Below are 61,166 nucleotides of genomic sequence, written 5' to 3'. Positions count from 1 at the left end.
ATATTGCAGTATGACTGTTATTCACTGTAGAGAGCTGAGCGTGGAAGCTCATTCTTATGAACTGCAGAGCCAATGACTGGCAATAAACTCAATAGACTCTGGCTTGTTGCCATGGCAATGTTAACCACAGGTCCCTCCATGTTCTGCCACACACGCACCACTCGTGAAATGTTAATATTTCATCCACATCTTTAAGAGGCCGATCCTATCACACACTTGGTGTAGAATGTAATTACAGTGGACAGCGTATACAAAACCACTCCAACTCATGACTACGACAAACAACTGGCCTAACTGAATGTGGATGGGATGGGAACATGAGGAAGTGGGTAGCCTCACGGGGTCATCCACTAAGTGGGGACTTGGTATGGAACAAAAACAGTACTTCTACACAACAAGTGGGGACTTAGTAGCAATATAACAAAGGATACGAGCAAAGGCACTGAAGAGAAAGCTATCAAGAAAGGTCTCATCAGTTCAGTGGCCAGACTCGTAGCATTCATGCAGATACATATTTCAATCTACTTACTTGGACACATTAAAAACCTATGGTTATTATTTATAATATCCTGTGCCAGGATAATTATTTTCATTGTCTCATCTCTGACATAAAATAACACTAACTGTACACTACATGGCCACAGCAGTAAGTCGAGAGGTCATTGGAAGTGAACACACTACCACTAACACAATTATTCTTTTGACTTCTTCTGTCGCTTTGTCCTCTGTGTGTTCACCATGAGGTCATCTCTGCTAATAGTTGTCTCTTTGTCGGTGTCCCAAATGGCACCCTATCACCTATACACTGCACTACTTTTGACCAGGGCTGGTCATAAATTGTGCACTATTTAGAGAATAGGGTGTCATTTAGGAAACAACCTCTTTGTCCAGGCAGTACTTTTTACTGTCTCCCGAGGCTGATGACAGAGTTTAACATTTCTCTGTTTCCTGACACTGCGGGATGTACCTTGTTCTTCGTAATTACATTTTAAGGGGAAACGTTAATTTATGCAGTGTGAATAACTAATGAGTGTAAATGTCTAATCATGCATTTGTAAGTGTAAGAGAAGATACAGCTGGTGTTCTGAAAGAGCTTGAAAGTTATTGTTTTAAAAGGGACTCTTAAAGATCTCGAGGACTGCAATGGAAGTCTTAGAATTGGAACCTTACTAGTATTTAATGGATGTACTGTAGTACCATATCAAGATTAGTATTCTGGTGATGCTATTGCTGAATATATGCATTTCTCAATTAAATTAATAATTAAATTACATTGAATTGAACTTAGCACTATTGTAAATGATTTACTTTCTGATCGGCTAGCTACTAAATTTCAAGGCCACCACCTTGCGTTCCTTTATTTTTCAGCATTTATCATTTTCCAAAACTTTTCCAGGCCTGGAAAACAGCATAAAAAATTCCATGACTTTCCCAGGATTTTCTTGACCTTTCCAACCTTGTACAATAAGCAGAGCGAATCCAGCGATGGTGCATCGATCCGTAGGTTAATTGTGTCTCTGGAGGCCGTTTCAGCACTGAGTTGCTGTCAATATCTTTATATCTTACTCTGAGGTATAAACTGCTTGTGAAGGGCAGAGATGTGTGTGTGTGTGTGTGGTGTCAGTTTCTTACACATTGACAGTGCCTATGTGGCAGATCTTATCGAAGCTAAATAACCATTCAAACGAGAGACAAACCAGTATGAAAAAAATTGATCTTTACTCTCTCCCCATGAAGAAAGGCACATTTAGGAGTCAAGAAAAGACCAACACAGAAAATCACTATCTTTTGGACATAAAACCAGTTAAAAAGCAAAGAGTTAAAGCAAAGTCCTAGTATTTTTCTGGCATAGTTGAAGAACTATCCCAGAAAAGTTGTTTACTGACCTCTTGATCTAGTAGTGTTGCATCCCACTACCATGGGACTTCCATGTTTTGGAGAACAGGGAGTACTACAGCCTCGAGCAGCAGCAACGAATAACAAATGGAAGCCTTCCAAACAAAACCCAGAGATCATATACAGCTTTGTGTTTTCCTGTTGCACTCCTCTGTTACCACTCGAGTAACATTTTTTTGTTTTTCTTGTAAGGGGTGCGTTCACACAGTATAGAACAATGGTAACGTTGGACAAACTAAAGGATTGACTTAAGATAAAATGGGCTCCAAAAAAAATCATCAGGCAAGTCATTTTCAATGAGGAAACACCTTCCAATGAATCATTCCAATTCGTAGATCGAAAATAATGTAATTTCACCCTTCATTTGAAAATCATTGGATTCCACTAACATGTAAAGTATGTGTGCATGTAATAGCCTGTGTAGCATTAATGTACAGAGCAACAATTTTTATATTAACACACGTATACATACGTATCCATACATACGAACGTACACATGTATACATACAACAAACAAAAGTACAAAACGTTACAACTAATGGTTTTAAAGGCCCTGATATTTCGGTGCACACATTACAGCTCATTCAGTCCAAAGCCTCCATTGAGTTACATGGGCCAAGTGTGAAATTGACTTTTACGTAAATCCCACATTGCCGTCAATGAGAGATTTGCATAAAAATACAAGTTACATGCAACGATCTCAAGATAGCATTTAGCCTGCAGGTAATTCATATAGAAAAAAGTAGATTTTTGTGGTAAGGAGAGAGAAATGGAATGGAAGGTTGGTGGTTGACGTACAACACGATCACTGGCTATACGCTCTAAAACACAGGTGTCAAACATACAGGGTCCAATTCAGTTTGAGTAAAATAAAACATGGGGGTGGGGGGGGGAACAAACTCAATATACTTTAAAATGATTCAAACCAAAAGCGAAAATGTGTAGAAATTATAATGGACCTACCTATAATGGAAATATAACACATTTTCAGTGACTCACTCCGGACCTGGCAAAATGAGTTCGACTCCCCTGCTCTAAAAGACAAAGCACTGGATCGTTCCCCATTTATAAAACACGTACACCTGCGTGTTCATCCAAAACTAATACAACACCGCATTCTGCATATTTACATGATTTGAATACAGTTTGTTAAATACATTAAAAGTTAATTAGATCTCAGATATTTACCATCAAGAGTCACAAATAACAATACTTTCTCAATAAAAGGGGGACAATCTACAAATTTCAAATAATCATTACAAATAATTAATCATTACTTTAATGAGCTAGTTTGCCATGATATCTCAAAAATTGCATTTCTTTTTGGGCCTTAGCTGGGGGAAAAAGTTGATTTAGAAAAAACGTATGGTTTCCCTGTTTTTGAAGGAACAATCCATTTCCATCGTTCTCTCCAACCAGTTGGCATGCCGGAATGTTTCAAACCATAAAACCTTGCTACACACAAATAATAAAACATAACGAGAAAATTGCATTTGGCTTTTTGCCCAATCAGGACGGACGGCTAGAAGCAGAGTAGGAATCCCATTTGGCGAAACAGCTGCCACTTCTTCTGCCCAACCCCCTCTGGTTCTCCCTCCCCCTAATTGTCAGTATTGAGACATGGTGGCTGGGGGATATGGTGCCACCTCACATTGTCCTGGGTGGAAGCTGCTGCTTGTACATGCCCGCTAGGGCCTTGGCGGCGCTCTGGGTCATCTGGCGGCGAGACATGCCCGTAAAGGCCTGGTGCCAGTCCGTGCGCGACACGTTGGGCACATTGCGCTCCAGCACCTCACCCACCGTCACCAGCAGGCCCGACCAGCGGAGGCTGTAGTCCGGAGGGGTCAGGGACTGGGCCTTTGGGGACAGGTGGCAGAGGGGAGGAGAGAGGGGGGGATGATGGATGGATGGAAGAGGGGAGGATGGAAGAGGGGAACACTATCACTTGACACAACGTTTACATGCATAGTGTAATCAGGAAGGTGTTAATTTCACCAACACCTGTTCATACAACCATTCTCCTTACACTGTCTAGCCCACATTCTGTAGACTAACACCAATTTACACTCAACTCACATTTAATAAATAAACATGATTTCATATTTCATGTTTCGAGACTGCTTAAATTATAACAATTTGGAAAGCAATTTGCCTTCAAACCCTTTCACTTTGAAGCAATGTTCCAATTTTGCCAGTGACAAGGCACTGACCGAAAGACTGTCATTTTCACAGAGTTTTAAGTCAAGGCAATTAAGTTTACATTACGAAATTCTATTTCAATGCAACACCATGCTACTGCTTTGACAGGTCGAATTTTGAAAAGGGCCACTTATGGTACAATGGGTAGCAGCAGCCTGTCGTTACAGTGATGGCTAAAACTCCATCCCAAAGTTCCATTTTACTTTTTCAATAGACACAAGTGTATGGTATGTGCTAACATTGAGTGCTAACAGCAATCTAACATTGATAACACATGCAACCACATTAAGAGATACATTAAATAAATGTAATTAATTGGAGCGTCATTGTGTTGTGGGGGTGAACTGTACTATTAACATGAGGGTGCAGTAGTGGCAGCTGTGAGCTCCTACCTGCTGGACGTGCTCCAAGGCCAGTGGAGTAGCCTGAGTGAAGGTCTCAATGTGAATGCCAGCTCCAGGATCCTCCAGGATCAGACAGCCAATGTCAAACCATCTGGAAAGTCACAGAAAAACAGCACTGTTAAAGCTGCAATATTGAACTTTTTGGGCGACCTGAAATAATGGACATATAAATGTGAGTTATACACTCAGTGGCCAGTTTATTAGGTCTATCTAGTACCGGGTCGGACCCCCCTTTGCCTCCAGAACAGCCTGAATTCTTTGGGGCACGGAAACGTTGCTCAATTGGTATCAAGGGACCTAACGTGTGCCAGGAAAACATTCCCCACACCATTACACCACTGCCACCAGACTCATGCTGCTTGCGCCAAATCCTGACTCTGCCATCAGCATGACGCAACAGGAACCCAGGATTCGTCGGACCAGGCACTGTTTTTCCCACTCCTCAATTGTCCAGTGTTGGTGACCGCGTGCCCACTGGAGCCGCTTCTAGCTGATGAGTGGAACCCGGTGTGGTCTTCTGCTGCAATAGCCCATCCGTGACAAGGACCGACATGTTGTGCGTTCCGAGATGGCGTTCTACACACCACTGTCCTGCGCCGTTATTTGCCCGGTTGTGGCCCGCCTGTTAGCTTGCACGATTCTTGCCATTCTCCTTCGACCTCCATTTTCGCGAATGGGGTGATGTATCTAATAAACTTGCCACTGACTGTAGATCTGTCACTCTCATTGAAAGAAAGTCTAAGAAGAGGTAGATCTCAAGGCCCTGTGTAGCTCAGTTGGTAGAGCATGGCGCTTGCAACGCCAGGGTTGTGGGTTCGATTCCCACGGGGGGCCGGTATGAAAATGTATGCACTCACTAACTGTAAGTCGCTCTGGATAGGAGCGTCTGCTAAATGACTAAAATGTAAAATCTCTTCTATGTGCGCTATTTCTATGCATCCTGTTTTTAAGTTTAGTTTTTGCATCTTTTACTTTTGGTTTTGTATACCAGCTTCAAACAGCTGAAAATACAATATTTTTGGTTATGGAAAATATATTTCACAGAGGTTTAGATGGCACAATGATTGTCTACACAATGACGGCTTGTTTTGTCTCGAACTGAAATTAAGCTAACTATTAGAATTTTAGCAACCAGGAAATGGCGGAGCGATTTCTGCACATTGCACCTTTAAGCATGGTGTATGGAGCACAATGCAGGCAAGACAGGTTCAGACAACAGAGTGAAACTAATCAATAAGCAGACAATGAGCAAATCACACTTTTGGATTTAGGTTGACAGGTAGTAGCAGTGAAGGGAGGGGGAACCAATAGCTAAACGTTATCGTCCATCAATTGCAACCATCTAACAATGCAAAGCAGTGAGCAGCACCAAAAACTGGATGCTAGAGAGGATGTTCCAGACCACCAATAACACACCTGATACAACTAATTAACTAACAGCCACACCTTCTTCACCTCTCGACTGACAACCTGAACACAACCCTGGTCTAATTAACTGTCCATGCTCCTCCATATAGTATTCTACCCCTGTGATGACAATCTTATTTGGTTCATTGGCCCTTACTCTAGCAGTCTAAAATGACTGGGAGCTGGTCTGAGCCATAACGGCTGCGTTTACACAGGCAGCCCAATTCAGATCTTTTTCCACTAATTGGTCTTTCGACCAATCAGATCAGCTCTTTTGCCAATAATTGGGCAAAATATCAGAATTGGGCTGCCTGTGTAAACACAGCCATTTTATCCTTGGCTTGGCCAGCAACATCCTGGTCCTTGGCTTGGCCAGCAACATTCTGGTCCTTGGCTTGGCCAGCAACATTCTGGTCATTTGAGGAAGCCCTCTGGGAGGTTGAGCCACTCTGCTACTTGGTGATAAGGTAAAGGCATTCAAGGTCGAGGTCAAAAGAGCTTATCTGTTTTAATGCCCTAAAGCACATTACTGGCCTTGTGGGGACATCAGCAGTCTAGCCAAACTTCACAGGTTTCACAGTTGATTTTCTGAGGGGGAAATGGGAGAGTTTTGACATGTGTAGCAAGGTGAGGTGAGGTATGCTAGATTAGTAGAGCCTTCTGGGGACATTGGGTTATTTTTGGTGTTGTGCTGGATGAAAGGGGCGTTTTATCTGATTTCTGAAAAAGTTTGTCAAGAAGACTCATGCTCTTGGACCCTGCCAGAGTGCAACACACCCTAGCTCAGTATCTTCCAAATGTGGGGAGAGAGAGAAAAGGGAAGCTTGGGTATTGAAGTCACAATCAGTTGACCCATTTTGGCCAGGAGACTGAAAGCAATAGCCTATATCTTAAAATCGTGATACTGTATCAAATAAATTTGGGCTAATAAAATATTTAAGAGGGTAAAAGGGTTTCAAGAAAAATGCATTTTCAAAATTGTATTAGAAAAGTTCCAGAATGATAACCATTTCTTTACATTGCAATGCATAGGTAGCATAATGCAACCATATATGATATGCCACGGAATTATCAAATGCAGCCTGACTGCTTTGTTATTTTATGATAGACTACAGGCTATTATGATAGACAGGGTTAAATCCAAATTTCTTGACGTGCTTAAAGGGTACCCCAGGGTTCGATTTTGGGGCCATTGTTGTTCACGTTGTATATAAATGACATTGGAAATACTGTTAACGCCTGTAACATTCATCTCTACGCAGAAGACAGTTCTTTACTCCTGTGCCTCTTCAGTGCAGCAGGCCATTCGTGACCTTCAGCATGATTGACTCGATCCAAAAATCACTTACTGATCTTACATTAGTGTTAAATGAAAATAAAACCAAGTTTATGCTGTTCTCTAGGTCTCGTAATGTTGACCCTGAGGACTTGTGTATTTGCACTCCAAATGGAGCAAGTTTCTCACTATAAGTACTTGGATATGTGGATTGATGACAAGTTGTCTATTGAAAAACATATTGAAAACTTGACAAAGAAGCTGAAATCTATTTTATATACACACACACACACACACACACACACATATACATACAGTGAGGGAAAAAGTATTTGATCCCCTGCTGATTTTGTACATTTGCCCACTGACAAAGACATGATCAGTCTATAATTTGAATGGTAGGTTTATTTGAACAGTGAGAGACGGAATAACAACAACAAAAATCCAGAAATACACATGTCAAAAATTTTATAAATTGATTTGCATTTTAATGAAGGAAATAAGTATTTGACCCCTCTGCAAACCATGACTTAGTACTTGGTGGCAAAACCCTTGTTGGCAATCACAGAGGTCAGACGTTTCTTGTAGTTGGCCACCAGGTTTGCACACATCACAGGAGGGATTTTGTCCCACTCCTCTTTGCAGACCATCTCCAAGTCATTAAGGTTGAGGCTGACGTTTGGCAACTCTAACCTTCAGCTCCCTCCACAGATTTTCTATGGGATTAAGATCTGGAGACTGGCTAGGCCACTCTAGGACCTTAATGTCCTTCTTCTTGAGCCACTCCTTCGTTGCCTTGTCCGTGTGTTTTGGGTCATTGTCATGCTGGAATACCCATCCACGACCCATTTTCAATGCCCTGGCTGAGGGAAGGAGGTTCTTACCCAAGATTTGACGGTACATGGCCCCGTCCATCGTCCCTTTGATGTGGTGAAGTTGTCCTGTCCCCTTAGCAGAAAAACACCTCCAAAGCATAATGTTTCCACCTCCATGTTTGACGGTGGGGAGGGTGTTCTTGGGGTCATAGGCAGCATTCCTCCTCCTCCAAACACGGCGAGTTGAGTTGATGCCAAAGAGCTCCATTTTGGTCTCATCTGACCACAACACTTTCACCCAGTTCTCCTCTGAATTCATTCAGATGTTCATTGGCAAACTTCAGACGGGCATGTATATGTGCTTTCTTGAGCAGGGGGACCTTGCGGGCGCTGCAGGATTTCAGTCCTTCACGGCGTAGTGTGTTACCAATTGTTTTCTTGGTGACTATGGTCCCAGCTGCCTTGAGATCATTGACAAGATCCTCCTGTGTAGTTCTGGGCTGATTCCTCACCGTTCTCATGATCATTGCAACTCCACGAGGTGAGAACTTGCATGGAGCCCCAGGCCGAGGGAGATTGACAGTTCTTTTGTGTTTCTTCCATTTGCGAATAATCGCACCAACTGTTGTCACCTTCTCACCAAGCTGCTTGGCGATGGTCTTGTAGCCCATTCCAGTCTTGTGTAGGTCTACAATCTTGTCCCTGACATCCTTGGAGAGCTCTTTGGTCTTGGCCATGGTGGAGAGTTTGGAATCTGATTGATTGATTGCTTCTGTGGACAGGTGTCTTTTATACAGGTAACAAACTGAGATTAGGAGCACTCCCTTTCAGAGTGTGCTCCTAATCTCAGCTCGTTACCTGTATAAAAGACACCTGGGAGCCAGAAATGTTTTTGATTGAGAGGGGGTCAAATACTTATTTCCCTCATTAAAATGCAAATCAATTTATAACATTTTTGACATGCGTATTTCTGGATTTTTGTTCTTGTTATTCTGTCTCTCACTGTTCAAATAAACCTACCATTAAAATTAGACTAATAATTTATTTGTCAGTGGGCAAACGTACAAAATCAGCAGGGGATCAAATACTTTTTTCCCCTCACCATCCATCCATCCATCCATCTCCTGCCTCAGTTCTGAAAATAGAAGATTGTTCAAACAGCTCCTCCCTGTAATAGACTATGGTGACATTATTTATATGCATGCGGCATCCTCTGTTTGGAAACCGTTGGACTCAGTATTCCATTCAGCAATACGTTTTATCACTGGGGACGGTTTTAAGATTCATCATTGTATTCTTTACAAAAATGTGGGATGGACCTTTGTAAGAAGAGAGCTGCACTCTTATTTATTTACAAAGCAGTCTTGCAGAAACTTCTGTACATTACTTCATTGATTACATTTAGACATACAAATTACCAAACCCGTTCTCAGGGATGGGTAACTGAAGATCCCTTTGGTCTCCACAGATATGGGAAAATCTGCTTTTAGTTTTTTTGCCCCTTGTGTGGAACAATACGCAGAATTCCTTGCAATTAGATAATGTGATGCCTTACAGGCATTTAACATGATTGATTGGAGACTTAAATTACAGAATGCGATCGCTTTTCTTATATCTGTTTAATGTTGTGTATTGTGTTTTATTACATTTATTTAACATTTTAGTCATTTAGCAGACGCTCTTATCCAGAACGACTTACAGGAGCAATTAGGGTTAAGTGCCTTGCTTAAGGGCACAGAGATTTTTCACCTAGTCGGCTCGGGGATTAGAACCAGCGACCCTTCGGTTACTGGCACAACGCTCTTACCCACTAAGCTAACTGCCGCCCATTAGTGTGTTATTATAGTGCTTTATTATAGTGTGTTTTATTTGTAATGTACAGTGAGGGAAAAAAGTATTTGATCCCCTGCTGATTTTGTACATTTGCCCACTGACAAAAACATGATCAGTCTATAATTTTAATGGTAGGTTTATTTGAACAGTGAGAGACAGAATAACAACCAAAAATCCAGAAAAACGCATGTCAAAAATGTTATAAATTGATTTGCATTTTAATGAGGGAAATAAGTATTTGACCCCTCTGCAAAACATGACTTAGTACTTGGTGGCAAAACCCTTGTTGGCAATCACAGAGGTCAGTAGTTTCTTGTAGATGGCCACCAGGTTTGCACACATCTCAGGAGGGATTTTGTTCCACTCCTCTTTGCAGATCTTCTCCAAGTCATTAAGGTTGAGGCTGACGTTTGGCAACTCAAACCTTCAGCTCCCTCCACAGATTTTCTATGAGATTAAGGTCTGGAGACTGGCTAGGCCACTCCAGGACCTTAATGTGCCTCTTCTTGAGCCACTCCTTTGTTGCCTTGGCCGTGTGTTTTGGGTCATTGTCATGCTGGAATACCCATCCACGACCCATTTTCAATGCCCTGGCTGAGGGAAGGAGGTTCTCACTCAAGATTTGACGGTACATGGCCCCGTCCATCGTCCCTTTGATGCGGTGAAGTTGTCCTGTCCCCTTAGCAGAAAAACACCCCCAAAGCATAATGTTTCCACCTCCATGTTTGACGGTGGGGATGGTGTTCTTGGGGTCATAGGCAGCATTCCTCCTCCTCCAAACACGGCGAGTTGAGTTGATGCCAAAGAGTTAGATTTTGGTCTCATCTGACCACAACACTTTCACCCAGTTCTCCTCTGAATCATTCAGATGTTCATTGGCAAACTTCAGACGGGCCTGTATATGTGCTTTCTTGAGCAGGGGGACTTGCGGGCGCTGCAGGATTTCAGTCCTTCACGGCATAGTGTGTTACCAATTGTTTTCTTGGTGACTATGGTCCCAGCTGCCTTGTGGTCATTGACAAGATCCTCCCGCGTAGTTCTGGGCTGATTCCTCACCGTTCTCATGATCATTGCAACTCCACGAGGTGAGATCTTGCATGGAGCCCCAGGCCAAGGGAGATTGACAGTTCTTTTGTGTTTCTTCCATTTGCGAATAATCGCACCAACCTTCTCACCAAGCTGCTTGGCGATGGTCTTGTAGCCCATTCCAGCCTTGTGTAGGTCTACAATCTTGTCCCTGACATCCTTGGAGAGCTCTTTGGTCTTGGCCATGGTGGAGAGTTTGGAATCGGATTGATTGATTGCTTCTGTGGACAGGTGTCTTTTATACAGGTAACGAGCTGAGATTAGGAGCACTCCCTTTAAGAGTGTGCTCCTAATCTCAGCTTGTTACCTGTATAAAAGACTCCTGGGAGCCAGAAATCTTTCTGATTGAGAGGGGGTCAAATACTTATTTCCCTCATTAAAATGCAAATCAATTTATAATATTTTTGATATGCGTTTTTCTGGATTTTGTTGTTGTTATTCTGTCTCTCACTGTTCAAATAAACCTACCATTAAAATTATAAACTGATAATTTCTTTGTCAGTGGGCAAACATACAAAATCAGCAGGGGATCAAATACTTTTTTCCCTCACTGTATATGTAGGGCTGTTGCGTTTTATTTATGTATTGGGTTTTATTTGTAAACAAATACAAGGCTCTCTTGTAAAATAGTTCTCAATGTGACTCCCTGTTTAAATAAAGGTTAATATATAATACAGCACCAGTCAAAAGTTTGGACACCTACTTATTCCAGGGTTTTTCTTTATTTTTACTATTTTCTACATTGTAGAATAATAGTGAAGACATCAAAACTATGAAATAACACATATGGAATCATGTATTAACCAAAAATGTGTTAAACAAATCAAAATATATTTTATATTTGAGATTCTTCAAAGTAGCCACCCTTTGCCTTGATGACAGCTTTGCACACTCTTGGCATTCTCTCAACCAGCTTCATGAGGTAGTCACCCGGAATGCATTTCAATTAACAGGTGTGCCTTCTTAAAAGTTAATTTGTGGAATTTATTTCCTTCTTAATGCTTTTGAGCCAATCAGTTGTGTTGTGACAAGGTAGGGGTGGTATACAGAAGATAACCCTATTTGGTAAAAGACCAAGTCCATATTATGGCAAGAACATCTCAAATAAGCAAAGAGAAAAGACAGTCCATCATTACTTGAAGACATGAAGGTCAGTCAATACGGAACATTTCAAGAACTTTGAAAGTTTCTTCAAGTGCAGTCGCAAAAACCATCAAGCGCTATGATGAAACTGGCTCTCATGAGGACCGCCATAGGAAAGGAAGAACCAGAGTTACCTCTGCTGCAGAGGATAAGTTCATTAGAGTTACCAGACTCAGAAATTGCAGCCCAAATAAATGCTTCACAGAGTTCAAGTAACAGACACACCTCAACATCAACTGTTCAGAGGAGACTGCGTGAATCAGGCCTTCAAGGTCGAATTGCTGCAAGAAACCACTACTAAAGGACACCAATAAGAAGAAGAGACTTGCTTGGGCCAAGAAACACGAGCAATGGACATTAGACCGGTGGACATCAGTCCTTTGGTCTGATGAGTCCAAATGTGAGATTTGTTTGGTTCCAACCACCGTGTCTTTGTAAGATGCAGAGTAGGTGAATGGATGCTCTCTGTATGTGTGGTTCCCACCATGAAGCATGGAGGTGGTGGTGTGATGGTGTGGGGGTGTTTTGCTGGTGACACTGTCTGTGATTTATTTAGAATTCAAGGCACACTTAACCAACATGGCTACCACAGCATTCTGCAGCGACATGCCATCCCATCTGGTTTGCGCTAAGTGGAACTATCATTTGTTTTTCAACAGGACAATGACCCAACACACCTCCAGGCTGTGTGAAGGCTATTTGACCAAGAAGGAGAGTGATTGAGTGCTGCATCAGATGACCTGGTCTCCACAATCACCCGACCTCAATCCAATTGAGATGGTTTGGGATGAGTTGGACCGCAGAGTGAAGGAAAAGCAGCCAACAAGTGCTCAGCATATGTGGGAACTCCTTCAAGACTGTTGGAAAATCATTCCAGGTGAAGCTAGTTGAGAGAATGCCAAGAGTGTGCAAAGCTGTCAAGGCAAAGGGTGGCTACTTTGAAGAATTAAAAATACACTGCTCAAAAAAATAAAGGGAACACTTAAACAACACAATGTAACTCCAAGTCAATCACACTTCTGTGAAATCAAACTGTCCACTTCGGAAGCAACACTGATTGACAATACATGTCACATGCTATTGTGCAAATGGAATAGACAACAGGTGGAAATTATAGGCAATTAGCAAGACACCCCCAATAAAGGACTGGTTTTGCAGACCACTTCTCAGTACAGGTAACAAACAGAGATTTGGAGCACTCCCTTTAAGAGTATGGTCCTAATCTCATCTCGTTACCTGTATAAAAAGACACCTGGGAGCCAGAAATCTTTCTGATTGATAGGGGGTCAAATACTTATTTCCTTCATTAAAATGCAAATCAATTTATAACATTTTTGACATGCGTTTTTCTGGATTTTTTTTATTGTTATTCTGTCTCTCACTGTTCAAATAAACCTACCATTACAATTATAGACTGATAATTTCTTTGTCAGTGGGCAAACGTACAAAATCAGCAGGGGATCAAATACTTTTTTCCCCTCACTGTATATAGATATTTTTTTTAATACATTTTTTGGTAAATTTATAATCTTAAACACAATCTTTGATATTTTAATTAAACAAATGAAACGCTTTTGGAAGAGTTCAGAATCAGCATTTCAGAAAAAAATAAACGATTAAAGCTTAATAAAGTAAAGATAGAATAAATTGGAGGTGCATCCAGAAAGAATATTAACACTCACGCATTTGAAACATTTATCATTTCCATCTCACTACTCACAGAGTGCTATAATCCTTTGCGTAAACATTCATTTCAGACCATTCCAAAATGATAATCCATTTTAAAAGTGATAATGGGAACGGTTATGAAACAGCATTCACCATCTATGATGAGGTTTTTGGACCCAATGGTACATTTGAGAGGGGAGATGGGCAGGCTGTTTGAGAGAGTTACACATTTGTGCAACAAGGGAGATCAAAAAAGGGAAAAATCTAACTTGGTCATTTGAACACATCCTTACATTGGAGTCAGCTGGGAATGTGTGTGGAATGCTGTGAGTGTGTGCAGTGAAATGAGGGAGTGCGAGAGGGTGTGCGTGCATGGATGATCGTGAATGTTTGTGTGAATGAGGGTGTATGAAAGTGAGTGTATGAAATGAATGTGTGTGAAATGTGCGTCTTTAGGGGATTTGAGATTTAAGGGGTATTTTCTCCCACTGTGCTTACTTGTCAGGGAACAGCTCGGCGATGAAGTTCTCCACAGAGACCACGGGCTGCTTCTCGTGGATGACGCCCGCCCGCCGCAGGCTGTCGATGCGCTCCTGGGCCCCCTGTGGAGACAGACACATCAGTTTGAGGAATCAGGCAGAACTCATTTATCGATAATAAGAGGTTTATTAGAGCAACTGCAAGGAAGATCACTCCCTCAGGAAGAACCTGGAGAGTAACTTTCAAGACTCACTGGAAAGGAATTCTCAGGATATAACCAGAGAGGATCTCAAAGATTGTAAAAACCCCTCCAAGGGGGAGGCAAGCCTACTATAGAGATATAGAGGGGTAATTACTAGAGGGGTAATTGGCTCCACTTCCTTAGAAAAATAATACAAGTGAGAACAGGTTCTAACCAGTTCTCACAGCCTGTATGTCTAAAGGTGATGTTTAAAGCCTAACCAGAGGAAACTAGATTTCCACCTGGCTTTTAGTGCCCTATAGATAATGAGCCAGTAATAAACTACTCCTCTGTGTGGTATGTAAAGAGGTTACTGGACAGATGTGGAAAATTACCAGTGAATAGCACTACACAACTCAAGCATTTACACAGCATTAGGCTGTAACAAAACAATTTTGCGTCAACAAGTGGAAGACATCCATCGCTGAATATGAGCAAGGCAGACAACACACGTCGCCTGCCACCATCCAGCCTGTTGCCTAACATCTCTCCTGTGGTGAGACATCGAGAATCAAGAGGAAACACACGCACACAATCTCTTGAACACACGCATACACACAAAACACTTCTCTGGATGACTTAACACTGATCAGAGCGTATACCGCATGTAGAAGAATTTTCAAAACAAAGCTTGTTGCTGCAGTAGAACAGCATTTGTCAGTCTGGGTCTGTGGTGTTTTACATGGCAGCTGTAGGTAAATCAGAGTCCCTCTGTGTCTGTCTTAATTCTTAAGGAGTTTCCTTCACTGAGAGGATGCTGCATTGCTGCCTAAATAGAATTGGACAAAAACACCATCTGCTTCCATAGAGAACAGGTGTGTGAAGCTAGCCTTTAAGACCAATGACTGTTTTAACAAACAGGTACACACACACACACACTAGGGTTGGGAATTGCCAGGGACCTCACAATACGACATCATTACGATATGATATGTATTGGGATACTCACGATTCTACAGTGCATTCGGAAAGTATTCAGACCCCTTAACTTTTTCCACATTTTGTTACGTTACAGCCTTATTCTAAAATTGATTAAATTGTTTTTTCCCCTCAATCTACACACAACACCCCATAATGACAAAGCGAAAACAGGTTTAGAAATGTTTACTAATTTATCCAACATAAAACTGAAATATTACATTTACATAAGTGTTCAGACCCTTTACTCAGTACTTTGTTGAAGCACCTTTGGCAGAGATTACAGCCTTGAGTCTTCTTGGGTATGATGCTACAAGCTTGGGACACCTGTATTTGGAGAGTTTCTCCCATTCTTCTCTGCAGATGCCAGGTTGGATGGGGAGCATCGCTGCCCAGCTATTTTCAGGTCTCTCCAGAGATGTTCGATCGGGTTCAAGACCGGGTTCTGGCTGGGCCACTCATGGACATTCACAGACTTGTCCCGAAGCCAATCCTGCATTGTCTTGGCTGTGTGCTTAGGGTTGTTGTCATCCCGTTGGAAGGTGAACCTTCGCCCCAGTCTGAGGCCCTGAGCGCTCTGGAGCAGGTTTTCATCAAGGATCTCTCTGTACTTTGCTCCATTCATCTTTCCCTCAACCCTGACTAGTCTCCCAGTGCCTGCCGCTGAAAAACATCGCCACCACCATGCTTCACTGTAGGGATGGTGCCAGGTTTCCTCCAGACATGACGCTTGGCATTCAGGCCAAAGAGTTCAATTTTTGTTTCATCAGACCAGAGAATCTTGTTTCTCATGGTCAGTCTTTTAGGTGCCTTTTGGCAAACTCCAAGCGGGCTGTCATGTGCCTTTTACTGAGGAGTGGCTTCCGTCTGGCCACTACCATAAAGGCCTGATTGGTGGAGTGCTGCAGAGATGGTTGTCCTTCTGGAAGGTTCTCCCATCTCCATAGAGGAACTCTGGAGCTCTGTCAGAGTGACCATCGGGTTCTTGGTCACCTCCCTGACCAAGGCCCTTCTTCCCCGATTGCTCAGTTTGGCCAGGCGGCCAGTTTTAGGAAGAGTCTTGGTGGTTCCAAACTTATTCCATTCAAGAATGATGGAGGCCACTGTGTTCTTGGGGACCTTCAATGCTGCAGAAAAGTTTTGGTACCCTTCCCCAGATCTGTGCCTCGACACAATCCTGTCTCGGAGCTCTACGGACAATTCCTTTGACCTCATGGCTTGGTTTTTGCTCTGACATGAACTGTGGGAGCTTATATAGACAGGTGTGTGCCTTTCCAACTCATGTCCAATCAATAGAATTTACCAAAAGGTGGACTCCAATCAAGTTGTAGGAACATCAAGGACGATCAATGGAAACAGGATGCACCTGAGCTCAATTTCGAGTCTCATAGCAAAGGGTCTGAATACTTACGTAAATAAAGTATGAGAGCATCCTTTCGGGCTGTATCACCACCTGGTACGGCAACTGCACCGCCCGCAACCGCAGGGCTCTCCAGAGGGTGGTGCGGTCTGCCGAACGCATTACCGGGGGCAAACTACCCGCCCTCCAAGACATCTACAGCACCCGATGTCACAGGAAGGCCAAAAAGATAATCAAGGACATCAACCACCCGAGCCACTGCCTGTTCACCCCACTATCATCCAGAAGGCGAGGTCAGTACAGATGCATCAAAGCTAGGACCGTGAGAATGAAAAACAGCTTCTATCTCAAGGCCATCAGACTGTTAAACAGCCATCACAAGCACATTAGAGGCTGCTGCTGCCTATTGAAATCACTGGCCACTTTAAGAAATTGAATACTAGTCACTTTAATAACGTTTACATATCTTGCACTACTCATCTCATATGTATATACTGTATTCTATCATATTCTACTGTATCTTAGTCCATGCCGCTCTGTCATTGCTTGTCCATATATGTATATATTCTTAAATTCCATTCCTTAATAGTTTTGTGTGTATTGGGTATATGTTGTGAAATTGTTAGATATTACTTGTTAGATATTACTGCACTGTCGGAGCTAGAAGCACAAGCATTTTGCTACACCCGCTATAACATCTGCTAAACACGTGTATGTGACAAATACAATTTGATTTATCTGTTAATTTTTTTATAAATGAGCAAAAATGTCTAAAAACCTGTTTTCGCTTTGTCATTATGGGGTATTTTGTGTAAATCGATAAATAAATAATGTGATCAATTTTAGAATAAGGCTGTAACGTAACAAAATGTGGAAAAATGTAAGGGCTCTGAATTACTTTCCGAATGCACTGTACATTATGTATAAAGAACTGCAATACATACCCAGATCACACTTTAAACAAACGAACTATAAAAGGCATTATACGTCTTCATTAGCACTAATACATAAATACACACCAGTGTCTGAGATATTGGGAACGTGATAGACAGCTGACCTTGACTCCGGCTGCGTAGCCAACGGGCTGCGGGGCGATGTTGGACTGGCCGGCCTCCCCGGTCACCATGGCCATGCCAAACACCTCCTGGAAGGCATCTCTCACCGCCCCCACCTTCACCTCTTTGTCTGACGTCACCACGATGTCCAAGTCCCCGCCCGACTCTAAAACAGACAGACACAGTCAATACAGGAATAATCTCATTCCCAGACACTTCCTCCCAAATGCGTCAAACTTGGTCTTTGTTAGCCAATACAGAAAGACCGGGATAAACTCCCAACGCATAGGCATTGGTTTAATCAACTTAATCTACCAACCAATCATCTCCCACAACACCTTCCCCCTAACCCGTACCACAAGGTCCTGCCCGGGTCCTGCCTCCATTAAACACACTCACTTCTCTACATCAATCCTCTTTTATTCATTCTAATTAATTATTTATTCTATTAGGCCTATAGCCCTGACTCCCATAGAGATACATATATACACTCAGTGACCAGTTTATTAGATACACCACCCAGTTCACGAAAATGGTTCGCTCCTACAGACAGTGAGTCGTGGCCGTGGCTTTCTATATAAAGACAGGCATCGAGACATTCAGTTACTGTTAGATTGAATATTAGAATGGGCAAAACAAGTTCCCTACGTGACTGAGTGTGGTATGATCGTCAGTGCTAGGCACGCCAGTTCCGGTATCTCAGAAACGGCCAGCCTCCTGGGCATTTCACGCACGACAGTGTCTAGGGTTTACCAAGAATGGTGCGACAAACAAAAAACATCCAGTCAGCGGCTCGTTGATGAGAAAGGTTAAAAGAGAATGGCAAGAATTGTGCAAGCTAACAAGCGGGCCACAAACAGGCAAATAATAGCGCAGTACAACAGTGGTGGGCAGAACGCCATCTAGGAACGCACAACTCGTCTGTCCTTCTCACAGATGGGCTATTGCAGCAGACAAGCACACCAGATTCCACTCCTATCAGCTAAAAACAAGAAGAGGCTTCAGTGGGCATGTGATCATCAACACTGGACAATTGAGGAGTGGAAAAACGTTGCCTGGTCTGAAAAATCCCAGTTCCTGTTGCGTCATGCTGACAGCAGAGTCAGGAATTGGCATAAGCAGCATGAGTCCTTGGCCCCATCCTGCCTGTTATCAACGGTACAGGCTAGGCTGGTGCCGGTGGTGTAATGGTGTGGGGAATGTTTTCCTGGCACGTTAGGTCCCTTGATACCAATTGAGCAACGTTTGAACGCCACACCTTGTAAAATCCATGCCCCGAAGAATGCAGGCTGTTCTGGAGGCTAGATAGGTGTACCTATAAAACTGGGTGAGTGTATATTTAATTCTGTGCCCACTCCCATCTAAAACCACTGATAGTCCAGAGATGTTGCCATCAGATTGACAGTCATTCCACTGAGAACTCTATTCCTTTGCATTCAACTGCTGAAAATGCAATTCACTGATGCCAATGTGTGTAGCCTATATCCTTAACTTATGCCCTTTTGTGTCCCAAGGTTGACTTGACCGGATCATCGTACTGCTGCCTATTCGCCAGGACACCTCAATAGAAAAAGAGAGATTGTACATTCTTAAAAAGGCAGTGCTCATCCAATTCTGATCCTGGAGACTCAGTGTAGGCGTATGAACAGGCCCGTCGGTCGGAGGCTTGACCACTTTGACCGGGCCAAAACCGACGTAAACAGAACAGCCACAGACAGAAAACTACAAGGGGTTGCTCAACCGTCTGTCCTCAAAACAGTTTGTTATGGAGTTGGGGCTCTTGTACGACGCACTTGAAGTCGCCCTACTGTCCGAGTGCTTAGCTTACAGAAACATACCACCTCTATTGCGTATGCAGACAAACTGATCCACCACATGAACCTTATTACACCAACGAGATCTAGGATCCAAATTCCCTGCGGCTGCCTTGATGTTCATAAAACTGTACAGACCACCTCTTGCGCAGTGGAACCCAGAACGATGTGACCACTTGGTTACGGTGCTGTCCTTACAGCACCACGATTAGAAGGGCGCTCAAAATCGCTTAAAATAACCCTCATCAAAATCTGTTGCCAACGCCTAATAGTCCTTCTCATCACTTACTATTACAAGTAGAAGATCATCACTTCTCACAATGGTGCTCGTTTAGTAAAGTTAGATCAAAGCTGAATCAATGTCTAGCAAGATCACATAGGCGTTTGACTAATTAGCATTTTACATAAGACCTGAATATAACAGCATATAGGCCTATAATATGTTAAACCAAAAACATCACCTCAGTAATTTCTTATCTGAAGCTGAATAGTAACATTTGTTTCCAAAACGCAACAGCGTGCTATGCTTTGATTTAAACAGAAAAGGGTTAGAAGAAAGGCTAATAGTTTGCATGCAGTTTGGACATTTCACCGGAAAAACGTGAAGAATTATAATTCTCGATTGACCGTGATAAATGGCCTATTTTGAAATTAGGTAGCATATGCCTAACTTGGTGTTTGAGGGTCTTAAAAATATAACATTTTCTTGAGACAAGGTGTGTGGCATAGGCAGACGTTGCAATTGGAGGATGATTTTATCTATAATAATATTCAATAGGCTATTTGTGTGTACAACCTGACTGAAAAACAATGACATTTAATTATTTGTTTTGCTCATCTAAAAATATATATAAAAAATATATAGCACTACACCACTGGTGACAACCTACTCATCAAGCCTTTGATGGGGTGAATCAGGTGTGTTAATGCTGGGCAGGAAGAAAAGCCTGCACACCCAGTGGGTTTTTAATTTAATGTAGTACAAGGTCAAAGGAACACATTTAGTTTAAAATAGTCAAACAATACTGATTAAACAATAGTCGCTTACCCATTATTGATTCACTGTATCCATGAAGGAGAATGCATGCTAGCCCAAGACGAGTTTGAAAATCGAGAGTCTCAACAAGCGATATTATCCTGTATGTCCCGCAAGGAATGTTCAGACTTAAGTCAGTGGCAAGTTCTTATTTAGAGGAGGTAATCGCATGTTGAGCTTTTCTGGCACCAGCACACATTGGTTATTTCCCAAATGGCACCCTATTCCCTATATAGTGCACTACTTTTGACCAGGGCCCATAGAAATAGGGTGTGATTTGGGACGCACCCATTGGCTTGCACAGATATAGGGCGATAATGGCTAAGCGGCTATTGGCTTCGTCCCAATTCTCCACCCTTCTCCCCAAAGTGTGCACTTGCACACTTCCTGTAATGGATTTCAAAGCGAGGGATTGATGTAAGCATTGGCTAGCTAGAGTGAGTTTAACTGGGTTGGGCTCAATTAAAATGTAAGTCTCAATTTAGGAAGTGATAAAAAAAGAAAACAATTGCTTCTCCTTTTCCGTTTGTCGAGAAGTCAACAAAAATAAAAAGCCTTTTTTTTCCAATTATAACATTTGAATTTCAGTTCCTGAATTGATTAACCCCAACCCTAGCTTCACCATTGTTAAATACATGATAAATAGGAAGTGATGGTGTTGACTTACTGATGTATGGAGCCATGCCTGGGTCCAGAGTGGTGATCATGGATTCCACTGAGTGCTTGGTCTTATCCAGGACCGTCTTTACCATGTGGTTACCTGCCACGCCCTGAGGATGACACAGACATACAGCCACACACACACACACACTTAAAACATGTTCTAAGGCTGGTTGCCATTTGATCTCCTTAACTGATTTGTTGAAATAAGACGTTATGTTAATTAGTGTGACAATGAATGCGCGAATGATCCAAGCTAATTAGTGTCATAGCTCATTACTTCTACAGGTGGTACAATGTTTGAAATAAATTATGTTAGGCTGAGCGACTGTTTCAAAGTTCCTTTTTCACTTGGTTTTATACAAAAAAAGTATTGGTCAAGAGATCTGTATCTCAGTTGTTTCAAAATAAATCTAATGTAACTGTATAAGAACACACCATCACTAACTCTCTCATGAGTCCGTACACCAGGGGTGGTTTCAGGACAAAACAAAGTCGAGGGAACCCTGAACACGTCCAATTGCTGAACCAACAGCTTGTGAGCGTTTGTGCCTGCCTGACTACCTGCCAGTGCGCAATGTGCATGTACTCCCAAACAAGACTGGATGGCAGGGTTTCCGTTAGCCGGTAATAGCCGGATTTTGGCCTATAAAAAAATAGAAAAGCAGATAAAATTGGCACTGGCCAATTATCTTGCAGAAGAAAAAAAAATCCCATTGCGAAATAATGCTTTTTAGCCTATTGATTACTCATGGATGGAAATACCAGTCGATGTAAATACATTTGACTGGTCATGCTTATCGGTCTATAGGTTCATTTGCATAATTTTATGGAATTAAAATTGCCGCGTGTACAGTACAGTGCATTCAAAAAGTATTCAGACCTTCACTTTTTCCACAATTTGTTAAGTTACAGCCTTTTTCGAAAAGGGATTAAATAAAACATTTCTCATCAATCTACACACAATACCCCATAATGACAAAGTGAAAACAGGTTTAGATTTTTTTGCACATTTATTCAAAATAAAAAATGGTGGAAAAAGGGGTCTGAAAACTTTCTGAATGCACTGTATGAGGCATGTCTAACCTTGTTTCAAAGTATCCTGTTAAGATCTTTCTAAATGTCTAACAGATATTTTCATCTCTGTCACATGAAACCGCTGGCATGTGCAGTGCCCTTTTGACAAGTGTTTTCCCTCTAATTACATTATAGAATGAACATTAACGCCTAGTCTACTGCCTTGTGCACATTGCTGCGCTTATAATGTGAGGAAATAGTTTATCAACATTTTAAACTAAACATTCTGATCTGTTGCATCAGACTCAATGCTTAAAAAAAAAAAAAAATGGAGCCGAGGCCACTGGTTGGATGGATTTGGGATCTATCGTCCCACAACTGTCCCAGAGTCTGTTTGGAATAGGCTATTTCTTTCTCGATAAGCTGACCAATAGAATAGGTCAACTTTTCTACTATGGGGGATAGTAGATTGACATAGGCCAGTGATTTTGCGGTTCGTTACTCGTCTTGTCAGCTGAGGAAAAGTGAATGTGGACAGTTATTCTAATGTCTTCAAAGTGCACATCAGAATTCGTTAAGAAGGACCGCACATCGTAGTATCCTCGACTTGCATGTTTTGTTAATATGAATGACCATAATCTAAATGTGATTTCTGTCATTCTGAGCACCGTGGGTGGACGCCCTAATCAGGTTTCACACCCTGGGTCTGTCAGATTCTCAAATGTCTGGTAAATTAAAATGTTGCCGGTCAAATGTACAGCGCCACATTTTCCTAACAGAAACCCTGCTGGATGGATACCGTTAGGCCTTATTCCCAGTATAAACTGGATGGATACCGTTAGGGAGACTGTCGTGAGGAGCAGCACAGCTAACTGTCTGAGGCATACCACAGTCCTCCCTGCCAGCCAGACGAATAGGAGGAAGAAGAGCTGAAACCCAATTCCCTTTATAATGCACTTCTTTAGAAATAAAGTACCCTTTGGGCCTCAGCCCTAGACATTAGCACCAGACGTATTAGCCCAGTCATCTGGACGCAACACTGATAGCATTAGCACCCAATTTATGGATGTAGTCCAGGAAAGTGTTTCCCCAATACAGGCTGTTGTGTATGACGTATTGAGCGACTGGCGATTGGGTTCTGGCAGTACATTGACTGAAGAGGGTGTATGACACGTTTGAGCCATAATGGCTGCGTTTACACAGGCAGCCCACTTCTGATCTTTTGCCCAATTATTGTCAAAATAGCAGATCTGATTAGGGAAAAGACCAACTGGTGAAAAAAAGATCAGAATTGGGCTGCCTGTGTAAAAGCAGCCTAAATTACATTTGGACCGTGAGTGTTTTATAAAGTAGACGAAGAGATTTAGTTAAAATGTCAAGGGGCCGGTTTCTCCGGACACAGATTATACCTAGTACGTGATTGAAAACACTTCCAATTCGAGAAAGCATTATTTTTTTGTGTGTAGGCTTCATCAGTGTCTGGGAAACGGGCTGGAAAAGTTAACGTGTTTGTTCTCTTTTGTGACTGAAGAAAGAGACAAGGAACTGTTTAATAAGCAGGAAAGGTGTTAACGAAGTGCAAAGACATGATACTGATCTGAAGGCCTGATACATCAGGTTGAAACATGCTGCGCTATTCTGCAGGAAGAAGAGCTAAGAGCTCATCTGTATCAAGCCAAATCATATCTTATGTCACATGCGCCAAATACAACAGCTGTAGACTTTACCGTGAAAAAAGCTGTAAAAACAAAACAATATATTTGTGTGCTCCGGAGAGGGGGTGTGGTGGATGGGTTAATAAAAAATAAATAAAATGTTCAGCTTTTGGCCCCATACTCGGCGCTCCAGTACCGCTTGCCGTGCGGTAGTAGAGTACAGTCTATGACCTGGGTGGCTTTCTTGACAGTTTTTAGGGCCTTCCTCTGACACCGCCTGTCTTTGCAATATTGACTTATGCTGCGTTTTGACGAAGGACACAATAAAAAGCAAGAAAGACTAACGGCAAAAGCAAGCCAGCATGACAGTATTTGTTGCTATGGTGATTTCAGTAAACAAACAGTGCAAATCAACATCAGGAAGAACACAACGGCAGACGGCAAAAGTTGAAATATTTGAACTCTGGCGGCAAGTCCCGTCTACTGTGGCTTCTGATGGCATTCACCTCCAGCCTCAACGGCAATTAACGTCGTGCTCTCATTGAAAACAATGACATCCGGTTTGCCGCCTGCCGTCTACCTCGTAAACGCAGCATTGGTCTCGTTGAGTTTAGTGAGCGTTTTCTGCTTTTAAAAAGGCAGCCCTGCTGTGTTGCCTGGGTCGTGTTCATTGGGCATGAAACCAAAGAAAACTGTCAAACAGGGAGGGACTACCTGGACTTATGAAATAGAAACGTCTATTTCCGTCGTACAACATTATAAAACTTTCTCCTAATGAACACGACGCTGATGTTTACTACTGTGTGTGTTCACATTACTTTGAGTGTCAGGTGCGTAAAAACATCCACTGCCCTACCGAAATTACTGAAAAAGACGTACCTTGAAGAAACCCCAAATGCCGCCCCCCGCGTTGGCGTCAATGGCAACTCGGGGGTCCTCGTTTTCGACCTCGGGGAAGGTGATGGGGGAGCCGGCGTCTAGACCCCCTGACATCATGGGCTGCTGCACCATTGGGTTGGATACTACCCCTGGAAGAGAGACATCATTAATTCCGTTACCACTCATCATAATACACTGTATACCACGGTTGTGTTCATTAGGCATCAAAAGGAAAATGTTTATTCGACAGAAAACGAAAATGTGCGTTTCTTATTGACACATTCAGATAGTCCCTCCCTGTTGCAGTCCGTTTTCTTATGCTTGGTGCCTTATGAACACAAACTGGTGGTATTCAAATCAGGGCCTGATAGATAGATAGATAGATATATATATATATATATATATATATATATATATATATATATATACACACATATACACACACACACAGTGGGGGAAAAAAGTATTTAGTCAGCCACCAATTGTGCAAGTTCTCCCACTTAAAAAGATGAGAGGCCTGTAATTTTCATCATAGGTACATGTCAACTATGACAGACAAATTGAGATTTTTCTCTCTCCAGAAAATCACATTGTAGGATTTTTAATGAATTTATTTGCAAATTATGGTGGAAAATAAGTATTTGGTCACCTACAAACAAGCAAGATTTCTGGCTCTCACAGATCTGTAACTTCTTCTTTAAGAGGCTCCTCTGTCCTCCACTCGTTACCTGTATTAATGGCACCTGTTTGAACTTGTTATCAGTATAAAAGACACCTGTCCACAACCTCAAACAGTCACACTCCAAACTCCACTATGGCCAAGACCAAAGAGCTGTCAAAGGACACCAGAAACAAAATTGTAGACCTGCACCAGGCTGGGAAGACTGAATCTGCAATAGGTAAGCAGCTTGGTTTGAAGAAATCAACTGTGGGAGCAATTATTAGGAAATGGAAGACATACAAGACCACTGATAATCTCCCTCGATCTGGGGCTCCACGCAAGATCTCACCCCGTGGGGTCAAAATGATCACAAGAACGGTGAGCAAAAATCCCAGAACCACACGGGGGGACCTAGTGAATGACCTGCAGAGAGCTGGGACCAAAGTAACAAAGCCTACCATCAGTAACACACTACGCCGCCAGGGACTCAAATCCTGCAGTGCCAGACGTGTCCCCCTGCTTAAGCCAGTACATGTCCAGGCCCGTCTGAAGTTTGCTAGAGTGCATTTGGATGATCCAGAAGAGGATTGGGAGAATGTCATACGGTCAGATGAAAGCAAAATATAACTTTTTGGTAAAAACTCAACTCGTCGTGTTTGGAGGACAAAGAATGCTGAGTTGCATCCAAAGAACACCATACCTACTGTGAAGCATGGGGGTGGAAACATCATGCTTTGGGGCTGTTTTTCTGCAAAGGGACCAGGACGACTGATCCGTGTAAAGGAAAGAATGAATGGGGCCATGTATCGTGAGATTGAGTGAAAACCTCCTTCCATCAGCAAGGGCATTGAAGATGAAACATGGCTGGGTCTTTCAGCATGACAATGATCCCAAACACACCGCCCGGGCAACGAAGGAGTGGCTTCGTAAGAAGCCTTTCAAGGTCCTGAAGTGGCCTAGCCAGTCTCCAGATCTCAACCCCATAGAAAATCTTTGGAGGGAGTTGAAAGTCTGTGTTGCCCAGCGACAGCCCCAAAACAGCACTGCTCTAGAGGAGATCTGCATGGAGGAATGGGCCAAAATACCAGCAACAGTGTGTGAAAACCTTGTGAAGACTTACAGAAAACGTTTGCCCTGTGTCATTGCCAACAAAGGGTATATAACAAAGTATTGAGAAACTTTTGTTATTGACCAAATACTTATTTTCCACCATAATTTGCAAATAAATTCATAAAAAATCCTACAATGTGATTTTCTGGAATTTTTTTCCTCATTTTGTCTGTCATAGTTGACGTGTACCTATGATGAAAATTACAGGCCTCTCATCTTTTTAAGTGGGAGAACTTGCACAATTGGTGGCTGACTAAATACTTTCTTTCTCCACTGTATGTATGTATGTATGTACAGTGGGGAAAAAAAGTATTTAGTCAGCCACCAATTGTGCAAGTTCTCCCACTTAAAAAGATGAGAGAGGCCTGTAATTTTCATCATAGGTACATGTCAACTATGACAGACAAAATGAGGAAAAAAAATCCGGAAAATCACATTGTAGGATTTTTTATGAATTTATTTGCAAATTATGGTGGAAAATAAGTATTTGGTCAATAACAAAAGTTTCTCAATACTTTGTTATATACCCCTTGTTGGCAATGACACAGGTCAAACGTTTTCTGTAAGTCTTCACAAGGTTTTCACACACTGTTGCTGGTATTTTGGCCCATTCCTCCATGCAGATCTCCTCTAGAGCAGTGATGTTTTGGGGCTGTCGCTGGGCAACACGGACTTTCAACTCCCTCCAAAGATTTTCTATGGGGTCGAGATCTGGAGACTGGCTAGGCCACTCCAGGACCTTGAAATGCTTCTACGAAGCCACTCCTTCGTTGCCGGGAGGTGTGTTTGGGATCATTGTCATGCTAAAAGACCCAGCCACGTTTCATCTTCAATGCCCTTGCTGATGGAAGGAGGTTTTCACTCAAAATCTCACGATACATGGCCCCATTCATTCTTTCCTTTACACGGATCAGTCGTCCTGGTCCCTTTGCAGAAAAACAGCCCCAAAGCATGAAGTTTCCACCCCCATGCTTCACAGTAGGTATGGTGTTCTTTGGATGCAACTCAGCATTCTTTGTCCTCCAAACACGACGAGTTGAGTTTTTACCAAAAAGTTATATTTTGGTTTCATCTGACCATATGACATTCTCCCAATCCTCTTCTGGATCATCCAAATGCACTCTAGCAAACTTCAGACGGGCCTGGACATGTACTGGCTTAAGCAGGGGGACACGTCTGGCAATGCAGGATTTGAGTCCCTGGCGGAGTAGTGTGTTACTGATGGTAGATTTGTTACTTTGGTCCCAGCTCTCTGCAGGTCATTCACTAGGTCCCCCCGTGTGGTTCTGGGATTTTTGCTCACCGTTCTTGTGATCATTTTGACCCCACGGGGTGAGATCTGCGTGAGCCCCAGATCGAGGGAGATTATCAGTGGTCTTGTATGTCTTCCATTTCCTAATAATTGCTCCCACAGTTGATTTCTTCAAACCAAGCTGCTTACCTATTGCAGATTCAGTCTTCCCAGCCTGGTGCAGGTCTACAATTTTGTTTCTGGTGTCCTTTGACAGCTCTTTGGTCTTGAACATAGTGGAGTTTGGAGTGTGACTGTTTGAGGTTGTGGACAGGTGTCTTTATACTGATAACAAGTTCAAACAGGTGCCATTAATACAGGTACGAGTGGAGGACAGAGGAGCCTCTTAAAGAAGAAGTTACAGGTCTGTGAGAGCCAGAAATCTTGCTTGTTTGTAGGTGACCAAATACTTATTTTCCACCATCATTTGCAAATAAATTCATTAAAAATCCTACAATGTGATTTTCTGGATTTTTTTTTCTCAATTTTTCTGTCATAGTTGACGTGTACCTATGATGAAAATGACAGGCCTCTCTCATCTTTTTAAGTGGGAGAACTTGCACAATTGGTGGCTGACTAAATACTTTTTTCCCCCACTGTATGTATGTATGTATGTATGTATGTATGTATGTATGTATGTATGTATATATATATATATATATATATAGTGGGGAGAACAAGTATTTGATACATTGCCGATTTTGCAGGTTTTCCTACTTACAAAGCATGTAGAGGTCTGTAATTTTTATCATAGGTACACTTCAACTGTGAGAGACGGAATCTAAAACAAAAATCTAGAAAATCACATTGTATGATTTTTAAGTAATTAATTTGCATTTTATTGCATGACATAAGTATTTGATCACCTACCAACCAGTAAGAATTCCGGCTCTCACAGACCTGTACGTTTTTCTTTAAGAAGCCCTCCTGTTCTCCACTCATTACCTGTATTAACTGCACCGGTTTTAACTCGTTACCTGTATTAACTGCACCTGTTTGAACTCGTTACCTGTATAAAAGACACCTGTCCACACACTCAATCAAACAGACTCCAACCTCTCCACAATGGCCAAGACCAGAGAGCTGTGTAAGGACATCAGGGACAAAATTGTAGACCTGCACAAGGCTGGGATGGGCTACAGGACAATAGGCAAGCAGCTTGGTGAGAAGGCAACAACTGTTGGCGCGATTATTAGAAAATGGAAGAAGTTCAAGATGACGGTCAATCACCCTCGGTCTGGGGCTCCATGCAAGATCTCACCTCGTGGGGCATCAATGATCATGAGGAAGGTGAGGGATCAGCCCAGAACTACACGGCAGGACCTGGTCAATGACCTGAAGAGAGCTGGGACCACAGTCTCAAAGAAAAGCATTAGTAACACACTACGCCGTCATGGATTAAAATCCTGCAGCGCACGCAAGGTCCCCCTGCTCAAGCCAGCGCATGTCCAGGCCCGTCTGAAGTTTGCCAATGACCATCTGGATGATCCAGAGGAGGAATGGGAGAAGGTCATGTGGTCTGATGAGACAAAAATTGAGCTTTTTGGTCTAAACTCCACTCGCCGTGTTTGGAGGAAGAAGAAGGATGAGTACAACCACAAGAACACCATCCCAACCGTGAAGCATGGAGGTGGAAACATCATTCTTTGGGGATGCTTTTCTGCAAAGGGGACAGGACGACTGCACCGTATTGAGGGGAGGATGGATGGGGCCATGTATCGCGAGATCTTGGCCAACAACCTCCTTCCCTCAGTAAGAGCATTGAAGATTGGTCGTGGCTGGGTCTTCCAGCATGACAACGACCCGAAACACACAGTCAGGGCAACTAAGGAGTGGCTCCGTAAGAAGCATCTCAAGGTCCTGGAGTGGCCTAGCCAGTCTCCAGACCTGAACCCAATAGAAAATCTTTGGAGGGAGCTGAAAGTCCGTATTGCCCAGCGACAGCCCCGAAACCTGAAGGATCTGGAGAAGGTCTGTATGGAGGAGTGGGCCAAAATTCCTGCTGCAGTGTGTGCAAACCTGGTCAAGACCTACAGGAAACGTATGATCTCTGTAATTGCAAACAAAGGTTTCTGTACCAAATATTAAGTTCTGCTTTTCTGATGTATCAAATACTTATGTCATGCAATAAAATTCAAATTAATTACTTAAAAATCATACAATGTGATTTTCTGGATTTTTGTTTTAGATTCCGTCTCTCACAATTTAAGTGTACATATGATAAAAAATTACAGACCTCTACATGCTTTGTAAGTAGTAAAACCTGCAAAATCGGCAGTGTATCAAATACTTGTTCTCCCCACTGTATATACACACACACACACACACAACCGTTCAAAAGTTTGGGGTCACTTAGAAATGTCCTTGTTTTCAAAAGAAAAGCAATTTTGTCCATTAAAATAACACATTGATCAGAAATACAGTGTAGACATTGTTAATGTTGTAAATTGTAGCTGGAAATGGCTGATTTGTTATGGAATATCTACATAGGCGTAGAGGCCCATTATCAGCAACCATCAGTCCTGTGTTCCAATGGCACGTTGTGTTTGCTAATCCAAGTTTATCGTTTTAAAAGGCTAATTGATCATTAGAAAACCCTTTTGCAATTATGTTAGCACAGCTGAAAACTGTTGTGCTGATTAAAAGAAGCAATAAAACTGGCCTTCTTGAGACTAGTTGAGTATCTGGAGCATCAGCAATTGTGGGTTCGATTACAGGCTCAAAATGGCCAGAAACAAATAACTTTCTTCTGAAACTCGTTTGTCTATTCTTGTTCTGAGAAATGAAGGCTATTCCATGCGAGAAATTGCCAAGAAACTGAAGATCTCTACAACGCTGTGTACTACTCCCTTCACAGAACAGCGCAAACTGGCTCTAACCAGAATAGAAAGAGTAGGTGGCCCCGGTGCACAACTGAGCAAGAGGACAAATACATTAGTGTCTAGTTTGAGAAACAGGCACCTCACAGGTCCTCAACTGGCAGCTTCATGAAATAGTACCCGCAAAACACCAGTCTCAACGTCAACAGTGAAGAGGCGACTCTGGGATGTTGACCTTCTAGGCAGAGTTGCAAAGAAAAAGCCATATCTCAGACTGGCCAATAAAAAGAAAAGATTAAGATGGGCAGTCTGAGATATGGCTTTTCTTTCAAAAACAAGGACATTTCTAAGTTTTTTGAACGGTAGTGTGTTAGTGTGCGTGTACACACACACACACACACACACACACACACACACACAGTGAGGGAAAAAAGTATTTGATCCCCTGCTGATTTTGTATGTTTGCCCACTGACAAAATTATAGACTGATCATTTCTTTAAATGGTAGGTTTATTTGAACAGTGAGAGACAGAATAACAACAAAAAAATCCAGAGAAACGCATTTCAAAAATGTTATAAATTGATTTGCATTTTAAATGAGGGAAATAAGTATTTGACCCCCTCTCAATCAGAAAGATTTCTGGCTCCCAGGTGTCTTTATACAGGTAACGAGCTGAGATTAGGAGCACACTCTTAAAGGGAGTGCTCCTAATCTCAGCTTGTCACCTGTATAAAAGACACCTGTCCACAGAAGCAATCAATCAATCAGATTCCAAACTCTCCACCATGGCCAAGACCAAAGAGCTCTCCAAGGATGTCAAGGACAAGATTGTAGATCCATGCCAGATCTCACCTTGTGGAGTTGCAATGATCATGAGAACGGTGAGGAATCAGCCCAGAACTACACGGGAGGATCTTGTCAATGATCTCAAGGCAGCTGGGACCATAGTCACCAAGAAAACAATTGGTAACACACTACGCCGTGAAGGACTGAAATCCTGCAGCGCCCGCAAGGTCCCCCTGCTCAAGAAAGCACATATACATGCCCGTCTGAAGTTTGCCAATGAACATCTGAATGATTCAGAGGAGAACTGGGTGAAAGTGTTGTGGTCAGATGAGACCAAAATGGAGCTCTTTGGCATCAACTCAACTCGCCGTGTTTGGAGGAGGAGGAATGCTGCCTATGACCCCAAGAACACCATCCCCACCGTCAAACATGGAGGTGGAAAGATTATGCTTTGGGGGTGTTTTACTGCTAAGGGGACAGGACAACTTCACCGCATCAAAGGGACGATGGACGGGGCCATGTACCGTCAAATCTTGGGTGAGAACCTCCTTCCCTCAGCCAGGGCATTGAAAATGGGTCGTGGATGGGTATTCCAGCATGACAATGACCCCAAAACACATGGCCAAGGCAACAAAGGAGTGGCTCAAGAAGTAGCACAGTAAGGTCCTGGAGTGGCCTAGCCAGTCTCCAGACCTTAATCCCATAGGAAATCTGTGGAGGGAGCTGAAGGTTCGAGTTCCCAAACGTCAGCCTCGAAACCTTAATGACTTGGAGAAGATCTGCAAAGAGGAGTGGGACAAAATCCCTCCTGAGATGTGTGCAAACCTGGTGGCCAACTACAAGAAACGTCTGACCTCTGTGATTGCCAACAAGGGTTTTGCCACCAAGTACTAAGTCATGTTTTGCAGAGGGGTCAAATACTTATTTCCCTCATTAAAATGCAAATCAATTTATAACATTTTTGACATGCGTATTTCTGGATTTTTGTTGTTGTTATTCTGTCTCTCACTGTTCAAATAAACCTACCATTAAAATTATAGACTGATCATTTCTTTGTCAGTGGGCAAACGTACAAAATCAGCAGGGGATCAAATACTTTTTTCCCCTCAGTGTATATACATACACACATATAAATACACACACATATACATAGATTTTTTGCAGGGGAAAAAAACATATGGGGGATTGGAAGTGATGCATACAATTACATTGATGGAAGTTACAATCTATCTGCAATATTAAAGCTGATCTACCCCCTAGAAAAAAAGTAAAAAATATTTTTTTAAACATACGTTTTTTGTGTGTTTTTTTTTTTTTTTAAAGAGCTTGGACACCAAGGTCTTCCCAAATAAGGACATGAATGAGTCAGAGAAAATAAGACCTGGATTTAAATACCCCCGCTGTATGCAATAGGCATACAGAATGACCACCGAAAACAGGTGGACTTGCACAGTAACAAAATAATGTATCAAGAGAATAGACGCTAAGTAAACATATTTATCCATACAATGCAAAGTAAACAGCAGAAAGTGATACATAAACCACACCCACCTCAAAAGAAACACACCTTGGCTGAAACAAACATTCAAACCATTGTGTCAACGTTGTGTGTGTGCATTCGCCCGTTTCAGTGTATGTTCGTGAGGTAGTATGTTACTCTGTCAAAGTGCTTAGATTGATATTTAGTCACAAGTCATTGTAGTATACAGTGAAATACTTCAGATCCGAGCTCCAACAGTGCAGGTGAATGAAACAAAAAAAACTAATAACAATCATATATAAAATTAAAATAAAACAAAATGCAACAATTTCAATGATTTTACTGAGTTACAGTCCATATAAGGAAATCAGTCAACTGAAATAAATTCATTAGGCCTAATCTATGAATTTCACGACTGGGAATACAGATATGCATCTGAAAACCAGTCAGTATCTGGTATGCCCACCATTTGCCTCATGCAGCGCGACACATCACCTTCGCATAGAGTTGATCAGGCTGTTGATTGTGGCCTGTGGAATGTTGTCCCACTCCTCTTCAATGGCTGTGCCATAACCCCACTGCCACCATGGGGCACTCTGTTCACAACGTTGACATCAGCAAACTGCTCGCCAACACGACGTGGTTGTGAGGCCAGTTGGACGTACTGACAAATTCTCTAAAACGACGTTGGAGGCGGCTTATGGTAGAGAAATTAACATTAAATTATCTGGCAACAGCTCTGGTAGACATTCCTAAAGTCAGCATGCCAATTGCATGCTCCCTCAAAACTTGATACATCTGTGGCATTGTGTTGCGTGACAAAACTGCATATTTTAGAGTGGCCTTTTATTGATGCAAATGTTGTTTAATCAACTTCTTGATATGCAGTCAGGTGGATGGATTATCTTGGCAAGGGAGAAATGCTCACTAACAGGGATGTAAACAAATTTGTGCACAAAATTTGAGAGAAATATGCTTTTTGTGCATATGGAAAATGTCTGGGATCTTATTTCAGCTCATGAAACCAACACTTTACATTTTGCGTTTATATTTTTGTTCAGTGTATATTCACATATTTACAACTGTGACAATGATAAATATAAAATGTCCATTGGGGTGTGGGCAGGGTAATTGTCCGTTAGGGGGTGGGAATAAAATAAAATGTCCATGGGGGAGCGGGGGGACTAGTGGAGTAGTTTGCTTGTGTGTGTGTCTCTCTTCTCATCTGTGTGTCTGTGTGACAAGACCTAGAGAGGGCCAACCCGGAGCCTGGCAGTCCACTGAGCCACTCAAATTGGTGGGCTTAGTTCCCTCTCTGCTTGAGCACAGATAATAGCTTTCCCTTTAGCCCGCTGACCCCTTCCCCATCACTCTCACACACACACACAGAGTAAAAGCTACAGACTGATGACCATGTTTGAATGTGCATTCTAAGAGAACCGAGTCAGAGAATATCTTAAGGTTATCACTCAGACATCTCCCTGAAATTGTTCAACTTTCCCCATCACCACACATTGCAATGACAGTTCAGTTTAGCACTAAAGGCACTGGAAAAGAACACGTTGGACACACATTGACTTCCATTCAATTTCCACTGGACAGTGGGGACCTCTTGTGTTGTGAATGATATACCCAGACTGAAGTCAACCCCTAGCCTCTATCTCAGGCACTTTTCATCAAGATAGGATGAGCTAACAGACCAGAAGCTATTGATAATACCTAGGCCTTTGCAATCAGTTCAGATCGGCTAGATAGCCTACACCACGTGGCTACTTTAGCTCCGGCCAGTCGCGGCATCTCCTTACCTGGCATCGGGGCGGCGCTGGAGAAACTGGGCATGAGCGGCGTCTGCGGTGTGCGTCCGGCGTGCCCCCGCGTGATGTCATAGCCCGCGCTCATGGTAAAGCCCGTGGTGGGCGGGCCCATCGGTGGCGCCGACATCACCGGACCGGTCGGAGGCGGGGCCACAGAGCCCATCGGGGGCGGGGAGGGATAGGTGGAGGGGGAGGAGAAGGCCATGGGGCTGGTGGTGTACGGGGCTCCCCCCATGGGCGGAGGGGGGAAGTGGGGGGAGGACAGGGCGGGCATGGGGCTGCCGAAGGGAGGGGGCATGGAGGAGTGGATAGGGGGGATGGAGGTGGAAACAGCGAGAGGGACGGGGGTGGAGAAGCCCTCGGGGGCGAAGGTGGATATGCCGGTGGTTCTGGGGAGGGACAGGGGACTGGACATGCCTGGGGGAACAAGAGAATATCATTGAGTAACAAATAATATGGTGTGTATGAGACTGCTTAAAGGGATAATTCACCCAAATTACAATGTATTTGAAAGTAGGAGCGAAGACCCTACTAAATCAAATCTTAGCTACATCTTCGAGTGTAAAACAATTCGCTATCACTAGCTTTTGTTTCTTTAAACCCAACATAATGACTCGATAATACCCTAAGCACTACTGCATTGGCTGAAATGAATGGCCGTTGTATAGCCTAGCCTACGTCGACATTCTGAGGATCTTCGGGATGTCATTTCCATTGTAAGAAATACAATGGACAGGCTGTGTTTCCATTGCACTATAACTTCAGAGAGAAAATAATTTGCCCAAGGCTCCAATTATTTCTGTGAGAAGTATTGCTGTGTCACTGCAAAGTTATACAGTGAGCAGGTGATTATCAGAATTGACTTGCACAGTTCTGCCTAACAGCCGACATTGTCTCTTTGTCCCACACAACCTCAAGGACAGACAGTCTATCTCATGCTGATGTTCCTCTGCTGCTTTGCATCCCATTCCAACAACTGACAAATTATGACCTCAAGCCGTTGATCTGTCTCTTGCATGATGTTGTAACTACTGAGATACACACTGCTAGAAACTGAGGCTGTGTTTCATTGCAGAATGACACTCCCTCCCCTCTGCTCTCATTGTATGCCCTCCTTACTTTCAGAGATCTGAAAGGATTGTATAGGTGAAAGCAACATGGCGAAGTCTAGGTGGAGCTTTTGATAATAGGCTACTCTGTAAAGGAGAATGAATGAGGGCAAAAAGGAGTGGACAACTTTATGGAATGAAATGCAAACCAGAAGATTTAACAGTTTTAAGAGAACTTTGAATGCTAAATATGTTAGGCTGCATTTTGTGCCTTGGCTTAGGATATAGACCTAGCAGATTTGTAGTAGCAATTTCATGTTTTTGGTAGTCTACCGAACCCAAGCTGGACGTATAGCCTACATTTTGCGCCGTTGGTGGAGCTACCAACATAGGTTGGAAGCAGCGCATCCACTGTATCAGTGAGTGACTTACCCATAGTCAGGGGAGGGGAGTTGACTGCGGCTGCCATGCTAGGGGGAGGCAGCGGGGAGCCGGGTGGGGTGGTCTCTATTCCACTTTCTTCCATCATCTTCCCGGCCTTCGGTCTGCAAAATCAAAAAAAGACACATTATTAGACAACATTGTTGGAGTTCTTAGTATGAGGCATGTTTAATGGTCTCTACACAAGACTAGGCAAAGTTGGAATGGGCAGAGGTCAGAAAACTTGGGGGCAAAAGCTCCTAACTGATTGGATAATTGATATCCCACTGGCTCATCGCCCTCTCTCTCCTCTCCACTTTAACTCCTCAGGTCTCTGGCTAGGTTGGTATTCTTTATTCCAATGAAACTTAGGAAGACTATGTAAGCCTGGTAATAAGAAAACTACTGGAGAGCTAGGGATAAATGTGACCGTTTGACACTTTGACACTTTGTACACACAGAACGTGGCACTTTCATAATAAGCTTTCAGCTTTGACATGATATAGTTAGGGTAACACTGTCATTGTATTATTACTTTCATTATTTTGTATAGGAGTATTTTTTCAAATTGTATAAAGATAAATAGTGACTGTGTCTGGGCTGTGTCAATACAACTCTTGGCAAAATGCCGGTCAGCTTTGTTGTTAGCAAACTGTCAGCTGTTGCCACGTCTTCATCATGCCGAGGTGCACGCGTGTGCATCAATGGACCGTGTACATGCATGTGTTTTGCATGAAATTGTTAAGTGGAGTGTAGACTGTGCTGTGCCATCAATAATAATAGTTCGCCTGTGATGTATAAAAAAAGAACATATGTAACTTCAAGCTAACTAAAGGCAACAGCTAGCTAGCTCATTTAGTTATCACCTTATCAACGGCGACATAACGTTATGGCTAACTAAATGCACAATTATTTTAGAACTTTTAGGTTTTTTGCGAGCCTGCGGTTTTAGAGCTACTGTTAACAAACTAGAGCTAGACTTGCAAGTTAGCTAGCTAGCTAACGTTAGGTATGCTGGTTCATGCTAGCTAGCTTGACTGATTTACCGCAAGACAAAGGCATTAATGTAATGACTGACTTATTTGCACTTGACAGAAGCACGCTGAAGTACATGCATTCCTACCTGAAATCTTGATATTCCAGAGAAACGAGTTGGGTGGAAATCAATCAATTTCCAATGTATTGAGCCAAAAGAGAAGTAGCAAATGCACTAACTGTGGAAAGATGGCCGCGTTCTAATGACGTCAGACATTGCCACGTCTTCCCTAAGGCGGATGAGCACTCGGCTCGTGTTACTAATACAATTTGTATTTTTTGTTTTTAACCCATTACTGTTTTTATACTTGGGATATCGCTTTTCAAAAGTAAAAGTTCAAAAATCGCTGCAGGAAGTAAAGTGACAGAACTGCAACCGCAGAATTTATTCATATGTAGTTTTCCCATTTATTTTGGTAAATTATTTGCAAGCCTGAATATTTAAAACGCACGCGCTAGCCAAGGGCCACGTTCAGTTGCCAAACGTTCTCGAACGTCGCAGATAGAATAAGGATGAATAGAGCGGATGTGATTTCTTATTCTACATGTCAAAGAGGCATGTTTGTTCTACATAGCCTATTTCTATCTGAACGTTCAAAAACGGTCCACACCCCATTGAAGTTTACATTTGAGGGGTTAAGTAAGGGTTGAGGTTCGGGTTAGGTAAGGGGTTAGGGTAGGGGGAGTAGTGTTGTGGTCGAGTCACTTAACCTCGAGTCCAAGTCGAGTCCCAAGTCCCCTGTGCTCGAGTGGAGTCACTAGTCCCTATGGCTGAAATCAAGTACAAGACCATTGACTTAGGAGTCCATCAATTTACAACAGGTCTTATTATGCAATTGTTTCTAGTCACCACCATGACAGTATATCGCCACTCCCTAATGAAAAACCTAAACAAATTTACTATTAATCACTACCTCACAAGTTCCACTCAATACCTGTGCTTGAATACTTACACTGAACAAAAATATAAACACAACCATTTCAAAGATTTTACTGAGTTACAGTTCATATAAAGAAATTAATGTGGAATGTTGTCCCACTCTTCTTCAATGGCTCTGCAAATTTGCAGGTCGATTTGTTGCTAAATGAAGTTGTGACGTCATTGCGTGATGACGTCATGATGTAATAACTTAAAACTGCGTCATTACGTAGAATACACAATAACGTTACTCAAATTGACTGGCCATCTCTGCAACAAATATGATTTGACATTTGTTAGTTTAGATTTGTTTGTTTATCATCACATATTTTTATTTGTAAAAGTAATATAAACACAACACATTTTATATGATCAGATGTTTTTATTTTTAAACACAACACATTTAATTATTGAACAATTACACATTACACATTATTGAACAATTACATTTGATTTATTTTCTTATTAACTAGTAAACCTACACTTTCTGAACAATTATAGTTTTAAGCAGTGTATTGGTAGTTAGTTAACATGCCTAACTGATCAACAATTATAGGTACAAGCTAATAACAAGGTATATACGCTATCTTATTAAACAAGCAATTTAACTCAAATAATGATGTGTGCGCTAGGCATCTCTCTCCAGCTCTCTCCAGGTTGTTGTGGTGCTTGACTGGTCTGCTGCTGCCTGTGCACAAGCTGAGCGCCTGCTGCTGACGTCACTCACAATGCACTTTTGCAGCCAGGCACGTGTGTTGTGACTGAGTGTGTGACAGAAAATCGTTTTTGTGTCATTTAGAGGGGAAATGCGTGCATTTTAGCATTTGAGTCCCTTTTCAAAAGTTGCTAAAAGTTCCAAATAAATGTTTACAAGCAGCTACATTTGTTGCTAGGTGCTGTATGAAAAAGAAGTTGCCAGGGTAGTCTGAAAAGTTGCTAAATCTAGCAACAAAATTGCTAAGTTGGCATCACTGGCCAGAGCATCCCAAACATGCTTAATGGGTAACATGTCTGGTGAGTATGCAGGCCATGGAAGAACTGGGACATTTTCAGCTTTCAGGAATTGTGTAAAGATCCTTGCGACATGGGGCCTTCCATTATCATGCTGAATTTTTTATTTATTTAACCTTTATTTAACTAGGCAAGTCAGTTAAGAACAAATTCTTATTTACAATGACGGCCTACACCGGCCAAACCCGGACAACACTGGGCCAATTGTGCGCCGCCCTATGGGACTCCCAATTACGGTCAGTTGTGATACAGCCTGGAATCGAACCGGGGGGTCTGTAGTGACGCCTCAAGCACTGAGATGCAGTGCCTTAGACCGCTGCACCACTCGGGAGCCCGAGTGAGGTGATGGCAGCGGATGAATGGCACGACAATGGGCCTCAGGATCTTGTCACGGTATCTCTGTGCATTCAAATTGCCATCGATAAAATGCAATTGTATTCATTGTTCGTAGCTTATGCCTGCCCATACCATAACCCCAACGCCACCATGGTGCACTCTGTTCACAATGTTGACATCAGTAAACCGCTTGCCCACATGACGCCATACACGCTGTCTGCCATCTGCCTGGTACAGTTGAAACCCTTATTCATCCGTGAAAAGCACAGTTCTCCAGCGTGCCAGTGGCCATCAAAGGTGAGCATTTGTCGGTTACGACGCCAAACTGCAGTCAGGTCAAGACCCTGGTAAGGACGATGAGCACGCAGATGAGCTTCTCTGAGACGGTTTCTGACAGTTTGTGCAGACATTCTTCAGTTATGCAAACCCACAGATTCATCAGCTGTCCGGATGGCTGGTTTCAGACGATCTCGCAGGTGAAGAAGCTGGATGTGGAGGTCCTGGGCTAGCGTGGTTACACGAGATCTGCGGTTGTGAGGCCAGTTGGACGTACTGCCAAATTCTCTAAAACAACACTTATGGTAGAGAAATGAACATTACATTCTTTGGCAACAGCTCTGGTGGACATTCCTGCAGTCATCATGCTAACTACACGTTCCCTCAAAACTTGAGACATCTGTGGCATTGTGTTGAGTGACAAAACTGCATATTTTAGAGTGGCCTTTTATTGTCCCCAGCACAAGGTGCACCTGTGTAATGATCATGCTGTTTAATCAGCTTCTTGATATGCCACACCTGTCAGGTGGATGGATTATTTAGGCTTGGTTAGAAATGCTGCCTAACATGGATGTAAACACATTTGTGCACGACATTTGAGAGAAATAAGCTTTTTGTGCGTATGGAACATTTCTGGGATCTTTTATTTCAGCTCATGGAACAGGGGACTTTACATGTTGCTTTTAAATTTTTGTTCAGTGTATTTACTACATACAGTGCCTTGCAAAAGTATTCATCCCCCTTGGCGTTTTTCCTATTTTGTTGCATTACAACCTGTAATTTAAATTGATTTTTATTTGGATTTCATGTAATGGACATACACAAAATAGTCCAAATTGGTGAAGTGGAATGGAAAAAATAACTTGTTTCAAAAAATTCTAAAAAATAAATAACGGAAAAGTGGTGCGTGGATATGTATTCACCCCCTTTGCTATGAAGCCCCTAAATAAGATCTGGTGCAACCAATTACCTTCAGAAGTCACATAATTAGTAAAATAAAGTCCACCTGTGTGCAATCTAAGTGTCACATGATCTCAGTATATACAGTGGCTTGCAAAAGTATTAACCCCCCCTTGCCATTTTTCATATTTTGTTGCCTTACAACCTGGAATTAAAATAGATTTTTGGGGGGTTTGTATCATTTGATTTACACATTAAACTCAATACTAGTAAGAAGTTTGTGTTTTTCAACCAGGCAAAGCTAAATAGTAAGCTGGTGACTGGTGGTTACGGGGAAGCAAGAGTCTATGTGTTTAGGCTATGATCGGAGGCAGCGGCGGAACATAGCCTGCCTTGCCACAATCATCGCTTGCTCTCCCTGCAGCTCACCAGCTGATGTAGGCTGAGTGTGCCGGGTGTGGCACGTCCTTCCCACTGCTAGAAAACAGAATCCTCGTTGCTCTGGGCACCCAGTGCTGCTAATATTCTGCTTATCGTAACCTATCCAGTCCAAGTGCAAATATAAGTCACGAGAAGGCAAGTCTGAGTCGCCGATGGTTGAGTCACAAGTCATGAAAATCGGGAGTCGGGTAGAGGTTAAGGTTAGGGTTAGGGTAGGGACCTCCCAAGGATCCCGGATAGCACTGACCGTTCCAAAACGTTGTGTCAAAGGCAGTACAGTATAGGGTTAGAAACTCTGTAATTGCGTCCTGCTGAACGAGCCCTGTGTCCCCAGGTGATGACATCTTCATCACTTCTCACATTTTTTGATAGTCTAAGCATCATCAATTTACGTTCCATGAACGCAGGTCACATTTTTGTCCTTTTATTGAAACGCATTTGCAAATACAGTACATGTAACCTATTAAAAAACAAAAAAAGACACAAAATGCAATATTGAGCATGTGTAACAAGTACATTTTACATTTACATTTTAGTCATTTAGCAGACGCTCTTATCCAGAGCGACTTACAGAAGCAATTAGGGTTAAGTGCCTTGCTCAAGGGCACATCGACAGATTTTTCACCTAGTTGGCTCGGGGATTAGAACCAGCGACCTTTCGGTTACTGGCACAACGCTCTTACCCACTAAGCTACCTGCCGCCCTCAAGTGGTAGTAAACGTAAATCATTGTCATGAGATTTCTTTGGGGAGGTAAAAAAAAGTGTGAAACGTTTAGAAAATGTCTAAGTAGAATAGGGTGATTGAAAACAAATGGAACAAAAATATATGTATATACATTTAGATTTACATGGGTCCAATTTGTCTGAAAAATATCAATAGCCTACATTTTCAATAACACTAATCCTGAATTGTATTGTTTTTTAGTGACGTTATTTATAACGCATTATAAAGAATTAATGCTATAAAAACAATATATTGTTTGAGTGAACAGAGTGTTGTCAGCCTTAAAAAAACAATGTCAAGCCACTGTCAAACTGTCATGTTGTTTCCTTGTGAACCTTGTCATTTGTAAGAGAAAAGGGATTTAATTATTATGGAATTCTTTGTAATGAAATGTATTGAGTGAAATCTAGTCTTATCTACAGTATGATATTTAGGCTATTCTGATTGGATTTCGAGGAAGATATACAGTTGAAGTCGGAAGTTTACATACACCTTAGCCAAATACATTTAAACTCAGTTTTTCACAATTCCTGACATTTAATCCTAGTAAAAATTCCCTGTCTTAGGTCAGTTAGGATCACCACTTTATTTTAAGAATGTGAAATGTCAGAATAATAGTAGAGAGAATGATTTAGTTCAGCTTTTATTTCTTTCATCACATTCCCAGTGGGTCAGAAGTTTACATACACTCAATTAGTATTTGGTAGCATTGCCTTTAAATTGTTTAACTTGGGTCAAACGTTTCAGGTAGCCTTCCACAAGCTTCCCACAATAAGTTGGGTGAAATTTTGGCCCATTCCTCCTGACAGAGCTGGTGTAACTGAGTCAGGTTTGTAGGACTCCTTGCTCGCACATTTTCAGTTCTGGCCACACATTTTCTATAGGTTTGAGGTCAGGGCTTTGTGATGGCCACTCCAATATCTTGACTTTGTTGTCCTTAAGCCATTTTGCCACAATTTTGGAAGTATGATTGGGTTCATTGTCCATTTGGAAGACCCATTTGCGACCAAGCTTTAACTTCCTGACTGATGTCTTGAGATGTTGCTTCAATATATCCACATAATTTTCCTTCCTCATGATGCCATCTATTTTGTGAAATGCACCAGCCCCTCTTGCAGCAAAGCACCCCAGAGCATGATGCTGCCACCCCCGTGCTTCACAGTTGGGATGGTGTTCTTCGGCTTGCAAGTGCCCCCTTTTTCCTCCAAACATAACGATGGTCATTATGGCAAAACAGTTCTATTTTTGTTTCATCAGACCAGAGGACATTTCTCAAAAAAGTACGATCTTTGTCCCCTTGCGCAGTTGCAAACCGTAGTCTGGCTTTTTTATGGCGGTTTTGGAGCAGTGGCTTCTTCCTTGCTGAGCGGCCTTTCAGGTTATGTCAATATAGGACTAATTTTACTTTGGATATAGATACTTTTGTACCCGTTTCCTCCAGCATAAGGTCCTTTGCTGTTGCTCTGGGATTGATTTGCACTTTTCGCACCAAAGTACGTTCATCTCTAGGAGACAGAACGCGTCTCCTTCCTGAGCGGTATGACAGCTGCGTGGTCCCATGGTGTTTATACTTGCGTACTATTGTTTGTACAGATGAACGTGGTACCTTCAGTGCTCCCAAGGATGAACCAGACTTGTGGAGGTCTACAATTTTCTTTCTCAGGTCTTGGCTGATTTCTTTTGATTTTCCCATGATGTCAAGCAAAGAGGCACTGAGTTTGAAGGTAGGCCTTGAAATACATCCACAGGTACACCTCCAATTGACTCAAATGATGTCAATTAGCCTATCAGAAGCTTCTAAAGCCATGACATCATTTTCTGGAATTTTCCAAGCTGTTTAAATGCACAGTCAACTTAGTGTATGTAAACTTCTGACCCACTGGAATTGTGATACAGTGAATTATAAGTGAAATAATCTGTCTGTAAACAATTGTTGGACGAATTACTTGAGTCATGCACAAAGTAGATGTCCTAACCGACTTGCCAAAACTATACTTTGTTAACAAGAAATGTGTGGATTGGTTGAAAAACTAGTTTTAATGACTCCAACCTAAGTGTATGTAAACTTGTGTTTAAAACTTCAGACTTCAACTGTATTAATAACATACAAAAGGAAGGCATGGTGTTTTGTTTATTATTTTTTTTACATCAACACCAAACATCACTTCTCGTTTTCAAGTGATTACAGCTATATACATCATTTTTGTACAAATACATTTCATATCTGGCTCAGAATAGTTTAAGACTTGTGGCTGTCTTTTAGGCCATTCAGAATGCGTGAAAAGACATGCAGAATATATAAAGAGTTCTAAATCTAACATTGAACAAATCCAGTATTTTATGGAAATGTAGGCCTATACAGTATTTCATGTGAATCTTGAATTTGTCTCTTATTTTGTTTTATTGATAAGGTCTTTCATTTCATTGCGATGCAAAAGTCCAGCTTAAGCATTATTACTACAAATGATTATTTATCTTTTTTTTAATGATGCTGAGCCCTTCTATTTGCACTGAATTACTATTACATCCTTTAACAACAGAGTACATCATATTAATAGTTTCCCTGTTCTACATTTGATTTAAAGTCAGAACACAATTTCACAGGTAATTGCCAATGAACTCATATTTGATCTAATTATCTAATATTGGAGATATTTAATAATCAGGATATATTTTAGTGGTCCTCCTTCAACATACCTTCATAACCAGGAAAAAAAAAAACCCCACTCTTTTTCACAATTGAATTGACATAATGCTGACATGGAACATTACGGTGTTATGCAGTCAGTTGAATGACCTTCCAGGTGGTTATAACAGGCTTTATGTAATTCGTATGAAGTGTCATGAAAGTATTATGGCAATACATTTGAACTTGTTCTCACAACGGTAACTGACACAAAACACTACCCGCTTATAGTAACAGACCTTTAACAGACCTCAAACTGTGCGATTGAATGCTTGCCACAATTCAACTATTTGCTCATAATTCACCACTAAAAGAGCAAAAGGAACTTAGTTTTACTATGACTTACTATGGCACTTAAAACTTTGGTTACTTTAGTATTGATGTCAGACTAAACAAGATTAAGTTTTGTCAACAACAATAACAGTTACATTGTCAAACAAACAAACAACAAAACAATGCTCAATCGTGCAGCACTAATAACAAAAAACAAAGGGGGGAAAAAATTAAGAAATAAATTGGCTAATTGACTGGTAACTAGTTAATGAACGGATTCCTAATACTGTTAAAGTTCACTTTCATCGTTACAATAATAAATTGAGGTTTGTTTTGTATTTATACACTATAGATTTGAAAAGGCAAGTGATTAGTCCCCAGTGAGTGGAATGATTTACTTCATTTAGGAAAAGCTGTAAAAAGCTGTATATCAATATTACTCAAGCACCTCGAAATACCAAACTTTTCACAAATAACACTCATTTCTACATTGATAGTAAATAAAATTGTGAATGTGACACTTGAGGCAACATAAGAGTTCCTCTCTCTGAAAAAAAACTGTGATTAAGAATGATTATAGTGATAATAAAAAAATAAAAGCAAGAAAACAATGGTGCAGCGAGTAAGCATACAGTATGCCAGCAAATGAGGAGCATTCATTGACTGAGCCCTGGGTAGAGGGGGCGGGGTCCTTGTTGAGTCTCTGGAAGCGCATTCGCTGTCTAGCTCCTTGTGGAGGGATTCTCTGGTAGCTCATTCGCTGTCTAGTTCCTTGTGGGATGAAGGGGGGCTGTCCCGCGTGGGCAGGAGGTCATAGTGACAGGGGATGTGGCTGTTTTTTGGTAGGTCGTACGGGTCCTGTCCAAAGGGGCCGTGACCGTTGCTGTTCCCAGGTGAGTGGATGGCGTTGACTGTGGGCTCTGGAAATACAAGCATTTTCAGATACTGTTAGCAACATAGCAATGACACTCATTTTTCAAACTTTGAGAATACTAATTTCATCTGAGTTTGTCTAACAGAATCCCCCCCACGACTGTAAGAGAAACAAAAATCCTACTGTTCCTCACCGACTTCGTAGACATTCTTATTGGTGGGGCTGGCGTTGTTGATCTCAGCGTAGGGCGAGTCTCGCTGTGCGGGTGACTTCATCTCAACGTAGCCGCACTCTACTTTGGGCATCAGGAGGGGTGGGTCCTTGATGGTGGCGTAGGGATTCTCTGAGCTGTTGAGGGAGCAGGAGCTGGCGTGATAGGGCATTCCCTTCACCAGGTCTGAGTGACAGAGAAAAGGTCTAGTCAGAGATGGAATTCAAACTGACCAATGGCGACTTTGTGTTTTATTATATACAGTATACGGTATATGATATACAGTAATAAGAGCCTACCTCTCAGGGATTTCCCCATGTATCGTCGGTCCACTCCATAAGCTCCTGGTACAATAAAGAATGACATGAAAAATATATAAGTACATTATAATGATACATACAGCATTAAAACCACCCACTTTAAAATAAGTGTGCAATATGTTTCTGTCTCTCTGTGTGTGTGTATAGTGTCCTGGTGTGTGTGTTCTCACCCAGCTCGTTAAAGCATCCCCCCTGTTTCCAGTCGGCGGGCAGGGTTCCAGTGTGGTCTGTTATGGGAGGCCTCTTCCTCTGGTCCACGTTCTTCAGGTTCACAAACAATTGGTTGTTCTTAGCCTGAAATACATCCCAGAACACCATGGTTATGGTAATGATTCCAGGCTTATAACACATTATATGGAATTACTGATCATTATCGTTAGCTGTATGTTTTTGTTGTGGAAAAATGCTATTACACATAAAGTACAGGACATTCATATATACAGTACCATGAGTACCAGTATGCAAGTTTCACGTTTTTTATTGTCACGTACAATAGAGTTTTTTATATGAGGTACAGTGAAATGCCTGTCTTGCTCTTTCTCAACAATGCAGCAGTACTGTACCTCATGTAGCCCTTTCCTGTAGTCAATTACCAAAAGTGACCTCTTTGGCCTCATGGGTGGAATGTTATTAATATTTTTCATAATTTCATAATTAATAACGATTATTATTTTTAAAACAAAGAAAATACAGTGTTTCTCTGTCAAACTGTTTTGTTATATTTCAGTCTTCTGTGATGTATATAAAGTATAATATTGAAATGCAAACTCAAAATTGAATGTATTTCAACGCTATATCTGACATGGTACAGGGGTCTTATTTTCTTTAAGCCCATAACCATGTGTGTGAGGTGTATACTTTTGTTTCAAAGTAGATTTGTTTAAGACTGCCAAGACTCTCTCTGCGTGGCCCTGATTTAGCCCACTGCAGTAAAAGGTTAAAGTTGAAAAAACAACTGTATCATATCTACTGGCCCCGTGTAGCTCAGTTGGTAGAGCATGGCGCTTGCAACGCCAGGGTTGTGGGTTCGTTTCCCACGGGGGGCCAGTATGAAAAAAGTATGAAAATGTATGCACTCACTAACTGTAAGTCGCTCTGGATAAGAGCGTCTGCTAAATGACTAAAATGTAAATCTATGATTCCATCAAATAACATCTACTGAAAATGTAGTTCAATAGGGAGGGTTTGTAAATGGTATACGAAGGGAAGTGCCAAATATACCATCAAGCTGAGCTCTTTATAACAAGTCCATTAAAAAGGGGTCTCACCTTTCCATAGGGCAGGTTGTTGACATGTGGGGGACTAGTGCACTGGGTCACAGTGTGGTAACTGGGGTTGGAGAAGTAGTTGCTGTTGGGATGTCCGGGTGTCTGACTTGTTTGTGGGTGTGCTGCATCTGAAAGACAGAGATAGACTGCTTAGTTAAGTCAGAACTAAACACCTTTCATCAAAAGTATAGCCACATTAGAATGCATGCTAGTAAGGGGCAGTGGCTATTCATTTCTGTTGCTATCTGCAGTAAGAATTTAAAAAAGGGCTATTTAAATGTATTTCCTATTAAAAAATATTTTCACAGTACTATTTTCACAGTCCTGTCATAGTGATATAATTTGACCACAGGATAAAAGTATGTGCAACTGAATTGAACATATAGATAAAAGATGAGGCTATAGTACTGCCAAATCTGGTCCCTTAATGCATCACTAGGGCAACGGTGCCCATGCTTACCGGCGATGGCGTAGTCGGCGGCGACGCGGATGGTGGGTGTGTAGGTGACAGCGGGCATGGTGGTCTCCTTGCCCTTCTGCATCTTCCTGTATACGATGAAGAGGAGGAGGAGGAAGAGTACCAACAACACCAGGATGATGATGCCCACAATGGCGCCAATCTGATAGGAGTCCACGGGCACGGCAGCGCTAGTCAGGCTGTTGGGGTTGCCCACGATCACCACCCCGGCTATAAAGGGGAAGAAGGATTAAGTTAGGTCTAGGACATATTAAATTCAACTAACTCAAATTTATTCATCCCCTCAGAAGCTATTGTTAGAGTGCAGGTCCCCTAACGTTACTTATCTTACTCTTACAGATTTGCAACGGGACACTAACAACGGCCTAGTGGTAGGGGCTAAGGATCAGTTTGGTATTGAGCCAGTATATTGATATTGTTCTTGGAGCACAGTTACGTGTCTTAGTATGATCCCAAAGGTGCCAGGTTTGAATCACGCCTCGGAACCTTGCACTGCCCACCAAATAAACGGCACATTGGCGTCAGCAGTAGGATTCAAACCCATCTTATCAATTCCAGGTTTGTTCTAATATGTAACGGTCCTCACCTTGGTCACACCTCGCCCCCTTCCAGCCGGGGTTGCAGTAGCAAGTACCCGTCATGTGGTCACAGGTGGAGTTGTTCAGACAGTCGCACACCTGACGACAGCCGTAACCATAGGAACCAGGGGGGCATTCTGGGAGCAAGGTAATCGACAAGCATATTACAATCAACGTTCCTCATTTCCTCGTTAACCATGCATTACTGATGTACAACACTTTACAGGAGAACTTGTCATGCTTCTCTGAGTTGGAGTCAAAATCAATACAATGCCAGTAAATTTACATTTTAGGAGAATAATTTTAACATAAAGAGACAACTATTTACATTATGAGTATATTTCAATATCAATAACATGAATTTGACCCCAGCTCTCATTCCTATCATGTGTATCATGTGTTCTGTAGTTATTCTGATGACACATCATCCTGTGGGGTAAACTCACTTTGCTCACAGTGGCGTCCCATGAAGCCAGTCCGGCAGGTACACTGGCCAGAGATGTGGTCACAGTCGGCTCCGTTCTTACACTGGCAGGTCTGGGAACAGTCCTTACCATAGAAGCCCAATGGACAGCCTGCAATGGATTCATATACTATCAGTCTCAGCCTGTTATGAAATATATATATATATTTTTTAAATACAACGCTTTATGACAGAGTGTCATGATGAGGTGGGCAGTGCTAGATGGGGTGTGTACACATGTGCTTGTGTGTGTGTGTGTGACTCACGTTGTGTACAGTAGAGGCCCGTCCAGCCCGGGGTACACTTGCACTCCCCGTCATAGGCACTGCAGTAGGCCCCGTTGTGACAGTTACACGTGTGGATACAGTTGGGCCCCCACTGACCAGGGGGACAGGCTGAAAGACAAGGACAACAACCACAGTATGAGAGAACGACACAACAACAGCCTCCTGGCGAGTGGCTATAGCCTCAAATAGTGTCCTGTCCAGGGGGTGTACTCGTACATCAAGCCGCCCCACGCTACAGAAACTGGAGATCCTGCCCTATGGGCCGTTCTGGCTCAGAAAAGGCACACTTTTCTTTTTGCCTCTACATGTGTTTTACAAGTGTTCCTGAATACCATGCCCAGGCAGGAAGAGAGGAGGGAAAGGGAGAAAAGAGAGAGGTGGTGAAAGGTGAATCGATGAATGGAACAATTATTGCATTGGCTGTGAAAAGGCTGTCTGAATCATATGTTCTGTTCTAACTATAGTAAACATAATCTCATACATGTCAGCCGTCCCCCAGCAAGCACTAGCCTGGGGACGATGTTACAGTAGACTAAAAGCTGTTTACAGCACACACTAAACAGATGGCGTATTGAAAGCAGCAATACTTCTGGTTTTCCTTCCTCTTTATTCAGTAACTAATCTATAATTGGGGAAACCAGGGTGTTTGTCTAACCACTGAACAATGATGAACCAGGAAGAATGGAAAACCAGCAGACACAGCGGACCCTACCCAGTGAGCACAAGGCGTTGAAAATACGTATTTTCAACCAAAAAGACGTCTCCTCAACCAAAAATAAGTATTTTCAACGTCTTGTGCTCATAGGGTACGGACTCGGAATGAACCATAGAATTAGAATGAATTCTAGTTCTATGGGCTGAAAATCCATGATCATGAACCAACACCAGAGGGAGCCATAGCACATCAATAATCCCCAGACCGTCAGAAACACTCATACACCAATAGTGCCCTATTATAAACAGAAAATGTTCTCCCTCAAAATATCTTCTCAGCAATTCGTCATGGAAAGTCCATGATGTAACATTATGCAGGGCAAAAGTTATCGGGCTACACGAGATGCCGGCGTCAATACTACTCGACACTAAGAATGTGAAGCATGTCGCCCCACATCTGTGATGAGGCAGCCCATGCGGGTTATCCCAGGGTGCTTTAAGGCTGTGATGAGTTAGGGTGTCATGCAGAGGTCAATAGGGGTCACGGAGGTCTCCTCACTTGGCGGTAATGCAAGCCAGGCCGAGGGGCTAGCGAATGTCAGCCCCTTAGATAATGGTGTCAGAGACCGGTAAATCTAGTGTGGAGAGTGTCTCGCTAAAAACACGTTCAGGGTCAGGGGTCGCAGTAAGTAGCACCTGTGGTCCGTCTTAATGGGCATTAGTGGAGCTAGGAAGTGTAGTGGAGCTGGCGAGAGGCTTGTCAAGTAGATTAGCAGAGACGGTAAATGTAAACAAAATGGAAGTGTTAAAAGTGTTTTTGGTGTAATTAGTCTAATGGTTTTATAATTTGAGTTATTTTGCTTAATCGAATCATTTTCCGTTATAGAAGATTATGACTTTCAGGACTTCTGACATGACTTTGAAGAACAGAGCAGGGAAATAATGCATTAGGAAATGTTCTTTAGCATGGAATGTTATCCAGATTCTAAGGATAGGATATACAGTATGTTCAACATATTCTGACATACAGTGGCTTGCGAAAGTATTCACCCCCCTTGGCATTTTTCCTATTTTGTTGCCTTACAACCTGGAATTAAAATTTATTTTAATGCCTACCACTTTGAAGATGCACATTTTTGTTGTTGTTGTGTGAAACAAACAATAGAAATAAGACAAAAAAACAGAACACTTGAGCGTGCATAACTATTCACCCCCCCCAAAGTCAATACTTTGTAGAGCCACATTTTGCAGCAATTACAGCTGCAAGTCTCTTGGGGTATGTCTCTATAAGCTTGGCACATCTAGCCACTGGGATTTTTGCCCATTCTTCAAGGTAGAACTGCTCCAGCTCCTTCAAGTTGGATGGGTTCCGCTGGTGTACAGCAATCTCTAAATCATACCACAGATTCTCAATTGGGATTGAGGTTTGGGCTTTGTCTAGGCCATTCCAAGACATTTAAATGTTTCCCCTTAAACCACTCGAGTGTTGCTTTAGCAGTATGCTTAGGGTCATTGTCCAGCTGGAAGGTGAACCTCCGTCCCAGTCTCAAATCTCTGGAAGACTGAAACAGGTTTCCCTCAAGATTTTCCCTGTATTTAGCGCCCTCCATCATTCCTTCAATTCTGACCAGTTTCCCAGTCCCTGCCGATGAAAAACATTTCCACAGCACGATGCTGCCACCACCATGCTTCATTGTGGGGATGGTGTTCTCGGGGTGATGAGAGGTGTTGGGTTTGCGCCAGACATAGCGTTTTCCTTGATGGCCAAAAAGCTCAATTTTAGTCTCATCTGACCAGAGTACCTTCTTCCATATGTTTGGGGAGTCTCCCACATGCCTTTTGGCACACACTAAACGTGTTTGCTTATTTATTTTCTTTAAGCAATGGCTTTTTTTCTGGCCACTCTTCCGTAAAGCCCAGCTCTGTGGAGTGTACGGCTTAAAGTGGTCCTATGGACAGATACTCCAATCTCCGCTGTGGAGCATTGCAGCTTCTTCAGGGTTATCTTTGGTCTCTTTGTTGCCTCTCTGATTAATGCCCTCCATGCCTGGTCCGTGAATTTTGGTGGGTGGCCCTCTCTTGGCAGGTTTGTTGTGGTGCCATATTCTTTCAATTTTTTAATAATGGATTTAATGGTGCTCCGTGGGATGTTCAAAGTTTCAGATATTGTTTTATAACCCAACCCTGATCTGTACTTCTCCACAACTTTGTCCCTGACCTGTTTGGAGAGCTCTTTGGTCTTCATGGTGCCACTTGCTTGGTGGTGCCCCTTGCTTAGTGGTGTTGCAGACTCTGGGGCCTTTCAGAACAGGTGTATATATACTGAGATCATGTCACAGATCATGTGACACTTAGACTGCACACATGTGGACTTTATTTAACTAATTATGTGACTTCTGAAGGTAATTGGTTGGGGTGAATACATATGCACGCACCACTTTTCCGTTATTTATTTTTTAGAATTATTTGAAACAAGTTATTTTTTTCATTCCACTTCACCAATTTGGACTATTTTGTGTATGTCCATTACATGAAATCCAAATAAAAATCCATTTAAATTACAGGTTGTAATGCAACAAAATAGGAAAAAACGCCAAGGGGGATGAATACTTTTACAAGGCACTGTATTCTACCAATCCTAAGAAGAATCTACAAAAGAAACGAGTTCTTGTCAGTTCCATATTAACTCTAAGAAAACAATAGGATATCTCTCCATCTCTCCAAAATTGAATTTCAAATCATTTCCTGAATTGACTTAACTAAATAAGATTAACTCTACCACTCCGGGGATGCAGATAGACAGGGTCAGACAAGACTTTACTGTGCCGAACCGAGTCAAACCCAGCTGTAATGAGCTGTGGTGGATGGTTCCACATCCTGCATAGTTTCTTCAACCATGCTAAAAGGACATTGTGGGGAAAATGTGAACCAGCACAGTTTGGTTCAGGACGTCACAATAGTGTGAAAAGGTAATTTGGGAGTTCTCACGTTGTGAACAGTCGCTGCCAATCCAGCCGGGGTAACACTGGCACGAGCCGTCGATGGGGTTACAGGTGCCGTTGTTGGTACAGGTGCACCCCCACGCACAGTTCTTCCCAAACCTACCACTGGGGCACACTGGGGGCAAGAGAGAGTAAAACATAACCTTTAAATCAACAAGTGAGTCAATGGTATTTTTCATAGTGGAGAGTTACGCCATATCACATTCATGAGTAACTCCTGAGGCTATGTTTTCATATCTACTGTCACATGATCACTGTATCACTACGATACACATTAATTATCCCAGTCTATCAGTTAAGTAGCCTTATGACGTAAATATTTAATTAAAAAAACTAATTTATGGAAACTAGTTGGATAAAGCACTCAGACACAGTATAGCCTGTACAGAAAAAGGTGTCCTACAAGGTTATGGTTGAGTGTCATACGGGGTAACACTCACCTTCGTTGCAGAGGGCTCCCTTGAACCCTGGGAGGCAGTCACACTGACCAGAGACATGGTGGCAAGGTCCATTGCTGTGGACACACTGGGGACAGGCCTGGCTGCAGCGGTGGCCAAAGTAGCCTGGTGAACAGACTGGAAGGACAGTAGAGAACAATGAGTCAGACTTAAGAGTGCGACACATACTGACTTGAGATATTCACATATAGTACGTAACTGTAGTATGAATCACGCATTGATGTCAATGGAAGGTTTTAGGACATTTCTAGTGCAAAATGGCTGCTGCACATCACCAAGCTGAGTGCCAGGTGTATAGGGTGAGTTACCCCTCTATAGGGTTGCAAAATACCAGTAACTTTCCCAAAATTCCCAGGTTTTCCAGATATCCCGGTTGGGAGATTCCCCAGAATAGGGTAGAAATAAGCAAGAAATCCAGGAATCCACCAACCGGGATTTCTGGAAAACCTGGACATTTTGGGAACATATTTATACAGTTGAAGTCGGAAGTTTACATACACCTTAGCCAAATACATTTAAACTCAGTTTTTCACAATTCCTGACATTTAATCCTAGTAAAAATTCCCTGTTTTAGGTCAGTTAGGATCACCACTTTATTTTAAGAATGTGAAATGTCAACAATAGTAGAGAGAATGATTTATTTCAGCTTTCATTTCTTTCATCACATTCCCAGTGGGTCAGAAGTTTACATACACTCAATTAGTATTTGGTAGCATTGCCTTTAAATTGTTTAACTTGGGTCAAACGTTTTGGGTAGCCTTCCACAAGCTTCCCACAATAAGTTTGAAGACCCATTTGCAACCAAGCTTTAACTTCCTGACTGATGTCTTGAGATGTTGCTTCAATATATCCACATCATTTTCCTTCCTCATGATGCCATCTATTTTGTGAAATGCATCAGCCCCTCTTGCAGCAAAGCACCCCAGAGCATGATGCTGCCACCCCGTGCTTCACAGTTGGGATGGTGTTCTTCGGCTTGCAAGTGCCCCCTTTTTCCTCCAAACATAACGATGGTCATTATGGCCAAACAGTTATATTTTTGTTTCATCAGACCAGAGGACATTTCTCCCATAAGTACGATCTTTGTCCCCATGTGCAGTTGCAAACCGTAGTCTGGCTTTTTTATGGCGGTTTTGGAGCAGTGTCTTCTTCCTTGCTAAGCAGCCTTTCAGGTTATGTTGATATAGGACTAGTTTTACTGTGGATATATATACTTTTGTACCTGTTTCCTCCAGCATCTTCACAAGGTCCTTTGCTGTTGTTCTGGGATTGATTTGCATTTTTCACACCAAAGTACGTTCATCTATAGGAGACAGAACGCGTCTCCTTCCTGAGCGGTATGACTGCTGCGTGGTCCCATGGTGTTTATACTTGCGTACTATTGTTTGTACAGATGAACGTGGTACCTTCAGGCATTTGGAAATTGCTCCCAAGGATGAACCAGACTTGTGGAGGTAATTTTTTTTTTTTAATGAGGTCTTGGCTGATTTCTTTTCATTTTCCCATGATGTCAAGCAAAGTGGTACTGCGTTTGAAGGTAGACCTTGAAATACATCCACAGGTACACCTCCAACTGACTCAAATGATGTCAATTAGCCTATCAGAAGCTTCTAAAGCCATGACATCATTTTCTGGAATTTTCCAAGCTGTTTAAAGGCACAGTCAACTTAGTGTATGTAAACTTCTGACCCACTGGAATTGTGATACAGTGAATTATAAGTGAAATAATCTGTCTGTAAACAATTGTTTGAAAAATGTATTTTGGCATGCACAAGGTAGATGTCCTAACCGACCTGCCAAAACTATAGTTTGTTAACAAGAAATTTGTGGAGTGGTTGAAAAATGAGTTTTAATGACTCCAACCTAAGTGTATGTAAACTTCCGACTTCAACTGTATGTACCGTATATACACTGAGCGTACAAAACATTAGGACACCTTCCTAATATTGAGTTGCACCTCCTTTTGCCCTCAGAACAGTCTCAATTCGTCGGGCATGGACTCTACAAGGTGTTGAAGCGTTCTACAGGGCCCATGTTGACTCCAGTGCTTCCCACAGTTCTGTCAAGTTGGCTGGATGTCCTTTGGGTGGTGGACCATTCTTGATACACACAGGAAACTGTTGAGCGTGAAAAACCCAGCAGCGTTGCAGTTCTTGACACACTCAAACTGGTGCGCCTGGCACCAACTACCATAACCTGTTCATAGGCACTTAAATATTTTGTCTTGCCCATTCACCCTCTGAATGGCACACATACACAATCCATGTCTCAATTGTCTCAAGGCTTAAAAATCCTTCTTTAACCTGTCTCCCCTTCATCTACACTGATTGAAGTGGATTTATTATAGCCATGTGTGAATTGGAAATGTTCTTTTTGCATATCCCCTCCCCGTTAGACACCTTCTGAGAGTGGGGTCACGGCCAGGGTCAACCTTGTGCTTTGATAAGTAGTGAAACGTTCTATATAAATCCAATGCAATCAGATACAATATGAGCCATTAACACAATTATTCGGCAGATATGAGATACTCACTGCGCTGGCAGGTGGTTCCCCGAAACCCAGGCGCACACTCACATGTGCCCTCGTCAGGGGAACAGGAGGCCCCGTTCTTACAGTTGCAGGGGAGGGAACAGTTTGGCCCCCAGCGGCCCTCGGCACACACACTGTCACAGTGGATACCTGGGAACACACACACTGTCACAGTGGATACCTGGGAACACACACACTGTCACAGTGGATACCTGGGAACACACACACTGTCACAGTGGATACCTGGGAACACACTGTCACAGTGGATACCTTGGAACACACTGTCACAGTGGATACCTGGGAACACACTGTCACAGTGGATACCTGGGAACACACACACTGTCACAGTGGATACCTGGGAACACACTCTCACAGTGGATATCTGGGAACATACACACTGTCACAGTGGATACCTGGGAACACACTGTCACTGTGGATACCTGGGAACACACTGTCACTGTGGATACCTGGGAACACACTGTCACTGTGGATACCTGGGAACACACACACTGTCACAGTGGATACCTGGGAACACAAACAACGTAGGCCTCACGCAAACAAGTCCACACAGGTCTGTCTCCCATTGACGTTGATTAATGATTTGCGGGGGCCTCCCGAGTGGTGCAGCAGTCTAAGGCACTGCATCGCAGTGCTAGAGGCGTCACTACAGACCCGGGTTCAATCCCAGGCTGTGTCGCAGCCGGCCGTGACCTGGAGAACCATGAGGCGGCACACAATTGGCACAGCGTCATCCGTGTTAGGGGAGGGTTTGGCCGGCCGGGATGTCCTTGTCTCATCGTGCTCTAGCGACTCCGTGTGGCGGGCCGGGCGCATGCACGCTGACTTCGGTCGCCAGTTGTACAGTGTTTCCTCCGACACATTGGTGCGGCTGGCTTCCGAGTTAAGCGAGCATGTGTCAAGAAGCAGTGCAGCTTGGCAGGTTCGTGTTTCGGCGGACGCATGGCTCTCGACCTTCGCCTCTCCCGAGTCCATACGGGAGTTGCAGCGATGGGACAAGACTGTAACTATCAATTGGATATCACGAAAAAGGGCTAAAAAAAGAATAATGATTTGCGGTATTTGTGGGAAAGTCCAAGCTGCGTGCGTTTATCTCAACTCTGAATCAGGCCCATAGAGAACATCTATAAAGCCTTCATTACTATGATAAGAATTTGGGTCTGACTTACAACCAAGGGTGTTGTTAAGAATTTGTAGGGCCACCAAAAAAATGGATGGATGGATGGAGGGAGGGCAGTACAACCTATGGTCTAAGTACGGGCAGGTGGAGGGTGGCTGGTAGGAGGGACGGGTGTGACAGCTAGGAGGGGGTCTCTAGCTTCCTGGTGGGTGGGAGGGGGAGAGGTTGGGTTGCTAAGCTGTATGGGGACCTGGGATCGTGGGACGAGGGAGGGAAACGGGTAAGCTGTATGGGGAGCTGGGATCGTGGGACGAGGGAGGGAAACGGGTAAGCTGTATGGGGACCTGGGATCGTGGGACGAGGGAGGGAAACGGGTAAGCTGTATGGGGACCTGGGATCGTGGGACGAGGGAGGGAAACGGGTAAGCTGTATGGGGAGCTGGGATCGTGGGACGAGGGAGGGAAACGGGTAAGGTGTATGGGGACCTGGGATCGTGGGACGAGGGAGGGAAACGGGTAAGCTGTATGGGGACCTGGGATCGTGGGACGAGGGAGGGAAACGGGTACTTATGGTCTTCCACAACTTTTTTTTTTCTTCACACATTACATGTCCAAATTATACAATTTGTAACCTTAATTTTTTTTCTCCACACTGTGCCACTGTATATCCTACTGCTGTTTCTCATGATTGGTATCGATAAAACATTTAAAACACAATAAAATAATATCATGCACGGTGTTATCTTTGTCAAATTCATGCATCTTCTTCTTTTCGTCTTCTAAATGAACAATGTTGTTCTTACAAAGAACATGTAGACACAGCAATAGGAAGAGAGAGGAGAGAGGAAGAGAGAGGAGAGAGGAAGAGAGAGGAGATAGGAAGAGAGGGGAGATAGGAAGAGAGAGGAGATAGGAAGAGAGAGGAGATAGGAAGAGAGGGGAGAGAGGAAGAGAGAGGAGATATGAAGAGAGAGGAGATAGGAAGAGAGAGAGGAAGAGAGAGAGGAAGAGAGATGAGATAGGAAGAGAGAGGAGAGAGGAAGAGAGAGTAGATAGGAAGAGAGAGGAGATAGGAAGAGAAAGGAGAGAGGAAGAGAGAGGAGATAGGAAGAGAGAGGAGATAGGAAGAGAGAGGAGAGAGGAAGAGAGAGGAGAGAGGAAGAGAGAGGAGATAGGAAGAGAGAGGAGAGAGGAAGTGAGAGGAGAGAGGAAGAGAGAGGAGAGAGGATGGGGAGGGGAGATAGGAAGAGAGAGGAGAGGAAGAGAGAGGAGATAGGAAGAGAGAGGAGAGAGGAAGAGAGAGGAGATAGGAAGAGAGAGGAGATATGAAGAGAGAGGAGAGAGGAAGAGAGAGGAGATAGGAAGAGAGAGGAGAGAGGAAGAGAGAGGAGAGAGGAAGAGAGAGGAGATAGGAAGAGAGAGGAGATAGGAAGAGAGAGGAGAGAGGAAGAGAGAGGAGATAGGAAGAGAGAGGAGATAGGAAGAGAGAGGAAGAGAGAGGAGATAGGAAGAGAGAGGAGATAGGAAGAGAGAGGAGAGAGGAAGAGAGAGGAGATAGGAAGAGAGAGGAGAGAGGAAGAGAGAGGAGAGAGGAAGAGAGAGGAGATAGAATAAGAAGAGAGAGATTGAGATCTTTTAGGCTGTGCCTGTGACCCACCACATAAGCAAAGCTATTGTTTCTAGCATTAACCCAGTCTTTAACCACAAGTGGGACTTTACCCATTGTTGATGAGTCACTGGTCTCTTATATTTCTGTCTATTATATATCCTGTTGCCTGGTAACTTTACCCCTACCTATATGTGCATATCTACCTCAATTACCTCGTACCTGTACATTGACTCGGTACTGGTATCCTGTGTATATGGCCAAGTTATCGTTACTCATTTTGTATTATTATTTTTCTCTCTGCATTGTTGGGAAGGGCCAGTAAGCATTTCACTGTTAGTCTACACCTGTTGTTTACAAAGCATGTGACAGATAAAATGTGATTTGATTTGAGTTGACAATGGCAGCATCACTATAGGTAGCATCAGTATCAGTTGGACAACACATAGCATATAATGGTGGGGGTTAACTAACTCCACACTACAGCCCAGGGTCCTATTCATTCACACCGTTCATTCACACAGTCACACCATAGCGAAACATTTTGCAATAGAAAACAAAAACGATTTCAGTACGTTTTCTTCAATTTAGTGCCTAATGAATACAACCCATCTGAAGAAGGCTTGATATTGTAAATATGCTAATTACAGGGATTGATTTCCAGATTGCTGCAGGGTTTAATACCAGACAGCAGCCTCTTAAAGGAAAACTCCACCCAAAAACTATTTTTTGGGATTTGTTTCATTAGTCCATTGTTGACATAGTCCCAAACTGTTTTGCTTGTCAGCAATCAAGTTTTCAAGATATATAACTTTCAAAATACACAAATCATCCCCGTATGATGCATTTTGCCATCTTACTGGCAAAGTGCCACACACAAACACAGTACTACTAGGCTCTCCAATTGAGTATCTTTCCGTTTGTGATGTATTACATTTACCAATTGTGGCTATTTGATTGGACTAGGGCCCTGAGTTTTTCCTGACCAAGTGCCCTGACCAGGAAATACTCTGGGCACCAGCTGTAGGCTATAATAAGGCCCAGTCTTGGTAACGTTGCTTAGTTTTTCAGTAAACAGAGATATCACACCTGAAGTAACGTTAAATCATAGGTGCGTAGGCTTAGCAAAAACTGAAGGAGAATCGTTGAAGGGACTCTCACACACTGTGCACTGTACTGAAGTAGAAAGGTTGAAGGGACTCTCACACACTGTGCACTGTACTGAAGTAGAATCGTTGAAGGGACTCTCACACACTGTGCACTGTACTGAAGTAGAATCGTTGAAGGGACTCCCACACACTGTGCACTGTACTGAAGTAGAATGGTTGAAGGGACTCCCACACACTGTGCACTGTACTGAAGTAGAATCGTTGAAGGGACTCCCACACACTGTGCACTGTACTGAAGTAGAAAGGTTGAAGGGACTCTCACACACAGTGTAATGTTTTGGTCACATACATGTAGTGGATCTCAGTCATTCAATTGCCCGAACAACATCTACAAGTTAATTGCTCTAATGGTTTAATAACATTACGCCTGTCAACAAAACATGACATCTTTGTACCCTATCAAACTTCAAACTCCTTTGATAGTCTCAATTACTTGAAACTTTGGACGGTGACACACAAGCAGCCCTGTGCCAAATGAGTAATATGATTCAATTTGCCAGAAATTTGTCCGCAAGTCGTTTTAACCTGCGTTACAATGTTTCTCACATTCTCTGTATCTATTCAGCGAGCCATTTTAAACCAGCAAAGAAAACACACCAAGATTTGTATCTCTAGGACTTAGCAGGAATGACACTAAGTTAACATTTCCCCCCTGAGAACATGAAACAGAAAGGTGAGACAAGCAATACGGCCCTTTGTTATTGTCCAAGGGGATTGGTTTCAGACTATGAAAATAAGGGCCATACAAGAGCAGCACACTACACTGTCTGGGGACTGTGCCCCTTGGTGAATAGAGATAATAATTCAATGGGGAGATTGGACACTATAGAGTTTCTCAATTTCACTGTCTTCCCCCCTGAATCACTACAACAAAGGCATGGGCGAAGCATGTTGAGCGTGTTTATGAAAATATATACTTTTAAGTTTAAACGCATGTAATATGAGAGATATTGACTGGTGTCCATCTTGGAGTTGGCAGGACCAGCTGTGACAAAAAATTGTTTTCTTCTGTTGGAAATTGAACCGTATCTGAGAACCAGGGAGTTCTCCCCCTCCTTCCTCTTCCCTGACTCACTCTGTTTCTTTCTCACTCCCTCTGCCACCTCTCTCTTCCTCTCCTTCACACCTCTCTCTCTTCCTCTCCTTCACACCTCTCTCTTCCTCTTCTTCACACCTCTCTCTTCCTCTCCTTCACACCTCTCTCTTCCTCTCCTTCAAACCTCTCTCTTCCTCTCCTTCACACCTCTCTCTTCCTCT

General features: G+C 42.6%; 2 protein-coding genes across 3 annotated transcripts in view; both read right to left on the bottom strand.

Annotated features, from left to right (window-relative positions):
* Positions 1–1,700: 1,700 nt before the first annotated feature.
* On the bottom strand, positions 1,701–37,524 carry prrc1 (proline-rich coiled-coil 1). Its single transcript, XM_041897495.2, has 9 exons — positions 37,397–37,524; positions 36,286–36,398; positions 34,796–35,221; positions 24,843–24,991; positions 21,299–21,401; positions 17,784–17,947; positions 14,226–14,329; positions 4,488–4,590; positions 1,701–3,753 (listed from the first exon to the last, which is right to left on the bottom strand). The coding sequence occupies exons 2-9, from the start codon at positions 36,380–36,382 to the stop codon at positions 3,544–3,546; spliced, it is 1,356 nt and encodes a 451-aa protein (XP_041753429.2). The 5' UTR covers positions 36,383–36,398; positions 37,397–37,524; the 3' UTR covers positions 1,701–3,543.
* Positions 37,525–44,029: 6,505 nt separating this feature from the next.
* The window catches only part of megf10 (multiple EGF-like-domains 10), a 104,863-nt gene continuing 87,726 nt past the window's right edge, over positions 44,030–61,166 (bottom strand). The window contains exons 14-25 of one of the 2 annotated variants that reach the window (XM_041897493.2): positions 56,001–56,147; positions 53,451–53,585; positions 52,997–53,125; positions 49,334–49,462; positions 49,051–49,179; positions 48,613–48,741; positions 48,009–48,236; positions 47,549–47,676; positions 46,451–46,574; positions 46,260–46,304; positions 45,943–46,146; positions 44,030–45,795 (exon numbers count right to left, since the gene is read on the bottom strand). In XM_041897493.2, coding sequence (XP_041753427.1) covers positions 45,629–45,795; positions 45,943–46,146; positions 46,260–46,304; positions 46,451–46,574; positions 47,549–47,676; positions 48,009–48,236; positions 48,613–48,741; positions 49,051–49,179; positions 49,334–49,462; positions 52,997–53,125; positions 53,451–53,585; positions 56,001–56,147 — 1,694 coding nt within the window. In that variant the 3' untranslated portion in view covers positions 44,030–45,628. Of the gene's footprint in view, positions 45,796–45,942; positions 46,147–46,259; positions 46,305–46,450; positions 46,575–47,548; positions 47,677–48,008; positions 48,237–48,612; positions 48,742–49,050; positions 49,180–49,333; positions 49,463–52,996; positions 53,126–53,450; positions 53,586–56,000; positions 56,148–56,310; positions 56,411–61,166 lie in introns of those variants that run through there. The other variant, XM_041897494.2, reaches the window with a different exon arrangement.

Source organism: Coregonus clupeaformis, unplaced genomic scaffold, assembly GCF_020615455.1.
Source record: "Coregonus clupeaformis isolate EN_2021a unplaced genomic scaffold, ASM2061545v1 scaf0391, whole genome shotgun sequence".
In the NCBI taxonomy this organism is placed as follows: domain Eukaryota; kingdom Metazoa; phylum Chordata; class Actinopteri; order Salmoniformes; family Salmonidae; genus Coregonus; species Coregonus clupeaformis.
This window is presented reverse-complemented; position numbering and strand designations above follow the sequence as displayed.

Coding starts and splice junctions, on each gene's coding strand:
- prrc1 (XM_041897495.2), bottom strand. CDS start 36,382: ATGATGGAAGAAAGTGGAATAGAGACCACCCCACCCGGCTCCCCGCTG. Junction 35,222..36,285: donor CTCCCCTCCCCTGACTATGG/GTAAGTCACTCA, acceptor TTGTTCCCCCAG/GCATGTCCAGTCCCCTGTCC. Junction 21,402..24,842: donor GCATTTGGGGTTTCTTCAAG/GTACGTCTTTTT, acceptor TGTCATCCTCAG/GGCGTGGCAGGTAACCACAT.